We start from the raw sequence: 72,089 nt of genomic DNA, 5'->3' as shown, positions 1-72,089 counted from the left end.
ACTGGAAGGCCTGGGCCGCGTTCTTAAGGCCGAACGGCATTCGGAGGAACTCGAAGAGGCCAAAGGGTGTAATTACAGCCGTCTTCGGAACGTCGGCCGGCCGGACAGGTACCTGGTGGTAGCCCCGAATAAGGTCGACCTTGGAGAAGATCACACGCCCCGCCAAACGGGCGGAGAAGTCCTGGATATGCGGTATCGGGTACCGGTCGGGGGTGGTGGCGTCGTTCAGGCGGCAATAATCGCCGCACGGTCGCCATCCGCCACCCGGTTTGGGTACGATGTGCAGGGGCGAGGCCCACGCGCTGTTCGAGCGCCGCACAATGCCCAACCGCTCCAGCGCATCAAATTCCGCCTTTGCCACGGCGAGTTTGGCAGGGTCGAGGTGACGAGCCCTGGCGTAGACCGGTGGACCAGTGGTTGGGATGTGGTGTTCGACGCCATGTTTGATGGCGACGGCCGAAAACGTCGGCAGCGTGAGGGCGGGGACTCAGCGAGGAGGCGGGTGAAGTCGTCCGCGCCCGGGAGCGCGCAGGCTAGCTTGGTGCGGAGCTGCTCAACGAACAAGCGAGAGAGCTGAAGGTCTCTGCGTTGACGAGCCGACGACGTTTTATGTCAACCAAAAGTCCATGGGCGCAAAGAAAATCCGCACCCAACAAAGCCTTGGGCACGTTTGCCGTGACGAAATCCCACTCGAAACGCTGGCCCCCAAAGCAGAGTGCAACGCTGCGTGAACCGAAGGTGCAGATAGAGGAGCCATTTGCGGCGACCAAGGCGGGGCCGCAAAGCGCGGCCTGCTTGTTCTGCCCTGAGGTGGGTATAACGCTCACCTGAGCTCCCGTATCACACAGGAAACGTCGCCCGGACGCGGTGTCCGTAATGAACAAAAGGTTGCCGGAATGGCCAACGCTCATGGCAGGAAGCGAGCGCCGGCCTGGTCGTTTCCCGACCCGCCGAAAGTGCACGGTGGGCGACACGTTCTGGCCTTCTGCCTGAACCTGGCATGGTAGTAGCACATGGTCCGCCCCAGTGGTGGCAGCGCCGGTCGTGGCGGGGGCGTTGCCTCGGCCGGACCAGGGTTCCAGGCGGCTGCTCCGAAGTGCCACCCGGCTGAGAAAAATTTGTCGGCTTCCTTAGGCAGGGTGCGAGGGTCCTTGATTGTCGAGTTAGCCAAAGCTAAGCGTACCTGCTCGGGTAGCTGTCGGAGAAACAGCTCGCGAAAGAGGAAATCTGGGTGGTGTTCGCCGAGCAGGGAGAGCATGTGGTCCATGCGCTCGGATGGTCGAGCCTCCCCGAGCTCAGGCAGATCGAGCAGCTGTCGCGCGCGTTCGGCCTCAGTGAGGTCAAACGTACCGAGGAGTAGTTGTTTGAGTGTGCCATACTTGTCGGCTGTCGGCGGGCTCCGTAGAAGGCTCAAGACCCGAGAGGCGGTGGCGGCGTTTAGCGCGGAGACCACATGGTGGAAGCGAGTCCGCCGTGATGTGCCGCAGAGCGAACTGGGACTCCGCTTGGGCAAACCAGACGGCCGCGTGCGATTCCCAGAAGCCAGGGAGTTTCAAAGCAACGGTCGACTCCATTGCCGTGTTCATAAAAGAGGTCACCAATGTGGAGCTGTGCTCTCACGTCAAACTCCAACAATATGGACGCGACAACGAGCTGATTTTCACAGAGCTGTTTATTCCGAGCTCGGCACGAATGCACTGAAAATGGCTACGCCGAGCGGCAATATATCTTTCAAATTCAAACAGTAAGCCACGCCTCTCAACGGGGCGTGGTATGCAATCCGAGTGACCGCCCGCTGATTACGTCACCGGCCGGTACAAGAGAATTGTGTCCGGTAACCGCTACATTATATGTTTTTGTTTCGCACCAACGCAAAAAATTGCCTTCATCAATGGATTCTGCCATTTTACAAATTCAGTGCATTGTGGGATATCTTATGCAACATTGAATGGATATTTTTTTTTTTGTTCTGAAAAATAATTATTTCAACATAAGAATTAAAATTGTTTGGTTATAACGAACAAAAAGTTAATTCTAAACATAACATGTAGATACGTAACAGAAATAACGAAAAGGAAGAATAAACTATACCTATCGAGTTTGGCAATCGTATCGAAACGTCATCAGTGACGCCACACATGCCGCCATTTTTGCCTGGAAACAAATTGCATTGTGTGTCTATTCTGCAAAAAATAAACGGAAAAGAAATTTTCATTTACTATACTTTTAAAGACTAGACACCAGTTAGGTTCACTATATCAATAAATTATATTTCGTTCAAAATCATGGTAGATTAGCAAACCTATACATTTTTGGAAAGGTTATAGCATAAGGAAACTAAAAATCAATGTTTACATTTGGAGAGATACCTGTATGGCGGCCATTTTGGATTTTCAAAATGGCCACTGTAAAATACATATTTTGTTCTATTTCTGCCTCTAATTACCCTAAAAACTTTTAAAAATATACTAAACCTATATTTTCAGGGACAAGTAATCCAATGAAAGTATCAAATTAGTGCTATGGGGAATGGTAAGACACGAATCAAAGGTTTTGAATTGCAAAATACTGTCTTTATATTCGCGATAAGTTGCATAATCAAATACATGTTATCATTTTGTACAGGCAGTTAATAACATCAAAATGTGTCACAATAATTCATATCACTAAACATACACAGGCAGTCAGCAAAATCATATATACACATGCAGTCGGTATAACTTCACATCTACACAGGCAGTCAATGACAAAATATACACAGGCAGTCAATGGCATCAAACATACACGATTACAGAATATGCCATTTAGAGTTCGTCATCACTGTCCTGTGTGTCGTATCCGACAATATAGTCCGCATCGTTTTCACAGTCCGTTCCACACAAGCAAAGGTCGGTCAAATTGATTGGCAAATCGAATTGGTCGAATGGTCGATCGAATCGAATTCGATGAATCGAATCGAATCGATCGAATTGGTCAAATGGTCGATCGAAGCGATTGGTCGAATGGTCGAATGGAATTGGTCGATTGGTCGAATTGGTCGAATTGGTCGGAATTGGCAAATGTAAACATTGATTTTCAGATTTTCCATGTAATAACGTTTCCAAAAATGTATAGGTTTGCTAATCTACCATGATTTTGAACGAAAAAACATAGTGAACCTGACTACCAATAAAGACAGCTCAGATAACAAACTGGAGAAAAATAATTTGTGTTTAACGCACACTCGAGCTGATACTTGAACCAAAATGAAGAAGAAGAACTGCCAAACCACCGTGTTCGAGTCTATTCGGCAAAATAAAAGAAAAACAATTTTCATTTTGTAATGTCTGTTATGAAGATGCAGACATGCAGATAGGATCAGGCACCATCTTTATTCCAGGCAACGGCAACACAGGCCTCACTCTGCCCTGCCCACAGCGGCCTCGCTTGGCCGCCCACAGCGTTCTCACTCGGCTGCACACGGCACTACACTCCTACCCCCTTAATTCACATGGTCTTTCAAATACTGTATGCTGGTCTCACAATGCGTCTCAGAAGAAACACGCGGGCTTTGAGCTGTGGACACGACCGGCGACGGTGAGGCATTGGACACAGATGACGGCTCCTCACCAGACACCAAACTAGGCTTAACCGAAACCTGAGGAACATCCATACTACTATCACTGTATTGAAGCTTAAATCTCTACTTTATTAAGATGACTGAGAGACAGAGAATATCACTTTGTTGTGAACGATTTAATCAACACTTGCTAGAACAAACTCACTTAGAGTTTACACAGATACATTTCATTACATAGCACACAAGATGTCCAGCAAGGTTCCCTCCCCTTCCAGGGTACAGCTCGCTTTTTATACTTTGTGCCGCTCCCTGAAATCCATGCGAGGGCATACAGCAATAGAAAAGGTCATTGTATTCGCAGACAAGCTGACGCCAATGTCCAGATGTTCCCCATTGTTGACAGGGTGTAGCTTGAAGAATATGCAAGTTTGCAGGTCTCAGCGAGGAGGAGAGGTGGGGGCACAGCACATATTTTTATAATTAAAATGCAGTTTTATTGGCAGTTTCATATTTTCTTAAACTTATAGCATTTTAATTATACAGACAGCGCCCATGTCTCAAGCTTCCAATTACAATTTTAGCTGCGAATGAAAACTCTCACAAGGACATTATCAATCCTTTCCATTATAAAGAATTCCAGGAAAAAGGACTTCTACAACTGCCATAAACATCTGGCTCGACAGATGGATGGGCACCTTGCCAAAACGTGGTCATGGGCAGCTAAATGGATGAGGACATCGCACAGCGGAACGGAATTGGATGTGTGTGAATGACCGACCCGCGAGACAACTGATTCACATGATGTTTCCAGATAAGCCCGGCTGAAGTACGAACAAGGTAGTTAGTCGGACCGAAAACTCGGACCACAACAGCCGGCACCTTTTTCTGTCGGTGTACATATTCCCATGCCAAAACTGGCTGGTCCACCCTGAATGAACGAATATTGGTCACCGTCATAACTTCAGGTCGAAGCAAATCCAGGTCGAAGCAAATCCAGGCGCGACCGCAACTGTCGGCCATACATGTGGAATGCAGGTGTTTCCTGCGTAGTAGAATGCACTGAATTACGATAGGCATGCAAAAATACATCAACCCTATTCTACACAGATCGAAACGCTCGGTCTCTACACAAGGCATGTTTCAACGTTTTGACAAATGACTCAGCTTGACATTTGTAGCTGGGTGGTGAGGCGCCGACCCCAGGTGTTTGATACTGTTACGTGTATGGGGGTAGGCAATGAAATATCTTAGTCCAGATAGGATTGTATAGATTAGCATGTGCCATATGCCATGTAACCACCTTCATCTATCTAAGTCAAGGCCGGATGTCCGGGTAAGCGTTATGTGTCTCCATGAGGGGGGTGGAGTTACGCTAATTAGTTAGGGCATATAGATAAAATTCCCAGTGTAAAATGCCCTTGTGATTTTTCCCTTCATTCTTATAAAGCATACTCGGCCAGGTATGCGATCGGCACGTAATTGCAAATAACATCATCGCTAACGATACACAGACGCGACTACACCACCTAGCGGAATCATCTCGATGGGTGCAAAGAGTGGCCGCGAGGCCATGCCCCAAAGACCGATTGGTTAAGGATCGATGGAGTGAGCGGGTGGTGCTCGGTAATTGGAGCGAGAGTGACGTCAGAGAGAACGTCCGAGACCGAGGAGTAAACAGGAAAAGTCCCGCCATTCTCTCTCTCTCTCTCTGGGTAAAAGCAGTCACATTATCTCTCTCTCTGTCCCTCGCATGAAGGATGCATTTGCATTCTCTCGCTGTGCTGGGTTTCATCGCGAGCAGTTGCATTCACTTTCTCACTCTGTCTTGCGGCATCAGTAGAAGCGGCCACATATTTTCCCTCTTTGGTGCTGGCTTTGTGACGGCTGCGCTTTGTGCTGTGTGCGCCTGAGAGAAACATTGGAGCTTTGGGAGTGTGGGACAATCGGAGGAGGAGGGAATTTGGCCATCGCTCCGTGGGTCGGTGGCTGCTCTGGGCACGACTGCGCACCATCTTGTGGAGTTCCTGCGCGGCGGTTCCAAGTCCGGTCAAGGGCGCCAGGCACAGTATCAGCCAACGCACCACACTACACATTTATTTTTGCTTTTATCATCCCCTTGTGTTGTATATAAGTCTGTGGGGAGGGTCCCTCAATATAGTAATTAGTTTACCATACATTCACTTCTTTGTTAGCCTGGCATTATTTTCATTAAATTCATTATTTATTGCATTTCTTTATCATGCGTTTATTTGTTTGTGGGTTTGGATAAACCCCCGTCGCGTCCGTTCATGCAGGTAAGCCCTCGCTACCCTCCACTCCCCCCACAGGTGCAAAAGGTACCACCAACAATTCGGCTCATACGCCTTGGAGTTAAAGCTCGTTTTGGTTATCTGTCACCCTGAGGTCTTCACTACAGGGTCGACACAACAATACATTTAGCACGCATGAACACAGCAAACACCTCAGACACAAATTGTGAAGCATTATCCAAAACTAAAATCTCCAGAACCCCCTTGTTCGCAAAAATACACCACAGATGTTCCACCGTGTTCTCTGCCGAAGTGGACTGCATTATGGCTACTTCTGGCCACTTTGAGTAAGCATCGATCACCACCAGAAACACACGGTCCATGAATGGCCCTGCAAAATCGACGAACGTGCTTCCACATTCTATCAAACATTTACTATATATTTTGAAGACTGGAAACCAATAAAGACAGCTCGGATAAAAAACCAGAGATAAAAAATGTGTTTGTATTTAACGCATGCTCGAGCTGATACCGGTAACTATTTGCGTATGGCCTCCATGTCATGTATATTTTTCAGTTATTTAGCTTTCCCGGGTCTTCCTTCATTTCTACTAACCTTGCAATAGTTTTTTTATTATTATATAAATGCATGTACAGACTTGGCATTTAATATGGAATTTTTTTTTTTTCTTGACTTGGGTTTACTTTCTGAACTCAGTATATCAATCTGGTGAGTTTCTTTTACACTTTGGTGATTTATTTGTTAAAAGAACCATGTCACTGATTGTCTGTCGCAGCAAGAAGTCAATAACAGGATTATATCACAGGTGGCGTGACAAAATGTAAGGACAGGTACACATTTGACGATTGGCTTCGGAATCGGGTATATAAGGGTTGTTGCATTCTGTATTATTGGAAACAACTGCTGCACATCTACAAAATATATTTCCGCTTCCTCTGGAGATGGTCCGTCACCTTGACAATGCTGTTTGTCATGGAGTGGTGGCTTTACGAAATTCTGGCATGAAACAGCGTGCTATTGCTCGGCAGTATGGCATCACTCAAGGTCAGGTGTCAAAGATCCTGAAACGAAATGCTCAGAGGGGTGTCCCTACTCCAATACCGAGGCCAGGACGTCCACACAGAACCACAAGGAGAGATGATCGCCAGCTGCACCAGTTAGTCTACAATGGCCGTACCAAGTCAGCTAATCGGCTTAGGGCTGAGTGGCAGCAACTGACAAATGTGCCTGTATCCAGAAGGCTAGTCAACCAACGACTGGTTCAAGCAGGCTATTGTGCCAGGCGTCCCCTGAGAAAGCCACGCCTGACCAGACAACACAGCCAGCGCCGATTGCAGTGGGCCAGAGAGCACCGTCAATGGCAGCCAGGACACTGGAATCACGTGACCTTCAGTGACGAGTCTAGATTTCTGGTCTATCGTCAAGATGGCCACGTCCGAGTGCGCAGACAAGTGCATGAAGCCCACAACGAAGATTGTATCGTGCCAAGAGTCCAAGCTGGAGGTGGTGGGGTGACCGTTTGGGCTGCTTTTCATGCAGGGGGCAAAACTGACCTGGTTGTTCTGAATGGAAACCTGAACCAGTTCAAGTACAGGGTCATTCTGGAAGAAACATTGCTTCCATTTGCTCGTGCAGCCTTTCGAGGAAACTTTGTCTTCCAAGATGACAATGCACGGCCTCATCGTGCTCGCGTGATCCAACACTTTCTTGCTGACCATGGTGTAGAGCATATGGAGTGGCCTGCCATGTCTGCGGATATGAATCCGATAGAGAACTTGTGGGCAGAATTAACACGTCAAATCGACAACTTGGACCAGCAGCCTACCTCTGTGCGTGAATTGCAGCAGACTATTGTCACTGCATGGCAATCGATTCCTGTCCAAACCTTGGCAAATCTCGTGAACAGCATGCCTCGACGTGTACGTGCTCTCCTGAATGCTCGTGGGGGTTACACGAAGTACTGAACTGTAATTTTACTGTCCGTAATCCCAGTCATAATTTAGCTTTTGTTTTTGTTGAAATTTTTTTTGGCTAATGTGCAAAATAGAGATACTTCTGGAAAACGTACAGAAGTTTAACACAGTACTGTCCGTGAATTGAGTTCGATATCAGTTTACATCACTTTCAAGGATCAATTTATTTGCTTCGAAATGTCAAATGTGGTTTTTGTTTCTTTTAAAGGTCACATTAACAAAATCTAGAATAATTTCAACATAATTCCAATGAACTTTTGGTTCCAAGTCATCTTGAAAAGTAAGTTCACCCCCACAAAAAAAATATTCCATATTAAATGCCAAGTCTGTATATATACATACAATACATCCTTTTCTATTTTTAAAAGCGAATGCTGACACGCATGATATAAAATGCTGCACTACTCCCCAAACAAAACAATGACAGTTTTTTTAACTGTTTGTGGAGCTATGCTTCGTCTCCGATAGAATGATGTGAGGGAGCTCCGGTCCGGTGTGCTCTGGCTGCAGCACACCCCTGATTATGTGGTCTCACTAATGGTGGAGGTACAAAAGCAGCAAGTTATTGGGAGCTGAAACCGAAGTCATTTCTATAGAAAAGAGAAAGAGCCAACTTTGCGGCATAATTTGAGCGGGTCGAGTTTGAGGTCAGCTTGGGAGAGTTGATAAATCGGATTACTTTGGATTCAATTCTGTCCAGTAATTATGTGTAGCTGTCCAGTAAGTAAGGATAAATTTGATGTTTGGGTAATACCTAGTAGGTTTATTGAATCGCATGATGTAATTGTGGAGCTTTCAAAGGATATGGAGAGTTGAGAGGTGTTTTAGAGAGAGATGGGAAGAAATTGAGTTTTTTGAAGCATTAAACTTAAACTGATTACATAGTGGGGAAATGTTGTCCATGTCCAAATTTAAAGAGTTGGCTGATGAAACGAGAGGTAGATCGAGTGAGGAAAGATGGGGCAGATGGGAAAAACATGGAGGAATGTAATGTCGAGTCATCAGCACATGAGTGCATTTGTTTATTTGTAGAAGAAAGAAGGTCATTGATAAAAAGAAGGAAGAGTGTTGGAGACAGCACAGAACCATGTGGAACACCGCTGTTGTTAGGGAAGGAGGGAGATGTTGAACCATCAACAATTATGATTGATCAGGTTTGTATTATGATTGGTGTAAATCATGACAACACAGCAACTCGTGTTCAATCAGGTCATTATCCTCACATAAAACACGCCCGTGCCACTGCAGCGACGTGTGGTGAAGAGAGCATAGCGAGGCAATCCAAGCTAGTATGAGAAAGAAATTTTGGTGGTTAAATGCAGGGAGAGGGAGAGGGAGAGGGAGAGGGAGAGGGAGAGAGAGAGAGAGAGAGAGAGAGAGATGTAAATGGATTCATCACTATTCAGAGGACGGTACAGCACACAGACAAACAAGAAGAGCGAGTGGATGGAAAGCTGCAGTCAAAGGCACACCTGGGTGTTTGGAGGGATAAGTGCAGCAAATGGATAGTGAGAAAAATCGCTTTTAATGTAAACTGCATCTGTGCCACTCTGGCAAAACCTGGTGAAGCATGTCAAACTGGTGGAGACAAGAGCCAGAGACATAAAAAGGAATCAGCAGCATCTGATGTGAGGAAGGATTCTGGTAAGCAGATAATATCCATTTTATCAAGCGTGGCCGGTATTGAGAGATCTGTCAGTTTGGAAAGGAGGTCTCCGAAGTTGGAGGTCCATACAGTTAGGGACAGGGAAGGAGGTGCTGCTGGCAGGGTGCATGAAAGTGGAAAGACGGTGGGCGAACATGGAGAGGTGGTCAGGGATTAAGGGGCCTAGGAGATGTGGCAAGAGGGAAGCTGAGAGGGGCACATCAAGAGGGAAAATTAGATGAGGCTCTGTGAGAGGGATGCTGAGAGGTAGTAGGGTGAGGGAAAAGTTGAGATGGGGCTGGGTGAGGTGGAAGCTTGCAGGAATGAGACGATGAGGAAGTTGGGAGGAGAACTGGGTGAGGGGGAAGATGGGAGGTGCAGGGTGAGGAGCTAGCTTGGAGTGTTTGTGAGGAGGGGGAGATGGCAGGGTATGGGGGAAGGCAGTGGCTTGAGAAGGGGTCTAAGATTAGCCAGTGTAAGGGGGAATTTGAGAGTTGGTGGGTTGAGTGGTAAGTTGACAGGGAGAGGAGCAAGGTGGAAGCTTGGAGGGGGCAGGTTGAGGGAAAAGATGTGAGTGATGGAGTGAGGTAGAACCTGGAAGTGGATGGAGTGTGGAGGAAGCTGGGAGATTTTGGGGTAAGGCAGATGATGGGATGGGGTGGCATGAGGGAGAAAATATGAGAGGGACATGGGGTGGAGTGTTGCTGAGTTGGGGGTGTGGGGCCCAAAGACAGGATGGGGATGGTGGGACACTGGCATAAAGGCGATGATATGGGGGAAGGTACTAAATAAATGAATGGGTTTAGTACTGTACTCCTACACATAAAAAAACTAATTTAGTTTGAGAATTTGAAGGGCAGAAAGACAAAGCCAAATTGTATGATTGGGGTGATGGGAAAGATGATTTATGGCATGAAGAAAGAGCATTGTAGGAGAGTGATGGCATGTATGATTGGATGAATAGGGCATGTTTTTTTTAGCGCTCCAGTAGTGAAACAGAGAGGAGGAGGAAGCAGTATGGGAGAAGGACATTTGGAAGTGAAAGTGTGGGAAGAACACATTTTTATAAAACTTGTCATTTCAAGGATTTGTATGGACTGAAAGAAAAGAGTAGTAGAAAGAAACGGAGAGATGAGGAAGTAAATAGTTTGTGACTGAATGATGCAAGGAATGAGATCAGATAGAGTTCAAAAAATACAACTTTAATGAAAACAGGATGAGGAAATAATAAATTTCACTTGGAGTGAATGAATGAGAAAGGAGGACTCTTGAACACATGGAAGGTCTGAGCAGCAGAGGCAGATTCACAAGATCAAGCAGCCAAACAAGCACCTGAAGACATGGTGATGACACACGACAAATAAGAAACCAAACAAATGGAGAGTGGAAAACAATGGAAGGCAACAAAGATAAATCCGGGAAAGCTTACTCAACTCTGGAAGTAGGTCACTTGGAGACATCAGATAAACCTGTAAACGCAATACTAGACAGTATTTGGCAAAGACAATGAAACCGTCATATTTTCATTGAGCTGGCAAAGGCATATGATGAAGTACTGTTACGTGGTCCTCCCAGTAACTACCTGGTCTTGGTGACCCCCGGACCGTGGGAGGACCCCGCCAGAAAGATATCTGCTTTATACGCTTTCGTAGCGCAATCAATATGAAAGACACAATAATTCAAGTCAATAAGAAACCCCACACCAAGGATCCAGATTACTTAATAATCTATTCTCCATCCATCATCAGCAATCAACAATCCATCAACAATCTTACTAAGATGGCCATCTCATAAATTTCTCCCCTTTCCCCACTCACGACCCCTCAATGATCACTGTCCCTCACAATGTCTCTGGGCCCCTCCAGACCAAGGTGAAGGTCGACTTCTCCGCACACGGGCGGTTGAACGAACCCCTGGCTGACGTTTTCGAAACGTGCACGTCGCGTACCGGGAACAGCTGCTGCAGAGCACACCTCCTTGCAAAGCAAAGCGGGCAAAGCAAAGCGCGGCTTGCAAAGCGCGCGAGGCCCAAGGTGCGACCCGTACGCATCCTTGTAGACGTTGAGGCGAACTGTGCCGGACGCTTGGTTCCGTGCACAAACCCACGGCAACTTGACTTGTAATCGGTAATTACCCCGCGCAGGTAACTCCTTTCGCCAGACGGGCTTTCAAACGCAGCGTCCCCCACGCTGCTCAATATCGACACCGCTCGCGTCGGAGCTGGGCGAAGAAGAGGAAGATCGCCGCTTCTCCCGGACCTCGTGTCTTTTTTCTTCTTCCGGTTCACTATCCCGTTTCCGGTCTCCTGTTATCCGGAGCCTCTCTAACCCTTTAACCACAACAACCTTTAATAGAATAAACATTAATAAGCAATGACATGAATAGTAACTCCTCTAAATCCGGGATCCGAAACAAGTACCAAGAGCAGTTTTTGAATGGCTTCTCAAATGGCAACCCTTGCCTGAACAAATGATAATAGTAGACAGGATAATCATGGGAATGTATAAAAACAAAAATCAAGAACGATGTTAAAAAACAATTTAGGATGCACTGAAATGTTTGAAGTCAAGGTAGAATTACACCAGAGATTACAAGATTGCAATACCCATGTGAGTTATTATATGCTGATCACTTGATATTGAAGGGTGAAAGTATAATAGTAGCAAAAGATGTTTAAAAAATGGATTATAGAGAAGTCAATGGTGCGCCTTCGCAAATCCCCACGCTTCCCATCTAAAGCAAAGTTGAAAGATGGTGAAAGATTCCACCAGAATGGCCCAATATCAAATATCAAGGTAAAAACATTTTTTCCCGTTTTGACCGCTGTGACACGAAGGCATAAACCGGGGGTCAAATCCAAAAAATCGTTACACATTTCATGCGTCCCCCAATGTTGATTGCATACACAAAATTTCATTTAAAATATTTGACAATGTGCCCATAATTACATTTTTGGTATTGGGGGGGACAAGGTTTTTGGGGTTTGGGTTAGGGACAGGGGCACAATGTAACGACCATAACAACCAAATTTTAATGAATTTCTGCCCAACCGTTTAGGAGGAGATACTGTGTCAGACGGACAAACAGACAAATCGAGCCGATTACAATATTCCTACGTATTTTCAAAAATAATGGGGATAAAGAGTGCAATAGATCTCGCGAGATCTTGGAGACGGCGGCAGGGATTTTCGAAGCTCCACACGGTCTCCACGTTTTTCGAAGTTAAGTCTGTTCACAATTGTATTTTGTCGAATTTTGTCGAAACTGTATTTATCTTTCGGTGTGTGAAGTTATTGTGTGCAACTTTGGTTGTTTCTCGGTGTTTATCTTTCATAAATTGATCGTCTGTTTGCCGTGTCGTGTCTTGAGGCCTTGTACAGTGTGCACTGTACAACCTTGAGGCTTTGTTTTTCTCTCAGCGGTCCGTCTTTTGTGATCCAATAACTTTCGTTCTCTGTATTCCCAGTCTTTTCACCCATAGCCTACTTCCTTGTGTAAATCTCAACTCAAAAAAAAAGAAAAAAAAAAAAAAAAAAACATTTCAATTCATCCCAAAAAAAATATCCATCTCCTATAGTGCCTTTTTTCTACATTCCCTAAACTCTCCTGCACTCCATCCTCCATCCAGCGTCCTTAAACGTATTTTTAACTCGAAGGTCACAAGCAACTCATTTTGCAATAAATGTTTGTTTCCCATAAATCGTACACTTTCAAAAATCCAATCTCACCCCTCCCCTCCAAATCTTCCCCATAACCCCTCCCCTCCAAATCTTCCCCATCACCCCTCCCCTCCAAATCTTCCCCATCACCCATCCCTTTCAAATCTCCCCCCTAGCCCCCTCCCTCCTAAACGACCCCCTCACCCCTCCCCGCCAAGACGCCCCCTCGCCCCTCCCCTCCTAGACTCCTGCCTCACCCCTCCCCTCCAAATCTCCCCCATATCCCATCCCTTTCAAATCCCTCCCCTTGCCCCTTCCCTCCCAAACTTCCCCCTCACCCCTCCCCTTCAAATCTCCCCACCCTCATTGCTTCTCAATTTCCCCCCTCTCACTCCCCCTCCTCAAAGCGTCCTCCCCGCTTCTTCCCCCTTCAAACTCTCACCTCCATCTCCCCCAACCTTCTGCCTCGCTCTTCCCCCTCCTCAAATAACACCTCATTGTGGCTCACCCAATCACCATCAAACCTTTTGTCCGCCCCATCCTTCCCTTTCTCCGAGCTATTCTGAAATCTCTGACACATCTTCAACAGCTCTCCCTACCTCTTCCACCTCTTCCACATCTTACCCTACCCCTCCTCCCCCCTGTTCTGTATCTGATGCTCCCCCTTCCTCTTCATTAACGGTATGGACCTCAAACATCCGGGGCCTTCGTTCAAACTTAACTGATCTCTCCATACAGGTTGCTTCTGTCAAACCAGACGTGATCTGCTTAACAGAAACTTTCCTCCTTTATGATGTCTCTGATTCCATAGTATCTCTCCCGGGCTACTCGCTCCTCCGGTATGATAGACCTGAGCCTCGTCCTGGAGGCGGGGTTGCTATCTTTATCAAAAACTCTCTTCCTCACTCGCCCTGCACTGCACTCTCTCCACCTCACCCCCAGGAATACCTCTGGCTACGGCTTCCCCTTCGCTCCCACCTCTTGTTCATATGTGTGTTGTACCGTCCACCAAACAGTGATGACTCCATCTACATCTCGCTGTCTGATGATATGGACCAACTTCTATCTACTCATCCCAACTCTCTCTTCCTCATATGTGGTGATTTCAACTGTCATCATGCCAGTTGGCTGGGTGTGGGTACCTCTCTCACCAGCCATGGCTCCTCAGCAAAGGACTTCTGCGACTCACTGGGACTGACACAATCTGTCAATTTCCCGACCCGGATCTCAGTCAACGGAACATCTTCTCTTCTGGACTTGGTTATGACTAACTTCCCTGAAAATGTCTGCTGCTCTTCTTCTGCTCCGATCGGATCATCTGATCATGTCCTTGTTAAAGTGGACATCTCTCTGACCATCCTCAGGGAGCCTGCTCAGCGTCGACGAGTCTGGCATTTCACTCAGGCCAACTGGCACGGTCTTCAAGCAGCCATCAATCATCTGGACTGGTCTCCCATTTCTACCACCTCTGACATCAACTCATCCTGGGAATTCTTCCAAAGTAAATAGCTCTCTCTCATGCACAGATTTATCCCATCTCGTCTTCAGTTGTCTTGCCCTTCCTCCCGTCCATGGTATACGGAATCTTGTGGTGAGGCTGTTGCCCAGAAACAACTTGCCTTCGTCTCCTGGAAAGCAAATCCAACGGAAGGAAATCTCATTTCCTTTCACAAAGCCCGAAACAAGTGTGTGTCCACCCTCAGGAGAGCCAGGAAACAATATCTCTCCGTTCTCAAGACCGAACTCTCTTATCTGTCTCCCTCTTCCAAATCCTGGTGGCGTCTGGTCAAATCCGTTTCTGGTGTTTGTTCCCCCTCCATCCCCTCCCTTACCTCAAACGGCTACACAGCTGACTCCGCACGTGAAAAAGCTGAATGCCTCAACTCTGTGTTTGCCTCTAAATCTTGTGTCCCAAACCCATCCCTCTCTGTACCCACCATACCCAGTCGTACCCTGCTGCTCCTGGACTCCGTGTCCTTTCCTCCTGACAAGGTGGAAAAGTTTCTGTCAACCCTCGACTCTGATTCTGCAACTGGACCCGACGGCATCAGCCCACGGGTCCTAAAATCCTGCTCTGCTGCTCTATCTCACCCTCTCTCTGTTCTCTTCACCCTCTCTTTTGCTCAAGGTCAACTGCCATCTGCTTGGAAATCAGCCAACATCACCGCTTTGCACAAAAAAGGTGCAAAAACAGATCCTAGCAACTACAGACCAATCAGCCTTCTCCCAATTATCAGCAAAGTCATGGAATCCATCATTGCTTCGGATATGAAATCTTTCCTCTTCTCCAATGGCTTGATCTCTGATCATCAATTTGGTTTCAGACCAGGTCACTCTACTCTGGACATGCTGCTTCTGCTGTCTCAACAATGGATGGAGGTCCTCAATGCCAAACAGGAAATTAGAGCTGTCTCCCTCGACATATCACGTGCCTTCGACACGGTCTGGCACCCCGCTCTGCTCACCAAACTCTCCTCCTTTGGTATCCATGGAAATCTCCACGCATGGCTGGCGGACTTCCTCTCTAGTCGTCGTCAACGTGTGGCCCTGAATGGGTTTCTCTCATCTCCTCTTCCTGTTCAGGCTGGAGTTCCCCAAGGCAGTGTTCTGGGCCCCGTGCTTTTTCTGGTCTTCATCAATGATCTCTCTGACTCTCTCGAAAATCCTCTCTATCTCTTTGCTGATGACTCCACTCTCTGCCGCTCCATTCCTCTTCCCTCAGATCGGCAGTCTGCTGCCTCCTCACTCTCTGAAGACCTGGACAAAATCACAGACTGGTCAAACAAGTGGAACATGTCTTTCAATCCTGACAAATCTCACACTCTTACTATGTCTCTCCGAAAAGATCGACTGGACAACCCTCCCATCTACTTTCTCAACAATCCTCTCCAAGAAGTTCTGTCGCTCAAGATTTTGGGTCTCACTATCTGCCATGATCTTTCTTGGGAAAACCACATTTCCAAGCTGGCCTCCAAAGCCAGTCGCCGACTGGGCATCCTCCGTCGTGCGAAGTCCTTCCTCGGCACACCTGAGCTCCTCACCACATACAAGGCTTTCATCCGCAGCTCAATGGAATACTGTTCTCCCCTATGGGCCGGTGCTCCTGCCTCACACCTAGCTCGGCTTCACGCTGTTGAAACCAAAGCTTTCAGAATTATTGGAATCTCCCGCGATGAAGCTATCTCTGAGGGCCTTTCACTCACTCACCGCAGGCAGGTAGGTGGTCTTTCTGTCTTCTACCGACTCCTCTCCGGCCTTGCACCCCCAGCTCTCTCTGTGCTCTGTCCCCCAAATATTCCTACAGGTCGCACAAGATCTGCCAGCAACCCTCTGATGGTTAAACTGCCGAAATCTCGGCTCTCTGCTCACCTTCACTCTTTCATTCCTCTTTTCTCCCGCCTCTGGAACAAACTCCCTCACTCCCTTCAATCCCACTCCTCCCTCCAGGTCTTTAAAACAGCTGTTCACCACCATCTCTTATCTTCCCCCATCCAAAACCTTGATCTTTTCTACCCCCGCTAATTCACCCCAGATCCACCTTGTTTGAAATTCCAACTTCTTTCCTGGAAGTCCTGGCAGTGTCCATATGTTTTATACCTCTCCCACCACCACCTTCCCACGCCCCCCCCCCCCCCCCCCAAAGCCCTCGCCCTCTCTCAGATCTCTCGATGTCTCCATGTCTCTCGGTCCCTGCTCTCAAATGTTGTGTTTGTGTCCTTCCCCCTCTCTCCCCATCTTGTCTACCGCTCCCTATGTTATATGTTTTATGTGTCGGTTTGTCTTTCTGTGTGATTAATGTTCGCTCTTTCACGAGCCTCGACCTTGTATACAAAAAAAAAAAAAAAAAAAAATAGAGAAGAAAGGTTAACACACATACAAAAATAAAACAGATTATTGGGAGTGATAAAGAAGGAAAAAGAAAATAATGTGGAACAATGGCCTTGTTTCGTGTGAGGAAAAGGAGATGAATGTAGTTCAGCTCAATGTCGGCAGTGTTTTAGATGGCGTCACAAGAGGTGCAGTGCCAGTGCAGGAAATTTAGTAACAAAAGTTGGGATTTTCATCTGAAAAATATGAGCATCAATCATTTCAAGAGAATGAAAAAGAACAAAGATAAATAGTCTTGAGCTGATTAAGAAAAGTTCATATGTTTGTTTACTTGAGGAAATGATAGAGGCTTCAGGAGGAGCAGAATTAGCCGCTAGATGAAGAATGGGGTCAGCCTGGAATAAATGGAGTCAACTCGGTGGTGTCATGAAGCACAGAAACATTCCATTATCTATAAAAAAATTAGGAGTTTATAAACTTGTATCAGACTGTTAATAATGTATGGAGCAAAAAAAAAATGCAAATCAAAGTTGTAAAAAGAATGGAAAGAACAGAGATGAGAATGACACGTGGATGAATATATTATTTATTAACGAAAGATTTCCAAACTTCGATATGAGGAAGTGACAACCAACACCAATGAAGAATAACTTAGGATGAGAAAACTTGGTAGGTATGTTAATGGGCAACAAATGGAGGAATTTGAAGCTGTAAATAAACTAATAAAGATCATTCTAAAAGGAATAAAGCGGAGAGGACGCCCAAAAAGACAAAAGTCTTGTGCGTTGGAAAGATATGTAAGGAGGAATGCCATCAATCATTAAATCCCCTGATAAAAGAGGGAAATCGTTACAAAACACTTGAATATATGTCATGATATAAAATGTTTTTAAAAAGAAGTTGATGAAGACTTGGTGGATTGATTTGGTAAAAAGTTACTCCACCTCAGTGCCTAAATGTTCTGCAATGTTTTTACCCAATTCTTATACTGTGAAAATGTTTTGATTTCCTCTCATCAAGTAGGTTTTGTGGGTTAAACAGGTTGATGACAGAACAAATATATTTAATATTGTAGAAAGAAAAATTACAAAATATAGATCAAAAAGCTTTGCTGAATTACAAAATCTGTTGTGTGAATTCATATCTTACTGTTACAAATGAAAGTTTTCTGTACAAATTGTAACTCTATCCATATTATTCCCTCGGGAGAGGAGAACACAAGCCCGAGAGGAGAGAGAACAGGTCTGATCTTGTTGGAAGCACCACAGGCAAATCATTAAAGCCAACTTTGCCTCAATTAAGCAAAAGTTATTTTCACTGATGAGGAAATGGACTTGCTGGGCATGGATTGTGAACCCCCAGAGAAATGATGGAATATTACACGAACTGCAAAGGCTTATTCAACATGCAAGAGCATCTCAACATTTACAAACTGACGTATTGTTTCGGAAAACTTTCTTTGGAAACACTTTGTATTAAGTTTTGCAATGAAATCAACTTGAAATAATTATTTACCCAATAAATAAGTATTGAAAATGTTTTCATGGAAGAGAACATGGTTTTCAAGAGACGGAGTATTATATTTATTATATTTGGTCGTGATCACTCGGAGTATTATATTTGGCAGTGATCACTCGAAGTATATATTTGGCAGTGATCACTCGGAGTATTATATTTGGTAGTGATCACTCAGAGTATGATATTTGGTAGTGATCACTCGGAGTATTATATTTGGTAGTGATCACTCGGAGTATTATATTTGGTAGTGATCACTCGGAGTATTATATTTGGTAGTGATCACTCGGAGTATTATATTTGGTAGTGATCACTCGGAGTATTATATTTGGTAGTGATCACTCGGAGTATTATATTTGGTAATGATCACTCGGAGTATTATATTTGGTAATGATCACTCGGAGTATTATATTTGGTAGTGATCACTCGGAGTATTATATTTGGTAGTGATCACTCGGAGTATTATATTTGGTAGTGATCACTCGGAGTATTATATTTGGTAGTGATCACTCGGAGTATTATATTTGGTAGTGATCACTCGGAGTATTATATTTGGTAGTGATCACTCGGAGTATTATATTTGGTAGTGATCACTCGGAGTATTATATTTGGTAGTGATCACTCGGAGTATTATATTTGGTAGTGATCACTCGGAGTATTATATTTGGTAGTGATCACTCGGAGTATTATATTTGGTAGTGATCACTCGGAGTATTATATTTGGTAGTGATCACTCGGAGTATTATATTTGGTAATGATCACTCGGAGTATTATATTTGGTAATGATCACTCGGAGTATTATATTTGGTCGTGATCACTCGGAGTATTATATTTGGTAGTGATCACTCGGAGTATTATATTTGGTAGTGATCACTCGGAGTATTATATTTGGTAGTGATCACTCGGAGTATTATATTTGGTAGTGATCACTCGGAGTATTATATTTGGTAGTGATCACTCGGAGTATTATATTTGGTAGTGATCACTCGGAGTATTATATTTGGTAATGATCACTCGGAGTATTATATTTGGTAGTGATCACTCGGAGTATTATATTTGGTAGTGATCACTCAGAGTATTATATTTGGTAGTGATCACTCGGAGTATTATATTTGGTAGTGATCACTCGGAGTATTATATTTGGTAGTGATCACTCGGAGTATTATATTTGGTAGTGATCACTCGGAGTATTATATTTGGTAGTGATCACTCGGAGTATTATATTTGGTAGTGATCACTCGGAGTATTATATTTGGTAGTGATCACTCGGAGTATTATATTTGGTAGTGATCACTCGGAGTATTATATTTGGTAGTGATCACTCGGAGTATTATATTTGGTAGTGATCACTCGGAGTATTATATTTGGTAATGATCACTCGGAGTATTATATTTGGTAATGATCACTCGGAGTATTATATTTGGTCGTGATCACTCGGAGTATTATATTTGGTAATGATCACTCAGAGTATTATATTTGGTCGTGATCACTCGGAGTATATATTTGGCAGTGATCACTCGGAGTATATATTTGGCAGTGATCACTCGGAGTATTATATTTGGCAGTGATCACTCGGAGTATATATTTGGCAGTGATCACTCGGAGTATTATATTTGGTAGTGATTACTCGGAGTATTATATTTGGTAGTGATCACTCGGAGTATTATATTTGGTAGTGATCACTCGGAGTATTATATTTGGTAATGATCACTCGGAGTATTATATTTGGTAATGATCACTCGGAGTATATATTTGGCAGTGATCACTCGGAGTATTATATTTGGTAGTGATTACTCGGAGTATTATACTTGGTAGTGATCACTCGGAGTATTATATTTGGTAATGATCACTCGGGGTATTATATTTGGCAGTGATCACTCGGGGTATTATATTTGGCAGTAATCTCTTGGAATATTATATTTGGCAGTGATCACTCAGAGTATTATATTTGGCATTGATCACTCGGAGTATTATATTTGGCATTGATCACTCGGAGTATTATATTTGGCATTGATCACTCGGAGTATTATATTTGGTGGTGATCACTCGGAGTATTATATTTGGTAGTAATCACTCGGAGTATTATATTTGGTAGTGATAACTCGGAGTATTATATTTGGTGGTGATCAATCGGAGTATTATATTTGGTGGTGATTACTCTGAGTATTATATTTGGAAGTAATCACTCGTGTCTGTGTCTTTTGTAAAATATTGTCTGAGAGGGCTGAAACAATGCTTCGATCCAAATGCTGCTGCATGAAGCAATGTTTTTAACAGATTATGAATAAAATCACAATCGAGTTTATTAATCCAAGTCTTGAAACTAACTTCCAATACAATCATTTTATGTGCTTCGTATCGCAGATTAAGAGCAAGTTTTGGGTTGAGGCGTAATCATTTACTTCTCCGAATAATCTCCGAATATTTTTTTAATAGAAAGTAATTACATGTAGGCCTACGTATATCTTTTTAACAACATATTGCTGATTTTGATTATGATTACAATTGATATTTGATTACAATGGAGCTTCTGTCCTCTTTTTATGTTAATTTTGCACTCACTTGTGCCTGCATTTTGGTCTCAAGTCGCTCACACTTTTTAGCTCTGTATTTATTTGAACCTTACTCAGCGAAGCTCCGAGGCTGAGTTTTCCTTCTTCCCCTCTTTAATCCCATTCACTCTGTTTTCCCCCTTTTTCGTGTTTACCTCATCTCTATTTCTACCTGGTGATGTGCTATTGCACATATACTCCAATCCTTCTCTGGCTTTCTGATGTATTGAACCTCCTTCAGTGTCTGTCCTGCCACATGGTCAATGGTCATGTTACTTTGCAATGCAAATTGTTTGCATTCCTTGTCACATTCCTTTCTCAGGATGTGCAGGTGACAGGTGGTTATAGTGCACATTCTCCTTTCATTGTTTATATCTCACACGTATGATGGATGGTTTGGCCTTTTTGGCTTGCAGTGATCATGCATGTTTCTGAATTTGTCTGTCCCTTGTTATAATCCCCTTTGTTTTCTTCATGCTAATTAGTACGTGATTTAATTATACTACAATGTACTACATTGCAGTCATTTCTGTTTTCCCTATGTTTGAATCTTTTTGTTTAGTTGAACAAAACAATGACTACTTCTACGACTGCAACTACCACTGCTGCTCCTACTGTATATGAGTGTGGATCATCGGTGGTACTCAGCTAATTGTTTTCATTATTGTAAAGAACTGCATCACCTACAGTGCATTCAGAAAGTATTCAGACCCCTTCACATTTTTCACATTTTGTTATGTTGCAGCCTTTTGCTTAAATCGTTTAAATTCATTTTTTCCCTCATCAATCTGCACTCAATACCACATAATGACAAAGGGAAAACAGGATTTTAGAATGTTTTGCAAATTTATTAAAAAGAAAAAACTGAAATATCACATTGACATAAGTATTCAGACCCTCAACTCAGTACTTAGTTGAAGCACCTTTGGCAGCGATTACAGCCTCCAGTCTGCTTGGGTATGACATGACAAGCTTTGCACACCTGGATTTGGGGATTTTCTGCTTTTCTTCTCTGCAGATCCTCTCAAGCTCTGTCAGGTTGGATGGGGACTGTCGGTGGACAGCCATTTTCAGGTCTCTCCAGAGATGTTCGATTGGGTTCAAGTCCGGGCTCTGGCTGGGCCACTCAAGGACCTTCACAGAGTTGTCCTTAAGCCACTCCTGCGTTGTCTTGGCTGTGTGCTTCGGGTCATTGTCCTGTTGGAAGGTGAACCTTCGGCCCAGTCTGAGGTCCTGAGCGCTCTGTTTCAGGTTTTCATTAAGGATATCTCTGTACTTTGCTCTGTTCGTTGTTCCCTCAACCCTGACCAGTCCCCCAGTCCCTGCTGCTGAAAATCACCCCCACAGCATGATGCTGCCACCACCATGCTTCACCATTGGGATGGTATTGGGCAGGTGATGAGCGGTGCCTGGTTTCCTCCAGACATGACGCTTAGAATTGAGGCCAAACAGTTCAATCTTGGTTCCATCAGACCACAAAATCTTGTTTCTCCTAGTCAGAGTCCTTTTGGGTGCTTTTTTGCAAATTCCAAGTGGGCTTTCATGTGTCTTTCACTGAGGAGAGGCTTCCGTATGGCCACTCTGCCATAAAGCCCAGATCGTTGGAGTGTTGCAGTGATGGTTGTCCTTCTGGAAGTTTCTCCCATCTCCACACAGGATGTCTGGAGCTCAGCCAGTGACCATCGGGTTCTTGGTCTCCTCTCTTACCAAGGCCCTTCTCCCACGATTGCTCAGTTTGGCCGGACGGCCAGCTCTCGGAAGAGTCTTGGTTGTTCCAAACTTCTTCCATTTAAGAATTATGGAGGCCACTGTGCTCTTGGGAACCTTCAATGCAGCAGAAATTTTTTTTGTTGGCTTCCCCAGATCTGTGCCTCGATACAATGCTTCTCTGAGCTCTGCAGGCAGTTCTTTCGACCTCATGGCTTGGTTTTTGCTCTGATATGCATTGTCAGCTGTGAGACCTTATATAGACAGGTGTGTGCCTTTCCAAATCATGTCCAATCAATTGAATTTACCACAGGTGGACTACAATCAAGGTGTAGAAACATCTCAGATGATCAAGAGAAATGGGAGGCACCTGAGCTAAATTTCAAGTGTCATAGCAAAGGGTTTGAATACTTATGTCAATGTGATACTGTATTACAGTTTTTTATTAGTCCCATACCGGTGTACACCGAAGGGGACTATAGGTTTGCACGCCATCCGTCAGTCCGTCAGTCCGTCAGTCCGTCAGTCCGTCAGCCCGTCAGCCCGTCAGTCCGTCAGCCCGTCAGCCCGTCAGTCCGTCAGTCCGTCAGTCCGTCAGTCCGTCAGTCTGTCAGTCTGTCACGCAAAGAACAGTTTTCCAGACTTTTTTTCTAAACCCTTAATGCCAATGATTTCAAACTTGGCAAATGGTATCCTCATGATAAGTTACAGATCAAGTTCGAACTTCATGACGTTTAGGTCATTTTTGACAAAGTTATGGCACTTTGAACTTTGGGAATTCTGATAATTCTGATGATCCTTAACTCAGCCATTTTCAGTTTTCATTTCCTTTAAAAACCAATTTCTCTGCAATAATAGAACCGATTGAGATCAAATTTTCACCATAGGAGGAATTCGGTCTGTAGAATATTTTAATGGTAATTATGATGTCACAGGTCACGTGGTTCGGCCGCCATATTGTTTTTCGTGAACACACAAAAACCCCTTTTTCTCTGCAACTGCTGAACAGATCGAGGCCAAACTTGAGGCAGAATCGCATACCCATGACGAACAATAAAGTCAGCGAGCATGACGTCATGCGTCACATGGTTTCAGAGTTGTGACGTTTTTAAGCATGTACCTTTAAAACTGAGCTCCTCCCTCATTTTTGATCAAATCGAGGGGAAACTTCACAGATCTGTTCAGCATGTCAGTCTACTAAAATGTCCTTTTGGAATTTGCGATAGGGCACGTGGTTTGGCAGATATCGTTAATTAAACGAAAATTCTTTTTTTTTTTTAATGGATATCTCTTGTTTATTCCAGAGTTCTCCTCAAGCTGCACCGTGCGCCCTCAGCCTCGTCTGCGAACGTCAACAGCGCGACACAGCGCGTGCTTTCCGGAGGGGCGGAGCCAAGCCGAGCAACATATATATATACACATCGATCATTGATCGTGAACCAGAAAATATAATAAATTACTGATATTTAGCGACTCGAAAGGTTCTTTATCAACAACTTATTTTCTCGTGCTTCTGCTGACCTGTCTGCAAGGTGTATAAATCGAAGTCCCGAGTGCGAATCACAGGTGAGCCCGTCCTGAGGTAATTAGCGATTGGGAACGATTCAGAATCTGTGGGTGAATAACCCTTGGTAATTTCCCCAACAGTTTTCCGGCCGACAGAATGCTGGTAGGGGACATGTATTGCAGCGCAATACTCATAATGCTTGTTTTAATTAAATTTGCAAAACTTTCTAAAATCAAGTTTTCTCTTTGTCATTATGGGGTATTGAGTGTAGATTGATGAGGGAAAAAATAAATTTAAATGATTTCAGTGTAAGGATGCAACATAACATCATGTTGAAAAAGTGAAGGGGTCTGAATACTTTCTGAATGCACTCTACATACAGCACATCCTTTTCTTTTTTTTAAGGTGAACGCTGACATGCATGATATAAAATGCTACGATACTCCCCTAACAAGATACTAACAGTTTTTTTTTTAAACTGTTTGCGGAGCTCTGCTTCGTCTCCGATAGATTGACATGCGGGAGCTTTTGTCCAATGTGCTCTGGCTGCACTACACCCCTGATTCTGTGGTCTCGCTCATGGCGGAGGTACACAAGCAGCAAGTTATTGGGAGCAGAAACCGAAGTAATATCTGCAGTAAAGGGAAAGAAAGCCAACTTTGCGGCATAATTCGAGTGGGTCGAGTTTCGGGTCAGATTGGGAGAGTTGATAAATCGGATTACTTTGGATTCAATTCTGTCCATTAAGAATGTGAAGATGTCAGAGATGCAGTTGTCAGAGCTTCCCCGGAGTTGTGAGAGCTGGGGAAGAGAACTTCCCCAGATGTCAGCGCAGTACTCTGCACAAGGACAAATCAATCATTTATACAGTTGAAGCAACTGTTCAGAGAAGAAGAATCTTCGACATCTGAACAGGACTCCGAGTTTCTTTGAGGCAGACTTAGCTATTTGTGTAATGTGTGGATTACAGGATAAATTTGACGTTAGGGTAATACGAAGTAGGTTTATTGAATCGCATGATGTAATTGTGGAGCTTTCAAAGGAGATTGGAGAGTTGAGAGGAGTTTTAGAGAGAGAGATGGGAATTTTTTGTTTTGTTTTTTGAAGCATTAAACTTAACCTGATTACATTTGCCCCACTGGGAAATCTTGTGCAAATCCAAATTTATAGAGTTGGCTGTGATGAAACCAGGTGTAGATTGAGTGAGGGAAGATGGAGCAGATGGGAAAAACATGGAGGAACGTATTGTCGAGTCATCAGAATATGAGTGCATTTATTTATTTGTAGAAGAAAGAAGGTCATTGATAAAAAGAAGGAAGAGTGTTGGAGACAGCACAGAACCCTGAGGAACACCACTGTTGATAGGGAAGGAGGGAGATGTTGAACGATCAACAATTACGGAGATATAGTTTGTATTATGATTGGTGTAAATCATAACACAGCAACTCGAGTTCAGTCAGGTCATTATCCTCAGTTAATACAAGCCCATGGCACTGTAGCGACATGGTGAGGAGAGCATAGCGTGGCAATCCAAGCTGGTGTGAGAAAGATCTTTTGGTGGATAAATGGAGGCCCAGGTAGGAAGAGAGAGATGTAAATAGAGACATCACGACTCAGAGGGATTGTATGGACCAAAAGAAAGAGTAGCAGGAAGAAATGGGGAGATGAGGAAGTAAATATCTTGTGACTCAATGATGCAAGGAATGAGATCAGATTGGGTGAAAAAAAATACAACTTTAATTTTAACAGGATGGGGAAAAATAAATTTCACTTGGAGTGAATGAATGACAAAGGACTCTTGAACGCATGGAAGGTCTGAGCAGCAGAGGCAGATTCACAAGATCAAGCAGCCAAACAAGCACCTAAAGACATGGTGATGAGGACACACGACAAATAAGAAACCAAACAAATGGAGAGTGGAAAACAATGGAAGGCAACAAAGATAAATCTGGAAAAGCTTACTCAACTCTGGAAGTAGGTCACTTGGAGACATCAGATAAACCTGTAAACGCAATACTAGACAGTATTTGGCAAAGACAATGAAACAGTCATATTTTCATTGAGCTGGTAAATGCATATGATGAAGTACCAAGAGCACATTTTCAATGGCTTCTCACATGGCAACTCTTGCCTGAACAAATGATAATAGTAGACAGTATAATCATGGGATTGTGTAAAAACAAAAATCAAGATCGATGTTAAAAAAACAATTCAGGATGCAATGAAATGTTTGATGTCAAGGTAGAATTACACCAGAGATTACAAGATTGCAATACCCATGTGAATAATTATATGCTGATCACTTGATATTGAAGGGTGAAAGTAAAATAGTAGCAAAAGAGAAGTTTTAAAAATGGATTATAGAGAAGTCAATGGTGCACCTTCGCAAATCCCCACGCTTCCCATCTAAAGCAAAGTTGAAAGATGGTGAAAGATTCCACCAGAATGGCCCAATATCAAATATCGAGGTAAAAACATTTTTCCCCGTTTTGACCGCTGTGACACGAAGGCATAAACCGGGGGTCAAATCCAAAAAATCGTTACACATTTCATGCGTCCCCCAAAGTTGATTGCATACACAAAATTTCATGAAAAATGTTTGACAATGTGCCCATAATTACATTTTTGGTATTTGGGGGCAAGGTTTTTGGGGTTCGGATTAGGGACAGGGGCATAGGCGTAGTTTGACTTCTCCATTGGGGGGGGGGGGGGCAGGGGCAAGTGGTTAATATTAATAATGGGTAGCGGGTAGCGAAGGTAGCGAGGTAGTGGTCTGACGGGTAGCGAATAATGGGTAGCGAGGTCTGACGTCCAAAATTACTGTTCGTTTGTGTAGTTGCACCTTCGTACAATGTAACGACCATAACGACCAAGTTTTAATGAATTTCTGCCCAACCGTTTAGGAGATACTGTGTCAGACGGACAAACAGACAAATGGAGCCGATTACAATATTCCTACGTATTTTCAAAAATAATGGGGATAAAAAGTGCAATAGAGAAGAAAGGTTAACACACATACAAAAATAAAACAAAGATTATTGGGAGTGATAAAGAAGGAAAAAGAAAATAATGTGGAACAATGGCCTTGTTTCATGTGAGGAAAAGGAGATGAATGTAGTTTAGCTCAATGTCGGCAGTGTTTTAGATGGCGTCACAAGAGGTGCAGTGCTATTACAGGAAATTTAGTAACAAAAGTTGGGATTTTCATGTGAAAAATATGAGCATCAATCATTTCAAGCAAATGAAAAAGAACAAAAATAAATGGTCTTGAGCTGATTAAGAAAAGTTCATATGTTTGTTAACTTGAGGACATGATAGAGGCTTAAGGAGGAGCAGAATTAGGCGATAGATGAAGAATGGGTCAGCCTGGAATAAATGGAGTCAATTAGGTGGTGTCATGAAGCACAGAAACATTCCATCATCTGTAAAAAAAATTAGGAGTTTATAAACCTGTATCAGACTCTTAATAATGTATGGAGCAAAAAAAAAAGCAAATCAAAGTTATAAAAAGAATGGAAAGAACAGAGATGAGAATGACACGTGGATGAATATATTATTTATTAACGAAAGATTTCCAAACTTAGATATGAGGAAGTGACAACCAACACCAATGAAGAACAACTTAGGATGAGAAAACTTGGTAGGTATGTTAATGAGCAACAAATGGTGGAATTTGAAGCTGTAAAGAAACTAATAAAGATCATTCCAAATGGAATAAAGCGGAGAGGATGTCCAAAAAGACAAAAGACTTGTGCTTTGGAAAGATATGTAAGGAGGAATGCAATCAATCATTACATCCCCTGATAAAAGAGGGAAATCGTTACAAAACACTTGAATATATGTCATGATATAAAATGTTTTAAAAAGGAAGTTCATGAAGACTTAATGGATTGATTTGGTAAAAAGTTACTCCACCTCAGGGCTGAAATTTTTTTACCCAATTTTTATACTGTGAAAATGTTTTGATTTCATCTCATCAAATAGGTTTTGTGGGTTAAACAGGTTGATGACAGAACAAATATATTTAGTATTGTAGAAAAAAAGATTACAAAATATAGATCAAAAGCTTTGCTGAATTACAAAATCTGTTGTGTGAATTCATATCCTACTGTTACAAATGAAAGTTTTCTGTACATATTGTAACTCTATCCATATTATTCCCTCGGAAGAGGAGAACACAAGCCCAGGAGGAGAAGAACAGGTCTGATCTTGTTGGAAGCACCAGAGGCAAATCATTAAAGCCAACTTTGCCTCAATTAAGCAAAAGTTATTTTCACTAATGAGGAAATGGACTTTCTGGGCATGGATTGTGAACCCCCAGAGAAATGATGGAATATTACACGAACTGCAAAGGCTTATTCAACATGCAAGAGCATCTCAACATATACAAACTGATATATTGTTTTGGAAAATTTTCTTTGGAAACACTTTGTATGAAGTTTTGCAATGAAATCAAATTGAAAGAATTATTTGCCCAATAAATAAGTATTGAAAATGTTTTTATGGAAGAGAACATGGTTTTCAAGAGAGACGGAGTATTATATTTGGTGCTGATCAATCAGAGTGTTATATTTGGCAGTTATCACTGGGAGTATTATATTTGGCATTGATCACTCGGAGTATTATATTTGGCAGTGATCACTCGGAGTATTATATTTGGCAGTGACCACTCGGAGTATTATATTTGGCAGTGACCACTCGGAGTATTATATTTGGCAGTGATCACTTGGAGTATTATATTTGGCAGTGATCACTCGGAGTATAATATTTGGCATTGATCACTCGGAGTATCATATTTGGCAGTGATCACTCGGTGTATTACATTTGGCAGTGATCACTCGGAGTATTATATTTGGCAGTGATCACTCGGAGTATTATATTTGGCAGTGATCACTCGGAGTATTATATTTGGCAGTGATCACTCGGAGTATTATATTTGGCAGTGATCTCCCGGAGTATTATATTTGGCATTGATCACTCGCAGTATCATATTTGGCAGTGATTACTCAGAATATTATAGTTGGTAGTGATCACTCAGAGTATTATATTTGGCAGTGATTGATCAAATATATATCACTATACATAAATATATATCACACACATATGAATATATGTCATGATAGAAAATGTTTTTAAAACGAAGTTCATGAAGACTTAGTGGATCGATTTGGTAAAAAGTTACTCCTGCTCAGTGCTTAAATGTTCTGCAATTTTTTTCCCCCAATTCTTACACTGTGAAAATGTTTTGATATCCTCTCATCAAGTTGGTTTTATGGGTTAAACAGTTTGATGACAGAACAAATATATTTAATATTGAAGAAAAAAGATTACAAAATATAGATCAAAAGCTTTGCTGAATTACAAAATCTGTTGTGTGAATTCACATCTTACTGTTACAAATGAAAGTTTTCGGTACAAATTGTAACTATCCATATTATTCCTTCGGGAGAGGAGAACACAATTCCGAGAGAAGAACAGGTCTGATCTTGTTGGAAGCACCAGAGGCAAATCATTAAAGCCAACTTTGCCTCAATTAAGCAAAAGTTATTTTCACTAATGAGGAAATGGACTTTCTGGGCATGGATTGTGAACCCCCAGAGAAATGATCGAATATTACACGAACTGCAAAGGCTTATTCAACATGCAAGAGCATCTCAACATTTACAAACTGATATATTGCTTTGGAAAATTTTCTTTGGAAACACTTTGAAGTTTTGCAATGAAATCAACTTGAAAGAATTATTTACCCAATAAATAAGTATTGAAAATGTTTTTATGGAAGAGAACTTGGTTTTCAAGAGAGACGGAGTATTATATTTGGTGGTGATCACTCGAAGTATTATATTTGGTGGTGATCACTCGGAGTATTATATTTGGTGGTGATCACTCGGAGTATTATATTTGGTGGTGATCACTCGGAGTATATATTTGGTAGTGATCACTCGGGTTATTAACTTTGGTAGTGATCACTCGGAGTATTATATTTGGTAGTGATCACTCGGAGTAATATATTTGGTAGTGATCACTCGGAGTATTATATTTGGTTGTGATCACTCGGAGTGTTATATTTGGTGGTGATCACTCGCAGTATTATATTTGGCATTGATCAATCGGAGTATTATATTTGGTGGTGATCACTCGGAGTATATATTTGGTAGTGATCACTCGGATTATTATCTTTGGTAGTGATCACTCGGAGTATTATATTTGGTAGTGATCACTCGGAGTAATATATTTGGTAGTGATCACTCGGAGTATTATATTTGGTTGTGATCACTCGGAGTGTTATATTTGGTGGTGATCACTCGCAGTATTATATTTGGCATTGATCAATCGGAGTATTATATTTGGTGGTGATCACTCGGAGTATTATATTTGGTAGTGATCACTCGGAGTATTATATTTGGTGGTGATCACTCGGAGTATTATATTTGGTGGTGATCACTCGGAGTATTATATTTGGTGGTGATCAGTCGGAGTATTATATTTGGTGGTGATCACTCGGAGTATTATATTTGGTGGTGATCACTCGGAGTATATATTTGGTAGTGATCACTCGGATTATTAGCTTTGGTAGTGATCACTCGGAGTATTATATTTGGTGGTGATCACTCGGAGTATTATATTTGGTGGTGATCACTCGGAGTATTATATTTGGTGGTGATCACTAGGAGTATTATATTTGGTAGTGATCACTCGGAGTATTATATTTGGTGGTGATCACTCGGAGTATTATATTTGGTGGTGATCACTCGGAGTATTATATTTGGTGGTGATCACTAGGAGTATTATATTTGGTGGTGATCACTCGGAGTAATATATTTGGTAGTGATCAATCGGAGTATTATATTTGGTGGTGATCACTCGGAGTATATATTTGGTAGTGATCACTCGGAGTAATATATTTGGTAGTGATCACTCGGAGTATTATATTTGGTAGTGATCACTCGGAGTGTTATATTTGGTGGTGATCACTCGCAGTATTATATTTGGCATTGATCAATCGGAGTATTATATTTGATGGTGATCACTCGGAGTATTATATTTGGTAGTGATCACTCGGAGTATTATATTTGGTGGTGATCACTCGGAGTATTATATTTGGTGGTGATCACTCGGAGTATTATATTTGGTGGTGATCACTCGGAGTATTATATTTGGTGGTGATCACTCGGAGTATTATATTTGGTGGTGATCACTCGGAGTATATATTTGGTAGTGATCACTCGGATTATTAGCTTTGGTAGTGATCACTCGGAGTATTATATTTGGTGGTGATCACTCGGAGTATTATATTTGGTGGTGATCACTCGGAGTATTATATTTGGTGGTGATCACTCGGAGTATTATATTTGGTAGTGATCACTCGGAGTATTATATTTGGTGGTGATCACTCGGAGTATTATATTTGGTGGTGATCACTCGGAGTATTATATTTGGTGGTGATCACTCGGAGTATTATATTTGGTGGTGATCACTCGGAGTAATATATTTGGTAGTGATCAATCGGAGTATTATATTTGGTAGTGATCACTCGGAGTATATATTTGGTAGTGATCACTCGGATTATTAGCTTTGGTAGTGATCACTCGGAGTATTATATTTGGTGGTGATCACTCGGAGTATTATATTTGGTGATGATCACTCGGAGTATTATATTTGGTGGTGATCACTCGGAGTATTATATTTGGTGGTGATCACTCGGAGTATTATATTTGGTGGTGATCACTCGGAGTATTATATTTGGTGGTGATCACTCGGAGTAATATATTTGGTAGTGATCAATCGGAGTATTATATTTGGTGGTGATCACTCGGAGTATTATATTTGGTGGTGATCACTCGGAGTATTATATTTGGTAGTGATCACTCGGAGTAATATATTTGGTAGTGATCACTCGGAGTATTATATTTGGTTGTGATCACTCGGAGTGTTATATTTGGTGGTGATCACTCGCAGTATTATATTTGGCATTGATCAATCGGAGTATTATATTTGGTGGTGATCACTCGGAGTATATATTTGGTAGTGATCACTCGGATTATTATCTTTGGTAGTGATCACTCGGAGTATTATATTTGGTAGTGATCACTCGGAGTAATATATTTGGTAGTGATCACTCGGAGTATTATATTTGGTTGTGATCACTCGGAGTGTTATATTTGGTGGTGATCACTCGCAGTATTATATTTGGCATTGATCAATCGGAGTATTATATTTGGTGGTGATCACTCGGAGTATTATATTTGGTAGTGATCACTCGGAGTATTATATTTGGTGGTGATCACTCGGAGTATTATATTTGGTGGTGATCACTCGGAGTATTATATTTGGTGGTGATCAGTCGGAGTATTATATTTGGTGGTGATCACTCGGAGTATTATATTTGGTGGTGATCACTCGGAGTATATATTTGGTAGTGATCACTCGGATTATTAGCTTTGGTAGTGATCACTCGGAGTATTATATTTGGTGGTGATCACTCGGAGTATTATATTTGGTGGTGATCACTCGGAGTATTATATTTGGTGGTGATCACTAGGAGTATTATATTTGGTAGTGATCACTCAGAGTATTATATTTGGTGGTGATCACTCGGAGTATTATATTTGGTGGTGATCACTCGGAGTATTATATTTGGTGGTGATCACTAGGAGTATTATATTTGGTGGTGATCACTCGGAGTAATATATTTGGTAGTGATCAATCGGAGTATTATATTTGGTGGTGATCACTCGGAGTATATATTTGGTAGTGATCACTCGGAGTAATATATTTGGTAGTGATCACTCGGAGTATTATATTTGGTAGTGATCACTCGGAGTGTTATATTTGGTGGTGATCACTCGCAGTATTATATTTGGCATTGATCAATCGGAGTATTATATTTGGTGGTGATCACTCGGAGTATTATATTTGGTAGTGATCACTCGGAGTATTATATTTGGTGGTGATCACTCGGAGTATTATATTTGGTGGTGATCACTCGGAGTATTATATTTGGTGGTGATCACTCGGAGTATTATATTTGGTGGTGATCACTCGGAGTATTATATTTGGTGGTGATCACTCGGAGTATATATTTGGTAGTGATCACTCGGATTATTAGCTTTGGTAGTGATCACTCGGAGTATTATATTTGGTGGTGATCACTCGGAGTATTATATTTGGTGGTGATCACTCGGAGTATTATATTTGGTGGTGATCACTCGGAGTATTATATTTGGTAGTGATCACTCGGAGTATTATATTTGGTGGTGATCACTCGGAGTATTATATTTGGTGGTGATCACTCGGAGTATTATATTTGGTGGTGATCACTCGGAGTATTATATTTGGTGGTGATCACTCGGAGTAATATATTTGGTAGTGATCAATCGGAGTATTATATTTGGTAGTGATCACTCGGAGTATATATTTGGTAGTGATCACTCGGATTATTAGCTTTGGTAGTGATCACTCGGAGTATTATATTTGGTGGTGATCACTCGGAGTATTATATTTGGTGATGATCACTCGGAGTATTATATTTGGTGGTGATCACTCGGAGTATTATATTTGGTGGTGATCACTCGGAGTATTATATTTGGTGGTGATCACTCGGAGTATTATATTTGGTGGTGATCACTCGGAGTATTATATTTGGTGGTGATCACTCGGAGTAATATATTTGGTAGTGATCAATCGGAGTATTATATTTGGTGGTGATCACTCGGAGTATATATTTGGTAGTGATCACTCGGAGTAATATATTTGGTAGTGATCACTCGGAGTATTATATTTGGTTGTGATCACTCGGAGTGTTATATTTGGTGGTGATCACTCGCAGTATTATATTTGGCATTGATCAATCGGAGTATTATATTTGGTGGTGATCACTCGGAGTATATATTTGGTAGTGATCACTCGGATTAATAGCTTTGGTAGTGATCACTCGGAGTATTATATTTGGTGGTGATCACTCGGAGTATTATATTTGGTGGTGATCACTCGGAGTATTATATTTGGTGGTGATCACTCGGAGTATTATATTTGGTGGTGATCACTCGGAGTATTATATTTGGTGGTGATCACTCGGAGTATTATATTTGGTGGTGATCACTCGGAGTATTATATTTGGTGGTGATCACTCGGAGTATTATATTTGGTGGTGATCACTCGGAGTATTATATTTGGTAGTGATCAATCGGAGTATTATATTTGGTGGTGATCACTCGGAGTATTATATTTGGTGGTGATCACTCGGAGTATTATATTTGGTGGTGATCACTCGGAGTATTATATTTGGTAGTGATCACTCGGATTATTAGCTTTGGTAGTGATCACTCGGAGTATTATATTTGGTTGTGATCACTCGGGGTATTATATTTGGTGGTGATCACTCGGAGTATTATATTTGGTGGTGATCACTCGGAGTATTATATTTGGTGGTGATCACTCGGAGTATTATATTTGGTGGTGATCACTCGGAGTATTATATTTGGTAGTGATCAATCGGAGTATTATATTTGGTGGTGATCACTCGGAGTATATATTTGGTAGTGATCACTCGGAGTAATATATTTGGTAGTGATCACTCGGAGTATTATATTTGGTTGTGATCACTCGGAGTGTTATATTTGGTGGTGATCACTCGCAGTATTATATTTGGCATTGATCAATCGGAGTATTATATTTGGTGGTGATCACTCGGAGTATATATTTGGTCGTGATCACTCGGATTATTAGCTTTGGTAGTGATCACTCGGAGTATTATATTTGGTGGTGATCACTCGGAGTAATATATTTGGTAGTGATCAATCGGAGTATTATATTTGGTGGTGATCACTCGGAGTATTATATTTGGTGGTGATCACTCGGAGTAATATATTTGGTAGTGATCACTCGGAGTATTATATTTGGTTGTGATCACTCGGAGTGTTATATTTGGTGGTGATCACTCGCAGTATTATATTTGGCATTGATCAATCGGAGTATTATATTTGGTGGTGATCACTCGGAGTATTATATTTGGTAGTGATCACTCGGAGTATTATATTTGGTGGTGATCACTCGGAGTATTATATTTGGTGGTGATCACTCGGAGTATTATATTTGGTGGTGATCAGTCGGAGTATTATATTTGGTGGTGATCACTCGGAGTATTATATTTGGTGGTGATCACTCGGAGTATATATTTGGTAGTGATCACTCGGATTATTAGCTTTGGTAGTGATCACTCGGAGTATTATATTTGGTGGTGATCACTCAGAGTATTATATTTGGTGGTGATCACTCGGAGTATTATATTTGGTGGTGATCACTCGGAGTATTATATTTGGTGGTGATCACTCGGAGTATTATATTTGGTGGTGATCACTCGGAGTATTATATTTGGTGGTGATCACTCGGAGTAATATATTTGGTAGTGATCAATCGGAGTATTATATTTGGTGGTGATCACTCGGAGTATATATTTGGTAGTGATCACTCGGAGTAATATATTTGGTAGTGATCACTCGGAGTATATATTTGGTAGTGATCACTCGGATTATTAGCTTTGGTAGTGATCACTCGGAGTATTATATTTGGTGGTGATCACTCGGAGTATTATATTTGGTGATGATCACTCGGAGTATTATATTTGGTGGTGATCACTCGGAGTGTTATATTTGGTGGTGATCACTCGCAGTATTATATTTGGCATTGATCAATCGGAGTATTATATTTGGTGGTGATCACTCGGAGTATATTGTTACAGACGCGGTTGTGGTTGTTGGTTTACCGAGCGGTTTGGTATGACCGCGTCTGCACAGTTTACCCGATTATACTCGAACCTTGGCCGAGTCGCGCTACGCTAAATCAATTGAGGAAAGGACACAGCGGCTGGGTTAAAATGACACGACACCAGGGGTACAGTTCTCAAGACCTCCGGAGGAGGTTATAATATTGCGGAATGTTAGATTACAAGGACAAGAGAGACAGCATAGTAAGGTAGGCACTTAATCACGGTCTTATAGTAACCCCGACAGACGACAGATAAACGGGACAAGACTGACTCACACGGGGATTGATGGCAAGGAAAGGCAGGTAGTCGATGGCTCAAGGTGCACTCTTGGCTCAGGGACAGGATACAGTACGGTCCAGTAGATGCATGGAGGTGTCACAGCGCTCGGAGGTGGCGTCTGGTTCTCCTTCGTGGCTGAGGCGCATCTGACGTCACGTCCGGTCAGTCGCTGCGTATATCCGGCGGGGAGTGACACGCCCTCGGCTCGTTAGCTCCGCCCCAGATGGAATCGGCCCGTTGCTTCTTATTGGGTGCGGGGGTTACCGGGCTCCGCCCTTGACGAGGAGCTGACAGCCAGCCCCTTCGTGGTAACCCCGTGGGCGCACATGGCAATGGCGGCTAACCAAGCCGGTGTGAGGACGCACACTCCCCGCACCGCGGCCGCGCCGCCCCCGCTGTGGTTGTAGTTGTTGTTGTTGTTATTGTTTCATGAGGAAGATGGGAGGAGGTATGGGGAGGTCCTAAACTCACTACTGGTGCCATACAATCACATTCTGGTGCAACGAAGAGTCAGAATTAATGGAAACGAGTCCTTAACTGACATAGACTAAGAATAACTAGCAAGATGTCCGAAAGTTGTCTACGTGAGATGCGGTGGACCTGGGCACGACATTTAATGGGGGAAAAAGGGGAAGGTCGGTTCTACAGAGTGTTATTTACAGGCAATGGGACTAGGGAATGGGGGATTGGGGATAGTTGGGGGGTATTGGGGAAATAGGGGAATATTTACAAGCGGATATGGAGGCCAAATCCCATATCCGCAACATTGCACCCTTCTCTACCCTCGGGGCGTCCCGACCCGATAAATTTTTACCTACTTTAGTGTGGCACTCAGATGTAGTTCCCTCTACTATTAACTCTACCCTGAGTGCGACAGTTTTACAGATGTTCACAAATGAGTAAATATGTCCCCCTGCGACGTTGCACCCTTCTCCTCACAGAAACACACCCACAGGATAACCGAATCGCGGAAAGAATTCGCAAACTAAACATACAGCTGGTAGGGAGCATTATTTACACAAGACTACGCTGATATTTACACTACGATCCAGGACCTGTTTTTGGAGGAACACATGCAGATGTTATGCATAGAGAGAGCACGCATGCCAGCATCGATACACCAACCCACGAGTGCTCTGTGGCCTTACGGCCTTTAATAATGTGCAGAGCACCCCTTCCCAGCACCAAAAGCACCACCCCATCACACAGTCAGCACCATCCGGTGCACCAATAAAATGTTTAGTAATCATGGTGTGGTGTCGCAGCCGGCCGATGTTCTGCCGCTGGTCTTGCCTTCGTGTGGTGCACTTGGCCTTCTGGCTTCTTTAAAAATAAAGAAAGGCGCCAACCGCGTCCATTTCTTTATTGTGGCCGTCAGGGGGCCAACTATAAGTGGTTCACCTGTATGGCATAGGTGCCACGTTGACCCATAGGTCCATCCACGGGTGGTGCTTGGCCGCAAAAGAACTGCGGTCCATTGTGGGTGGCCACCAAAATTGCGGTCCATATGGTGTATCGATCCAGGCAGCAAGCAGCGAAAGTGCAGGCCCACAACTGCGGAGCCAGCACCTCTCTCTCCTCTCTCTCTGCCCCAAAGCCAGATCCTCGGAGGTGGGAGACAAAAGAAGCAGACAAGTGAGTAAGGTGGTAAGGGCGCAAAAGTGCACGCAATATAAGATGATGCACACTGGGGGCACATGGGAACCAGGTGAGACAGGTACGTTCCTACCGTACGCCCCCCCCCCCCCCCACCAGGTAACCTACATGGCCCCTCCCTTACCCCTTACTGTATCCACAAAACACAACACTAACCATAAACATCTACTTTACAAATCAACAAACGTCCCTACTGTCTTCCCCGTTCCTCCCATAAACCAAATTCGTCTTCTCTCCCTCTAGTCCTTGAGCCAGACCAAAAGTAATGCTCCGGCGGGGGGAGTAATTCTCATTATGATTTTCCATTAGACCAATGTCTCAAGTGTCAGAAAAGGTGTGATGGACATCTGAGAACGGTAGCTTAGTGCCCGGATGGACGCCATCTTTGAAACCACCCAGCTCGAAAATGCCCATTTGGTGGGGTACATTGTTGCACGTGTATCTGGACTTCTATACTAGCTATCGATGTGCGGTTGACGACTAAATATACGTCCGATGTGTACCGTCTAAATAAAAAATAATATGAAGCATTTTGTTTTAGATTAATTATTATAAAAATCAATTATCGAAAAAAAATCATATATTTTTCAATATTTTATTATTAGACTTGTACTTTTTTTAGTGAAACAACACTGGTATGATTTTCCAAATTATGCATTGTGCTACACCGTTTATCTGTCTATAAAAATAACTCAAAAACTAAAACATATCATCCACCACGAGTTTACAACAAATAAATGTAAAGAGGCATTAAATGACTTTGGCCGCCGCTGGCATTATCTATTCTGACGATAACGCAAGTTAGGAATGTCGTACGGAGAGGATTTTAACACCATACGATATCTAATAAGCAGGCGGAAATTGTTACATAGGAAATCTGCACTTTGGTGGCCATCTTGGATTTCAAAATGGCCGCCAATTATATTAATTATTCATTACTAGAGTTTGGAAAGACGTATGGAGCTGATTTTAACACCATACGATGTATATTCCTAATAAGCAAGCGGAGGTATCATTGAACATGTCATGTTTTAGTCAAATAACACCGGTATGATCTTCCAAATTATACATTTTGCTAAACCGTTTATCTGTCTATAAAGATTTTCAGGCAATTTGGCCTGCATTATAATAGAGAACAACATATGCTATACAATATACAGTGCACACAAAGTTAATCATCAGAGTCGCCATCAGAGTCATTGGCATCCTGAGCCACGATAGCATCATCCTGCACCATGTTGGAGCATCCCTGCAGCTTACACACAACAGTGCACTTCAACCCATTCAGTATGCAGGAGCAATCTGACGGTCGACACGTCCTTCTGCATGTGCATGAGATGAGAATCAAGACGACATCTGGAGCTGGTAGACCCGCCATCCATCGGATTGTGAGCGAACCGCCATCATCGAGTTCCCAACCATGTCCTGCTGATGGTGTTGGGACGTCTGGTAGGTTTTCAAGGCTGCGTCGCCAGATATCCGCCTGATAGTTGGCCCTAAGCGTATGCTGCATCAAGGAGTCTTCACAAGGCGGCAATTGTCCAGATTCGATCTGGCCCTTCTTTGCACAGAACATGTGATAACGGAGCGAATTAACACCGACGATCTTCGTGTTCTTGGCGTACAGCTGACACGTGAAGGCCTGAATGCTATTGAAGACGTCTGTTGGTACATTCCACGAAGATCCCAGATCTGTGAATGCTTGAAGATACAGCTCATTCGCTTGCACAAGCTTCAAAGCCTTTATCTTTCCTTGGCTAGCCAGAGCACTCACAGTGTCACACCCGCTCCATGCATGAAGCCCTGGCAATGCACTGCAAACTCCAGACCCCAATACCGCAGCCAACTTTCCAACGTCGATCATTCTGACTCGAACCTTTGTTCCTCGTCTGATGAAGAGCTGACTATCGATGGTTCTGCTGAGATGAAGACTGATGATCAGAACGTCGGTGTCATCTGCCACTAAGATGATCGTCTTGTAGTGGGTAGCGGCGTGCTTTGCGTGGAGAAACATACGCGTGTCTGCTTCCTCGTGGCTACATTCGAGTGCTTGCACCAACTTCCACCTATCGCGGGTCAGTACCAGACATTTTTCACCACAGGTGACATACAGTGTTCTGTTGCCTAGCTTTTCGCGATTTGTTTCATGTTTCCACGACTCCGCCAGAAACACAACCAGTTTCTCCTTTGTCTGGCTGCAAGCAAGGAGACGCCGCCAGTTCATGATTTTGTGTGCGGGTCTGATCTCGCTGAAACTGATGCCTTCACTTGAACCGCGGTTCACACGCTCAGCTGCTTTGATGGATTCTTCTGTGTATGTGTCAAAGACAACATCGATGCGCTCACTGCCTTGACCAGCGTGAAGCGCTGCAGCAAGGATGCGGTCAGATAGTTCTTCGAACGTGTCGTTCTCGCCAGGCATCTTTTGTATGAGAGCCATCGCATCAATTATTGTTGCACTTTGCTTGTCAACGTTCTCGGCTGGTTCCACAAGACCTTCCATGTGTTTCGCAAGTGCAGCTTTGTTCGTTTTTTTCATTGACCCATCAACGTTTGCCAAAGACCATGGTAACGGCCCTAGTGGGTGACAAAGGACAAGTTGCATGTCGAGGTTCCTTGTCTTGGCGATGAGTATCATGGTGGCAAACAGTTGTCTGTCAGCTCTCAGGACGATCTCCTTGTTTGTGCCCTTCACAACTTTCTGCTTGATCTTACCAAAGGTCTTCAAGTTTAGCTTGTTCAATGTGTCATGAAAGCCTGTTCCCTCTTCAAGACGTTTCTGGAAGCTTTGATACGCCGCTTCCCCCTTTTGCAGGGTGTTGAGTAGGTCATTAGAAACGTCCTCCCTCGCAGCCGCTCCGGTAGATATACTGAGAAGACATGACGGATCATCGGCGAATGGATTGGTCCAGTCATTTTCCAGTAGATCACAGATAGCTGTGACGCCAGACTCATCACGTTTGATGCGAGAAGTAGACAAGTCAGGGTGCTTGGCGTGAGATGTGTCGCTGCCATTCACAAGGATAGTTTCTCGTAGTTGCCTCAGTGCAGTAGCCCGATTTTCTGCAGTTAGATAGTATCGTGACACAGCCCCTTGTCGAAGACTAAAACCTTGTGTTCCTCCAGCTGTTTGCGTATCTTTGTTTACTGTTTCTTCTGTTGTCTGATCAACAGCGATTCTGGCAAATGGATTCCCTGGTCTAAGCTGTATGGAGAAGTAGCCTTGATTGAAATGCCTGTACAACTCGGGGCATGTTTCGTGGAGTTGCGTCATCTGTGCATAGTACACTGGTAGATATCTAGCATAGTTCACCTTGTTCATTGCGAAACACCAAGGGATCACTCTTCTGACACAAGCCAAGTGAAGCATCCAGTCGCCTTCTCTATCCGCACGAATCAACCCCAGCAGGGTCTCTACCATATCAATATACATCATCCAGAAGCGAGCCAGGTCTCCATGTTTGGTTCGCAGAAAATGTAGGTATTTCGCGAACATGTCAAAGCTCTGTACACATGAATCATCATCGAGAGCAGCAGCGAGAGTCTCGTGGCAAACAACCTCCTTGATGCTGTGAATTTTGAGGTCAGTGCTTCGAATCTGGGGTTCCTTGTCAGGATGATTGCTTTCTATCCACACCTGGAAGCCCTTCCAAATGATGCGCATTAGTGCCTCGTACATCAACTTGTGGAGTCGCACAGCACGGTTGTATTGCTTGCCTTCCAGAACCCTGTTGATGGAACCTTCAGCGATTACTCCTGACTCAACAGCTACATCCCGAAGGCCTGCATCTCCAAACATTTTCCCAATGCTCGACATGAAGTTACAGATGGTATGGAAGTTCCCCATCATGAGCACGATTCTTCCATATCGATCGACATCTTTCCATGCTATTTCGGTCGCCTTAGCAAATAGTGCCTGGTCTAGCACCACCGGTATACGCTCAAGCTGAAGTGATGACATGATGTTCAGAGCTTCTCTGAGGATTTCTTGCACTGTTGCCATATCTGTGGCAGGCGCGTTTATAGTCGGCAGGTAGCCAACTACATCTTCCGTCACCTGAACACGATCTCTAGTCATGATGTTGAAACCAGTCCACGAACTGATTGTCTGGTCGCATGGTTCCAGCATGCGAGTCATAATCCATACGTGATTTCGGCACTGCGCAAGGGATGTTGCGCCTGCAAGAGTGTCAGAAAGATCTGCAGGCTTGATTGCAGGTGGGCCCTCTCGTTTCCCACCGCTGTATATTGGAACTAAATCGCTGGATGACAGGATAGATCGCTTCTTATCTGCTTTGGATACTGCCGATGGAGGTTGGGGCGGCAAACACGACTGCGACTTCGGTTGGACGATGATACCGTTGACGCGATGCGATGATCCACCACCACTCAGCGATTCCTCTAGCCTGTCGATGTTATCGAATGCTAATACAGTCGGGACCGAAGGGTGCACATGTGACGGAAGTGGTACTGTATCTTTCTCCACACTTGCTAATTTGTCTATGCATAGCGCTGTCTCGATTTCTTCCAGAACTGTGTACGAACATCCGTGCCCGAGTCGATTCAATATTCTGATGACCTCTGTATTACCGGTGAGCGTTTTCATGACCCACGGAAGTAGGACATGCTTCGATGTTCTGATGGTACCCCGGTGTACAGCATTGATGATATCTTGAGCCATCGACCATACCAGTGTGTCGGCACGCGCAGAGCTACCCCCACTCCCGCAAATCAAAGTATGCAGAAATACACGAAGAGAATCTGGTATCTTCACGTAATCTGAAGTGAGTTCTGCTGGCTGAGGCGGCCAACGTTCATTGTAATGAGCATCTTTGATCTGGTGTCGCAGTGAAGTAGCTGCACGCACAATGTTACTTTCACCGTCCGTTCGTTCAAATGCTTTCACTTCTGCTTTCAGGTTTACGCACTCTGCAGCAATCTCTCGCTTTGTCAGATTATCGGGCATCAAGTATACACGGTGTTTCACATTGAAGAAGATGAGCGATTCTCCAAACTCTCTTTGTAATGTGCGCTGCAGATTCTTCTTGATGGAGTCACGAACATCAACTGAAAATGTATCTGAAGACAGGATATCTGTTGCAACATCAACTATTGGAACAATCCTCGGGTTCAAGAACAAGTCAGTGCGAATGAAATTGAATATACATCGTATCATTTCTTTTTTCTCGATATTATCTTCAATGTCAGTTTCTACTTGAGGTTTTTGGGGCCGTGTGTAGTTTCTATAGCAGGAGAAGTGGTAGTGAGCCTCAGCTGCAACCATATCTCGTGTAGTCAATGCCAAAACTCTCTCATCATTGCGAGCTGTCGCAGCATCTCTTATTGTCTTATCTGCTCGAAGTTCAACAGCCAAGACAACTGTTTCACGGGTACGACTGCCTTTTATGAATTTTGAAGCACGCTGGCAAAAAATGCATTTATCATCGTAGACCGTTGAAGTTGATCCTGTCTCTTCCCGTGATGATCGCCGTCGCACCGCATCGCCAGTATCAACTGAAGAACTTCTAGCTGCATTGGTCAAAGTAGCTAGGTGGTTTTTGTGAGTGAAGTCTGATCTACAAGCCCTATGGTATAATATTGGAATATTAGGAAGTTCAACTGCGCCTTCTTGGACTAGCTTTAGAATTGGATAAAAGTTTCTAACTGCGGCTGCGTCACACAATGTCTTCCAAGAACTGTTGCCCGCTGCCTTGCTTAGTTCAGAGAGTGGCGACTTCTTGCTGCACAGGATGCACGTTCCGGACTCAGGTTCAATCTTCGCCCGTTTCGCCTCGACACCGGCCATCTCAGCTGAAAGAACAAAAAGACTGACGTTAGATTACTCCGATATCCGAAAAGCTCGCCAGCTTACATAGACATACTCATCCAAGTCAGTGAACATGTTAGATGGCGCCACAATACAACTCTATAATAGAGTTGTATGTGGCGCCATCTAACATGTTCACTTTTAGTTCTTAAGCCACCCACCCCCCCCCCCCCCCCCCTCAGAAATTAATCAGGTCACCGCAACAAATCTCAGACTGAGATATAGAATATAGAATATAGATATGGAATAGACTGACGTCACTTTCGGCACTGGGTTCTGTGGGTTGATTATCGGCGGGAAATTCCAACTGACATAGTTTCGGTTTGTGGAAAGTGCATGCCTTTTCATATATTTTTTGTGTACACTCGTGGTGGATGATATGTTTTAGTTTTTGAGTTATTTTTATAGACAGATAAACGGTGTAGCACAATGCATAATTTGGAAAATCATACCAGTGTTGTTTCACTAAAAAAAGTACAAGTCTAATAATAAAATATTGAAAAATATATGATTTTTTTTCGATAATTGATTTTTATAATAATTAATCTAAAACAAAATGCTTCATATTATTTTTTATTTAGACGGTACACATCGGACGTATATTTAGTCGTCAACCGCACATCGATAGCTAGTATAGAAGTCCAGATACACGTGCAACAATGTACCCCACCAAATGGGCATTTTCGAGCTGGGTGGTTTCAAAGATGGCGTCCATCCGGGCACTAAGCTACCGTTCTCAGATGTCCATCACACCTTTTCTGACACTTGAGACATTGGTCTAATGGAAAATCATAATGAGAATTACTCCCCCCCCCCCCCCCCCCCCCGGAGCATTCACTTCAAAAAATGGCCAGTTGGCTCAAGGACTACTCCTAACCAATCAAATTTGCCATTTTCAACTTTCATCAAAATTTGCCATCTCCAACTCAACATCATAATTTGTCATCACCAATTCATCATCAGTCCCTCCTAAGGAGGGAGAGATGGAATCACCCCAATGTCTCATCCACGTCGTGATGCGTCTCACAAATCCTCACAGCAATTCTCATTTCCTGCACACAGAACAAAGAAAACACAGGTGTGGAGTCATCATCATCACCTCAGGTAAGTGGCTGCGTATGGTGCGACAGGTTCATCAATCCTAACTATTTCCTAAATGACTTTAACAACTTTACATTACCCGGGGTCTTTCTGCTGCCAATCCATTGGCCAACTTACACTATGGGTTCTAAAAACCAATTCCCATTGACCAAACTGTGGTGCTTTTCAATTTGGGGTCTCACTCCCCCGATTCATCTCCCGGTGCCCTCGCACAATTTCTGGGCCGCGACGTGTACCTCTCCCAGCGGGTCTACCCACCTGCACACCCCCACCACTGCAGTTGCCTCCGAGCTTACCTGCTCCTTACCCTAACCTAACTACCTGGGGAAGGCCCTCTGGCGCTCTCCCCACTCGGTGCCCTCTCTGGCACTGGGCTGCCCGATCCACACCCGGGATCCTCAGGCACCCACTCACAACTACCGGCTCCCAGAGCCCACCTGCGGCCTCACCTGGCCGACATCCTCACAGTGGTGGAGTGCCCAACCAACTACACACACTAACAGGCTACACGCCCAGCCATTTCCACAACACTAATGCACCCATCCACAATACCATTCTGCAACCGCACCACAAATGCCAATATCCAACCACAATTTACCTATACCCTCTACCTAACACTTACACTACCCGCCCCGGGTACTCGTGAAAGGGGTCCACTCTTCCCCCATCCACACCTTCGCACCATGCACACCACTCCGTACCACTTACTCCAACTCTCTCCACCCACCTGTACCTGCACACCTGTGCTCTCACACCTGGTGCCACCTGCACCCTTCTCTCCCCAAGCGCATTTGCGCTGATCCACAACACTCACTACTCACACACTGCTCCACACACCTGTCCAGTTGCACACCTGTGCAATCACACCTGTTCACTTCTCAACCACACGGCATCATCTCATCTAACTACTCCCCTCTAAAACTTGCGCTTCCCAGTCGTCCCTTTAAACTATTGCGCTCCCTCGTCATTATCATCCATACTAATCTACCTGCGTCCCCACTACAGGTATCAGTCACTAACTAAACTTAACGTCACCTAATGTCATCTTCGCTAGATCCCTATCAATATCCTAACCCACCCGGGCTAGTTTTCACTGCCATCAACCCCATAAGCTATTGCTCCTTTGCCCCACATGGGAAGGGTGGCAGGGATGCCACCCTTACCCACTGGGCCCATCGCTCACTACCAATTTTGCACATCAAATTTCAACAAATCAAAAATTTGGCCAATCACTGCCCATCATTACTGCCAATCCTTTGCCAATCATCAAATTTTGTTTTTCTCTAATTTTGGGTCCAAAACACTAACCTCATCACCCAGTCTACTCACTAATGCCTCTCGGTGCGCCAATTCCTGTCCAAAGCCCAGCTTCGTAAAGCCAAGCCATGAATGCGGGTTGTTCTGTGCCAGCGGCTGGATACGTCCGGCACTCGGTGCAGGGACGGGGGCTTACCCGGGCCGAGATCCCACGCACCATCTCGGCGTGGAGCCATCCAATGTCCCGATCTCGACCTGCCGGACTGCCTCAACAAAAAGTGGTCGCCATGACGACCCTTTCTATCGGGCTGCCCGCTCCGCCTAGTGGAGCACGGACGCGGCCGTTCAAAGCGAGGCCCAGCACGCACCGAGGGCCCGATTCGGCTAAAAGTCGCTCTAACCTCTAAACCGGTTACCGTCGATGCTTCACCTGGACGCTTACACCCCGCAGCCCGTACCTTGCTCACACATCCAGCCGTTTCCATGCTCCTCGTACCTTTCTTTACACACCCAGGTACACCCATTCCACTCACAGCCTTGGTCACACACCTGACCACCGAACACTTTGGCACACATTCGTTGGTCGCACACCTCACCAACACACCTCTTCGCGCCCCCTCCTCTGTCACCTCCTCTGTGACAATCACAGGTGTGCTCTCATTCGCACACCCAACCACGTGCCTCACTACCAATTCCAGCGTGCATTCCCACTCACGCTCTACCATTCCAGGTGTGCATCCTTTCTCACCTGTCACAACCAACTCACGCTCCTTGTCACTCTCACTACTCTCACCTCCATTCTTGACAGCGCACTCACCCTTACTCTTGACAGCGCACTCCTTCCTCATGCACCCGTCCGTTACACTCCTCTCTCGCGCACACTCTTGCGCACACTCTCCCGTCACACCCTCTGTAACACTTACCACACCACGCTTCCATGTGCTCCCTCGCACACGCGCTACGACCGACTCACTCGCGCCAGCACCCTCACTCCTTGGCACGCACTTTTTCCTCACACACCCCAGAGTCGGACTTTCTTGCACACCTCCTTTTTCGCACACCAGACCTGTCGCACACTTCACCAACGGCCTCTCACGAACACCCGGGTCCATCTCGACCCCCAAGCTTCTTAAATCCCCTGGCGCATCATACGCACGACCATATTGGTCACCACTTACACCGGGTCCTCTTCCTCTTCGCTTCTCCTCCATCACCTGCGAATCCCTCATCCGGTTAATGAGCACATCATCACGATCCAAACACAGACTTTGGACCAATTCTTTTATCTCCTCTTTTATCTCTTTCTTATCCTCTCTCCATCGCTTCTTAATTTCGCTCACCCCTTCTTCCACTTCTTCTAATTTCTGCTTCACCTCTTTTATTCCCCGGTACGTCTCCTCAAGCTCGTCCTCCAAGGCTACCTTGACCGTTTCCATGTGCGTCCTCACCTGCCAGTCCTTCGTCTCCATTACCTCTATCACCTCGTCCAACCTCGTTGTCAGTCCCTCACGTACCATCTGACATTCCCTCTTCGTCGCTACCAAGTCGTCTTTTAGTTCTTTCTGTGTCGCTTTTAACCCTCCTAATACCGCAGTGTTCCTTTGAACCTTCTCCGTTAGTCCTTTTTGTCCCTCCGTCAGCTGTTCCACCTCCTGCGTCAGGTCCTCTAGGCCCCCTTGCAATTTTATAGTCCCCTTTCTCACCTCCTTCTCCATGTGCTCCTTACAGTGCCTCACCTCCTCGCGCACTCCTCCGACCTCCTCACTCACTCCTCTTCTGATCTCCTCTCCCATCACTTGCATCTCCTGCCCAGATGCCACCCTCATCTGCTCCATTTCCTCCCTGTGAGCATCCAGTTTGGTTTCTACCCCCATTCTGACCCCCTCTATCTGCTGCCCCATTTGTTTAACTTCCCTTTCCGCTTGGTCCCTCATGTCCCTCAATTTGCCTTCCATACTATTTTCTAACCCCTCTAACCCCTTTTGCATCCCTTCCATTTGATTCTCCTGAACGGCCATTCTGTTTTCTACCCCCATTAACCCCTCCTGTATTTCCCCTAATCTATTGTCTAATCCCTCTATTCTACTCCCTAACCCTCCGATCTGCGCCCCCATGTCCTCCCTCAATTTCTCGCTATTGGACCCCATCCTTTGTTCTAACCGTTGGCTATTGGCCCCCATTTGGTTTCCCATTACCCCCAATTGCTCACTCTGCAGTTTGAGGGACGCCTGCATTTGCGCCATAAATTGCTCCATGAGGGCCTGCATTTGGGCCATCCCTCCCACTTGTGCAGCGGGTGCGGCCGCCGTAGCTATGTGCGAGGCGCCATTTTGCGAACCTGCCGCCCTCACTGCTTCGCTCTCCTCCTGTCCCTCATGTCCCTCAATTGGGTCCTGGATCGACCCTGCCTCACTCTCCTCTACCGGAACCCAGCTGTCTTGATCCGCCATAGCGCGACTTTCAAAATTCGGGTTTTTTTTTTTTTCGTAAAACAAAATCAAATTTCGCCGTTATAATTTCGAGCGCGTGAAACGCGCTCCGGATCGAATTCTACTTCCCAACACCAATTGTTACCCTAATGGTACAATTGGTGTTCCAAAATTTGGGCCTAACAAATTTAGTCCCAGGTCCGAATTCCACTCCTCGACACCAAATGTTACAGACGCGGTTGTGGATGTTGGTTTACCGAGCGGTTTGGTATGACCGCGTCTGCACAGTTTACCCGATTATACTCGAACCTTGGCCGAGTCGCGCTACGCTAAATCAATTGAGGAAAGGACACAGCGGCTGGGTTAAAATGACACGACACCAGGGGTACAGTTCTCAAGACCTCCGGAGGAGGTTATAATATTGCGGAATGTTAGATTACAAGGACAAGAGAAACAGCATAGTAAGGTAGGCACTTAATCACGGTCTTATAGTAACCCCGACAGACGACAGATAAACGGGACAAGACTGACTCACACGGGGATTGATGGCAAGGAAAGGCAGGTAGTCGATGGCTCAAGGTGCACTCTTGGCTCAGGGACAGGATACAGTACGGTCCAGTAGATGCAGGGAGGTGTCACAGCGCTCGGAGGTGGCGTCTGGTTCTCCTTCGTGGCTGAGGCGCATCTGACGTCACGTCCGGTCAGTCGCTGCGTATATCCGGCGGGGAGTGACACGCCCTCGGCTCGTTAGCTCCGCCCCAGATGGAATCGGCCCGTTGCTTCTTATTGGGTGCGGGGGTTACCGGGCTCCGCCCTTGACGAGGAGCTGACAGCCAGCCCCTTCGTGGTAACCCCGTGGGCGCACATGGCAATGGCGGCTAACCAAGCCGGTGTGAGGACGCACACTCCCCGCACCGCGGCCGCGCCGCCCCCGCTGTGGTTGTAGTTGTTGTTGTTGTTATTGTTTCATGAGGAAGATGGGAGGAGGTATGGGGAGGTCCTAAACTCACTACTGGTGCCATACAATCACATTCTGGTGCAACGAAGAGTCAGAATTAATGGAAACGAGTCCTTAACTGACATAGACTAAGAATAACTAGCAAGATGTCCGAAAGTTGTCTACGTGAGATGCGGTGGACCTGGGCACGACATTTAATGGGGGAAAAAGGGGAAGGTCGGTTCTACAGAGTGTTATTTACAGGCAATGGGACTAGGGAATGGGGGATTGGGGATAGTTGGGGGGTATTGGGGAAATAGGGGAATATTTACAAGCGGATATGGAGGCCAAATCCCATATCCGCAACAATATATTTGGTAGTGATCACTCGGATTATTATCTTTGGTAGTGATCACTCGGAGTATTATATTTGGTAGTGATCACTCGGAGTGTTATATTTGGTGGTGATCACTCGCAGTATTATATTTGGCATTGATCAATCGGAGTATTATATTTGGTGGTGATCACTCGGAGTATTATATTTGGTAGTGATCACTCGGAGTATAATATTTGGTGGTGATCACTCGGAGTATTATATTTGGTGGTGATCACTCGGAGTATTATATTTGGTGGTGATCACTCGGAGTATTATATTTGGTGGTGATCACTCGGAGTATTATATTTGGTGGTGATCACTCGGAGTATATATTTGGTAGTGATCACTCGGATTATTAGCTTTGGTAGTGATCACTCGGAGTATTATATTTGGTGGTGATCACTCGGAGTATTATATTTGGTGGTGATCACTCGGAGTATTATATTTGGTGGTGATCACTCGGAGTATTATATTTGGTGGTGATCACTCGGAGTATTATATTTGGTGGTGATCACTCGGAGTATTATATTTGGTGGTGATCACTCGGAGTATTATATTTGGTGGTGATCACTCGGAGTATTATATTTGGTGGTGATCACTCGGAGTAATATATTTGGTAGTGATCAATCGGAGTATTATATTTGGTGGTGATCACTCGGAGTATATATTTGATAGTGATCACTCGGAGTAATATATTTGGTAGTGATCACTCGGAGTATATATTTGGTAGTGATCACATGGATTATTAGCTTTGGTAGTGATCACTCGGAGTATGATATTTGGTGGTGATCACTCGGAGTATTATATTTGGTGATGATCACTCGGAGTATTATATTTGGTGGTGATCACTCGGAGTATTATATTTGGTGGTGATCACTCGGAGTATTATATTTGGTGGTGATCACTCGGAGTATTATATTTGGTGTGATCACTCGGAGAATTATATTTGGTGGTGATCACTCGGAGTAATATATTTGGTAGTGATCAATCGGAGTATTATATTTGGTGGTGATCACTCGGAGTATATATTTGGTAGTGATCACTCGGAGTAATATATTTGGTAGTGATCACTCGGAGTATTATATTTGGTTGTGATCACTCGGAGTGTTATATTTGGTGGTGATCACTCGCAGTATTATATTTGGCATTGATCAATCGGAGTATTATATTTGGTGGTGATCACTCGGAGTATATATTTGGTAGTGATCATTCGGATTATTAGCTTTGGTAGTGATCACTCGGAGTATTATATTTGGTGGTGATCACTCGGAGTATTATATTTGGTGGTGATCACTCGGAGTATTATATTTGGTGGTGATCACTCGGAGTATTATATTTGGTGGTGATCACTCGGAGTATTATATTTGGTGGTGATCACTCGGAGTATTATATTTGGTGGTGATCACTCGGAGTATTATATTTGGTGGTGATCACTCGGAGTATTATATTTGGTGGTGATCACTCGGAGTATTATATTTGGTGGTGATCACTCGGAGTATTATATTTGGTAGTGATCACTCGGATTATTAGCTTTGGTAGTGATCACTCGGAGTATTATATTTGGTGGTGATCACTCGGAGTATTATATTTGGTGGTGATCACTCGGAGTATTATATTTGGTGGTGATCACTCGGAGTATTATATTTGGTGGTGATCACTCGGAGTATTATATTTGGTGGTGATCACTCGGAGTATTATATTTGGTAATGATCAATCGGAGTATTATATTTGGTGGTGATCACTCGGAGTATATATTTGGTAGTGATCACTCGGAGTAATATATTTGGTAGTGATCACTCGGAGTATTATATTTGGTTGTGATCACTCGGAGTGTTATATTTGGTGGTGATCACTCGCAGTATTATATTTGGCATTGATCAATCGGAGTATTATATTTGGTGGTGATCACTCGGAGTATATATTTGGTAGTGATCACTCGGATTATTATCTTTGGTAGTGATCACTCGGAGTATTATATTTGGTAGTGATCACTCGGAGTGTTATATTTGGTGGTGATCACTCGCAGTATTATATTTGGCATTGATCAATCGGAGTATTATATTTGGTGGTGATCACTCGGAGTATATATTTGGTAGTGATCACTCGGATTATTAGCTTTGGTAGTGATCACTCAGAGTATTATATTTGGTGGTGATCACTCGGAGTATTATATTTGGTGGTGATCACTCGGAGTATTATATTTGGTGGTGATCACTCGGAGTATTATATTTGGTGGTGATCACTCGGAGTATTATATTTGGTGGTGATCACTCGGAGTATTATATTTGGTGGTGATCACTCGGAGTATTATATTTGGTAGTGATCAATCGGAGTATTATATTTGGTGGTGATCACTCGGAGTATTATATTTGGTGGTGATCACTCGGAGTATTATATTTGGTGGTGATCACTCGGAGTATTATATTTGGTGGTGATCACTCGGAGTATTATATTTGGTGGTGATCACTCGGAGTATTATATTTGGTGGTGATCACTCGGAGTATTATATTTGGTGGTGATCACTCGGAGTATTATATTTGGTGGTGATCACTCGGAGTATTATATTTGGTGGTGATCACTCGGAGTATTATATTTGGTGGTGATCACTCGGAGTAATATATTTGGTAGTGATCAATCGGAGTATTATATTTGGTGGTGATCACTCGGAGTATATATTTGGTAGTGATCACTCGGAGTAATATATTTGGTAGTGATCACTCGGAGTATTATATTTGGCTGTGATCATGCGGAGTGTTATATTTGGTGGTGATCACTCGCAGTATTATATTTGGTGGTGATCACTCGGAGTATTATATTTGGTGGTGATCACTCGGAGTATTATATTTGGTGGTGATCACTCGGAGTAATATATTTGGTAGTGATCACTCGGAGTATATATTTGGTAGTGATCACACGGATTATTAGCTTTGGTAGTGATCACTCGGAGTATGATATTTGGTGGTGATCACTCGGAGTATTATATTTGGTGATGATCACTCGGAGTATTATATTTGGTGGTGATCACTCGGAGTATTATATTTGGTGGTGATCACTCGGAGTATTATATTTGGTGGTGATCACTCGGAGTATTATATTTGGTGTGATCACTCGGAGAATTATATTTGGTGGTGATCACTCGGAGTAATATATTTGGTAGTGATCAATCGGAGTATTATATTTGGTGGTGATCACTCGGAGTATATATTTGGTAGTGATCACTCGGAGTAATATATTTGGTAGTGATCACTCGGAGTATATATTTGGTAGTGATCACTCGGAGTAATATATTTGGTAGTGATCACTCGGAGTAATATATTTGGTAGTGATCACTCGCAGTATTATATTTGGTAGTGATCACTCGGAGTATTATATTTGGTTGTGATCACTCGGAGTGTTATATTTGGTGGTGATCACTCGCAGTATTATATTTGGCATTGATCAATCGGAGTATTATATTTGGTGGTGATCACTCGGAGTATATATTTGGTAGTGATCACTCGGAGTATTATATTTGGTTGTGATCACTCGGAGTGTTAAATTTGGTGGTGATCACTCGCAGTATTATATTTGGCATTGATCAATCGGAGTATTATATTTGGTGGTGATCACTCGGAGTATTATATTTGGTGGTGATCACTCGGAGTATTATATTTGGTGGTGATCAGTCGGAGTATTATATTTGGTGGTGATCACTCGGAGTATTATATTTGGTGGTGATCACTCGGAGTATATATTTGGTAGTGATCACTCGGATTATTAGCTTTGGTAGTGATCACTCGGAGTATTATATTTGGTGGTGATCACTCGGAGTATTATATTTGGTGGTGATCACTCGGAGTATTATATTTGGTGGTGATCACTCGGAGTATTATATTTGGTGGTGATCACTCGGAGTATTATATTTGGTGGTGATCACTCGGAGTATTATATTTGGTAATGATCAATCGGAGTATTATATTTGGTGGTGATCACTCGGAGTATATATTTGGTAGTGATCACTCGGAGTAATATATTTGGTAGTGATCACTCGGAGTATTATATTTGGTTGTGATCACTCGGAGTGTTATATTTGGTGGTGATCACTCGCAGTATTATATTTGGCATTGATCAATCGGAGTATTATATTTGGTGGTGATCACTCGGAGTATATATTTGGTAGTGATCACTCGGATTATTATCTTTGGTAGTGATCACTCGGAGTATTATATTTGGTAGTGATCACTCGGAGTGTTATATTTGGTGGTGATCACTCGCAGTATTATATTTGGCATTGATCAATCGGAGTATTATATTTGGTGGTGATCACTCGGAGTATATATTTGGTAGTGATCACTCGGATTATTAGCTTTGGTAGTGATCACTCAGAGTATTATATTTGGTGGTGATCACTCGGAGTATTATATTTGGTGGTGATCACTCGGAGTATTATATTTGGTGGTGATCACTCGGAGTATTATATTTGGTGGTGATCACTCGGAGTATTATATTTGGTGGTGATCACTCGGAGTATTATATTTGGTGGTGATCACTCGGAGTATTATATTTGGTAGTGATCAATCGGAGTATTATATTTGGTGGTGATCACTCGGAGTATTATATTTGGTGGTGATCACTCGGAGTATTATATTTGGTGGTGATCACTCGGAGTATTATATTTGGTGGTGATCACTCGGAGTATTATATTTGGTGGTGATCACTCGGAGTATTATATTTGGTGGTGATCACTCGGAGTATTATATTTGGTGGTGATCACTCGGAGTATTATATTTGGTGGTGATCACTCGGAGTATTATATTTGGTGGTGATCACTCGGAGTATTATATTTGGTGGTGATCACTCGGAGTAATATATTTGGTAGTGATCAATCGGAGTATTATATTTGGTGGTGATCACTCGGAGTATATATTTGGTAGTGATCACTCGGAGTAATATATTTGGTAGTGATCACTCGGAGTATTATATTTGGTTGTGATCACGCGGAGTGTTATATTTGGTGGTGATCACTCGCAGTATTATATTTGGCATTGATCAATCGGAGTATTATATTTGGTGGTGATCACTCGGAGTATATATTTGGTCGTGATCACTCGGATTATTAGCTTTGGTAGTGATCACTCGGAGTATTATATTTGGTGGTGATCACTCGGAGTATTATATTTGGTGGTGATCACTCGGAGTATTATATTTGGTGGTGATCACTCGGAGTATTATATTTGGTGGTGATCACTCGGAGTATTATATTTGGTGGTGATCACTCGGAGTATTATATTTGGTGGTGATCACTCGGAGTTTTATATTTGGTGGTGATCACTCGGAGTAATATATTTGGTAGTGATCAATCGGAGTATTATATTTGGTGGTGATCACTCGGAGTATATATTTGATAGTGATCACTCGGAGTAATATATTTGGTAGTGATCACTCGCAGTATTATATTTGGTAGTGATCACTCGGAGTATTATATTTGGTTGTGATCACTCGGAGTGTTATATTTGGTGGTGATCACTCGCAGTATTATATTTGGCATTGATCAATCGGAGTATTATATTTGGTGGTGATCACTCGGAGTATATATTTGGTAGTGATCACTCGGAGTATTATATTTGGTTGTGATCACTCGGAGTGTTATATTTGGTGGTGATCACTCGCAGTATTATATTTGGCATTGATCAATCGGAGTATTATATTTGGTGGTGATCACTCGGAGTATTATATTTGGTGGTGATCACTCGGAGTATTATATTTGGTGGTGATCAGTCGGAGTATTATATTTGGTGGTGATCACTCGGAGTATTATATTTGGTGGTGATCACTCGGAGTATATATTTGGTAGTGATCACTCGGATTATTAGCTTTGGTAGTGATCACTCGGAGTATTATATTTGGTGGTGATCACTCAGAGTATTATATTTGGTGGTGATCACTCGGAGTATTATATTTGGTGGTGATCACTCGGAGTATTATATTTGGTGGTGATCACTCGGAGTATTATATTTGGTGGTGATCACTCTGAGTATTATATTTGGTGGTGATCACTCGGAGTAATATATTTGGTAGTGATCAATCGGAGTATTATATTTGGTGGTGATCACTCGGAGTATATATTTGGTAGTGATCACTCGGAGTAATATATTTGGTAGTGATCACTCGGAGTATATATTTGGTAGTGATCACTCGGATTATTAGCTTTGGTAGTGATCACTCGGAGTATTATATTTGGTGGTGATCACTCGGAGTATTATATTTGGTGATGATCACTCGGAGTATTATATTTGGTGGTGATCACTCAGAGTGTTATATTTGGTGGTGATCACTCGCAGTATTATATTTGGCATTGATCAATCGGAGTATTATATTTGGTGGTGATCACTCGGAGTATATATTTGGTAGTGATCACTCGGATTATTATCTTTGGTAGTGATCACTCGGAGTATTATATTTGGTAGTGATCACTCGGAGTGTTATATTTGGTGGTGATCACTCGCAGTATTATATTTGGCATTGATCAATCGGAGTATTATATTTGGTGGTGATCACTCGGAGTATTATATTTGGTAGTGATCACTCGGAGTATTATATTTGGTGGTGATCACTCGGAGTATTATATTTGGTGGTGATCACTCGGAGTATTATATTTGGTGGTGATCAGTCGGAGTATTATATTTGGTGGTGATCACTCGGAGTATATATTTGGTAGTGATCACTCGGATTATTAGCTTTGGTAGTGATCACTCGGAGTATTATATTTGGTGGTGATCACTCAGAGTATTATATTTGGTGGTGATCACTCGGAGTATTATATTTGGTGGTGATCACTCGGAGTATTATATTTGGTGGTGATCACTCGGAGTATTATATTTGGTGGTGATCACTCGGAGTATTATATTTGGTGGTGATCACTCGGAGTAATATATTTGGTAGTGATCAATCGGAGTATTATATTTGGTAGTGATCACTCGGAGTAATATATTTGGTAGTGATCACTCGGAGTATATATTTGGTAGTGATCACTCGGATTATTAGCTTTGGTAGTGATCACTCGGAGTATTATATTTGGTGGTGATCACTCGGAGTATTATATTTGGTGATGATCACTCGGAGTATTATATTTGGTGGTGATCACTCAGAGTGTTATATTTGGTGGTGATCACTCGCAGTATTATATTTGGCATTGATCAATCGGAGTATTATATTTGGTGGTGATCACTCGGAGTATATATTTGGTAGTGATCACTCGGATTATTATCTTTGGTAGTGATCACTCGGAGTATTATATTTGGTAGTGATCACTCGGAGTGTTATATTTGGTGGTGATCACTCGCAGTATTATATTTGGCATTGATCAATCGGAGTATTATATTTGGTGGTGATCACTCGGAGTATTATATTTGGTAGTGATCACTCGGAGTATTATATTTGGTGGTGATCACTCGGAGTATTATATTTGGTGGTGATCACTCGGAGTATTATATTTGGTGGTGATCACTCGGAGTATTATATTTGGTGGTGATCACTCGGAGTATTATATTTGGTGGTGATCACTCGGAGTATTATATTTGGTGGTGATCACTCGGAGTAATATATTTGGTAGTGATCAATCGGAGTATTATATTTGGTGGTGATCACTCGGAGTATATATTTGGTAGTGATCACTCGGAGTAATATATTTGGTAGTGATCACTCGGAGTATTATATTTGGTTGTGATCATGTGGAGTGTTATATTTGGAGGTGATCACTCGCAGTATTATATTTGGTGGTGATCACTCGGAGTATTATATTTGGTGGTGATCACTCGGAGTATTATATTTGGTGGTGATCACTCGGAGTAATATATTTGGTAGTGATCACTCGGAGTATATATTTGGTAGTGATCACACGGATTATTAGCTTTGGTAGTGATCACTCGGAGTATGATATTTGGTGGTGATCACTCGGAGTATTATATTTGGTGATGATCACTCGGAGTATTATATTTGGTGGTGATCACTCGGAGTATTATATTTGGTGGTGATCACTCGGAGTATTATATTTGGTGGTGATCACTCGGAGTATTATATTTGGTGTGATCACTCGGAGAATTATATTTGGTGGTGATCACTCGGAGTAATATATTTGGTAGTGATCAATCGGAGTATTATATTTGGTGGTGATCACTCGGAGTATATATTTGGTAGTGATCACTCGGAGTAATATATTTGGTAGTGATCACTCGGAGTATATATTTGGTAGTGATCACTCGGAGTAATATATTTGGTAGTGATCACTCGGAGTAATATATTTGGTAGTGATCACTCGCAGTATTATATTTGGTAGTGATCACTCGGAGTATTATATTTGGTTGTGATCACTCGGAGTGTTATATTTGGTGGTGATCACTCGCAGTATTATATTTGGCATTGATCAATCGGAGTATTATATTTGGTGGTGATCACTCGGAGTATATATTTGGTAGTGATCACTCGGAGTATTATATTTGGTTGTGATCACTCGGAGTGTTAAATTTGGTGGTGATCACTCGCAGTATTATATTTGGCATTGATCAATCGGAGTATTATATTTGGTGGTGATCACTCGGAGTATTATATTTGGTGGTGATCACTCGGAGTATTATATTTGGTGGTGATCAGTCGGAGTATTATATTTGGTGGTGATCACTCGGAGTATTATATTTGGTGGTGATCACTCGGAGTATATATTTGGTAGTGATCACTCGGATTATTAGCTTTGGTAGTGATCACTCGGAGTATTATATTTGGTGGTGATCACTCGGAGTATTATATTTGGTGGTGATCACTCGGAGTATTATATTTGGTGGTGATCACTCGGAGTATTATATTTGGTGGTGATCACTCGGAGTATTATATTTGGTGGTGATCACTCGGAGTATTATATTTGGTAATGATCAATCGGAGTATTATATTTGGTGGTGATCACTCGGAGTATATATTTGGTAGTGATCACTCGGAGTAATATATTTGGTAGTGATCACTCGGAGTATTATATTTGGTTGTGATCACTCGGAGTGTTATATTTGGTGGTGATCACTCGCAGTATTATATTTGGCATTGATCAATCGGAGTATTATATTTGGTGGTGATCACTCGGAGTATATATTTGGTAGTGATCACTCGGATTATTATCTTTGGTAGTGATCACTCGGAGTATTATATTTGGTAGTGATCACTCGGAGTGTTATATTTGGTGGTGATCACTCGCAGTATTATATTTGGCATTGAACAATCGGAGTATTATATTTGGTGGTGATCACTCGGAGTATATATTTGGTAGTGATCACTCGGATTATTAGCTTTAGTAGTGATCACTCAGAGTATTATATTTGGTGGTGATCACTCGGAGTATTATATTTGGTGGTGATCACTCGGAGTATTATATTTGGTGGTGATCACTCGGAGTATTATATTTGGTGGTGATCACTCGGAGTATTATATTTGGTGGTGATCACTCGGAGTATTATATTTGGTGGTGATCACTCGGAGTATTATATTTGGTAGTGATCAATCGGAGTATTATATTTGGTGGTGATCACTCGGAGTATTATATTTGGTGGTGATCACTCGGAGTATTATATTTGGTGGTGATCACTCGGAGTATTATATTTGGTGGTGATCACTCGGAGTATTATATTTGGTGGTGATCACTCGGAGTATTATATTTGGTGGTGATCACTCGGAGTATTATATTTGGTGGTGATCACTCGGAGTATTATATTTGGTGGTGATCACTCGGAGTATTATATTTGGTGGTGATCACTCGGAGTATTATATTTGGTGGTGATCACTCGGAGTAATATATTTGGTAGTGATCAATCGGAGTATTATATTTGGTTGTGATCACTCGGAGTGTTATATTTGGTGGTGATCACTCGCAGTATTATATTTGGCATTGATCAATCGGAGTATTATATTTGGTGGTGATCACTCGGAGTATATATTTGGTAGTGATCACTCGGATTATTATCTTTGGTAGTGATCACTCGGAGTATTATATTTGGTAGTGATCACTCGGAGTGTTATATTTGGTGGTGATCACTCGCAGTATTATATTTGGCATTGATCAATCGGAGTATTATATTTGGTGGTGATCACTCGGAGTATATATTTGGTAGTGATCACTCGGATTATTAGCTTTAGTAGTGATCACTCAGAGTATTATATTTGGTGGTGATCACTCGGAGTATTATATTTGGTGGTGATCACTCGGAGTATTATATTTGGTGGTGATCACTCGGAGTATTATATTTGGTGGTGATCACTCGGAGTATTATATTTGGTGGTGATCACTCGGAGTATTATATTTGGTGGTGATCACTCGGAGTATTATATTTGGTAGTGATCAATCGGAGTATTATATTTGGTGGTGATCACTCGGAGTATTATATTTGGTGGTGATCACTCGGAGTATTATATTTGGTGGTGATCACTCGGAGTATTATATTTGGTGGTGATCACTCGGAGTATTATATTTGGTGGTGATCACTCGGAGTATTATATTTGGTGGTGATCACTCGGAGTATTATATTTGGTGGTGATCACTCGGAGTATTATATTTGGTGGTGATCACTCGGAGTATTATATTTGGTGGTGATCACTCGGAGTATTATATTTGGTGGTGATCACTCGGAGTAATATATTTGGTAGTGATCAATCGGAGTATTATATTTGGTGGTGATCACTCGGAGTATATATTTGGTAGTGATCACTCGGAGTAATATATTTGGTAGTGATCACTCGGAGTATTATATTTGGTTGTGATCACGCGGAGTGTTATATTTGGTGGTGATCACTCGCAGTATTATATTTGGCATTGATCAATCGGAGTATTATATTTGGTGGTGATCACTCGGAGTATATATTTGGTCGTGATCACTCGGATTATTAGCTTTGGTAGTGATCACTCGGAGTATTATATTTGGTGGTGATCACTCGGAGTATTATATTTGGTGGTGATCACTCGGAGTATTATATTTGGTGGTGATCACTCGGAGTATTATATTTGGTGGTGATCACTCGGAGTATTATATTTGGTGGTGATCACTCGGAGTATTATATTTGGTGGTGATCACTCGGAGTTTTATATTTGGTGGTGATCACTCGGAGTAATATATTTGGTAGTGATCAATCGGAGTATTATATTTGGTGGTGATCACTCGGAGTATATATTTGATAGTGATCACTCGGAGTAATATATTTGGTAGTGATCACTCGCAGTATTATATTTGGTAGTGATCACTCGGAGTATTATATTTGGTTGTGATCACTCGGAGTGTTATATTTGGTGGTGATCACTCGCAGTATTATATTTGGCATTGATCAATCGGAGTATTATATTTGGTGGTGATCACTCGGAGTATATATTTGGTAGTGATCACTCGGAGTATTATATTTGGTTGTGATCACTCGGAGTGTTATATTTGGTGGTGATCACTCGCAGTATTATATTTGGCATTGATCAATCGGAGTATTATATTTGGTGGTGATCACTCGGAGTATTATATTTGGTGGTGATCACTCGGAGTATTATATTTGGTGGTGATCAGTCGGAGTATTATATTTGGTGGTGATCACTCGGAGTATTATATTTGGTGGTGATCACTCGGAGTATATATTTGGTAGTGATCACTCGGATTATTAGCTTTGGTAGTGATCACTCGGAGTATTATATTTGGTGGTGATCACTCAGAGTATTATATTTGGTGGTGATCACTCGGAGTATTATATTTGGTGGTGATCACTCGGAGTATTATATTTGGTGGTGATCACTCGGAGTATTATATTTGGTGGTGATCACTCGGAGTATTATATTTGGTGGTGATCACTCGGAGTAATATATTTGGTAGTGATCAATCGGAGTATTATATTTGGTGGTGATCACTCGGAGTATATATTTGGTAGTGATCACTCGGAGTAATATATTTGGTAGTGATCACTCGGAGTATATATTTGGTAGTGATCACTCGGATTATTAGCTTTGGTAGTGATCACTCGGAGTATTATATTTGGTGGTGATCACTCGGAGTATTATATTTGGTGATGATCACTCGGAGTATTATATTTGGTGGTGATCACTCAGAGTGTTATATTTGGTGGTGATCACTCGCAGTATTATATTTGGCATTGATCAATCGGAGTATTATATTTGGTGGTGATCACTCGGAGTATATATTTGGTAGTGATCACTCGGATTATTATCTTTGGTAGTGATCACTCGGAGTATTATATTTGGTAGTGATCACTCGGAGTGTTATATTTGGTGGTGATCACTCGCAGTATTATATTTGGCATTGATCAATCGGAGTATTATATTTGGTGGTGATCACTCGGAGTATTATATTTGGTAGTGATCACTCGGAGTATTATATTTGGTGGTGATCACTCGGAGTATTATATTTGGTGGTGATCACTCGGAGTATTATATTTGGTGGTGATCACTCGGAGTATTATATTTGGTGGTGATCACTCGGAGTATTATATTTGGTGGTGATCACTCGGAGTATATATTTGGTAGTGATCACTCGGATTATTAGCTTTGGTAGTGATCACTCGGAGTATTATATTTGGTGGTGATCACTCGGAGTATTATATTTGGTGGTGATCACTCGGAGTATTATATTTGGTGGTGATCACTCGGAGTATTATATTTGGTGGTGATCAGTCGGAGTATTATATTTGGTGGTGATCACTCGGAGTATTATATTTGGTGGTGATCACTCGGAGTATATATTTGGTAGTGATCACTCGGATTATTAGCTTTGGTAGTGATCACTCGGAGTATTATATTTGGTGGTGATCACTCAGAGTATTATATTTGGTGGTGATCACTCGGAGTATTATATTTGGTGGTGATCACTCGGAGTATTATATTTGGTGGTGATCACTCGGAGTATTATATTTGGTGGTGATCACTCGGAGTATTATATTTGGTGGTGATCACTCGGAGTAATATATTTGGTAGTGATCAATCGGAGTATTATATTTGGTAGTGATCACTCGGAGTAATATATTTGGTAGTGATCACTCGGAGTATATATTTGGTAGTGATCACTCGGATTATTAGCTTTGGTAGTGATCACTCGGAGTATTATATTTGGTGATGATCACTCGGAGTATTATATTTGGTGGTGATCACTCAGAGTGTTATATTTGGTGGTGATCACTCGCAGTATTATATTTGGCATTGATCAATCGGAGTATTATATTTGGTGGTGATCACTCGGAGTATATATTTGGTAGTGATCACTCGGATTATTATCTTTGGTAGTGATCACTCGGAGTATTATATTTGGTAGTGATCACTCGGAGTGTTATATTTGGTGGTGATCACTCGCAGTATTATATTTGGCATTGATCAATCGGAGTATTATATTTGGTGGTGATCACTCGGAGTATTATATTTGGTAGTGATCACTCGGAGTATTATATTTGGTGGTGATCACTCGGAGTATTATATTTGGTGGTGATCACTCGGAGTATTATATTTGGTGGTGATCACTCGGAGTATTATATTTGGTGGTGATCACTCGGAGTATTATATTTGGTGGTGATCACTCGGAGTATTATATTTGGTGGTGATCACTCGGAGTAATATATTTGGTAGTGATCAATCGGAGTATTATATTTGGTGGTGATCACTCGGAGTATATATTTGGTAGTGATCACTCGGAGTAATATATTTGGTAGTGATCACTCGGAGTATTATATTTGGTTGTGATCATGTGGAGTGTTATATTTGGAGGTGATCACTCGCAGTATTATATTTGGTGGTGATCACTCGGAGTATTATATTTGGTGGTGATCACTCGGAGTATTATATTTGGTGGTGATCACTCGGAGTAATATATTTGGTAGTGATCACTCGGAGTATATATTTGGTAGTGATCACACGGATTATTAGCTTTGGTAGTGATCACTCGGAGTATGATATTTGGTGGTGATCACTCGGAGTATTATATTTGGTGATGATCACTCGGATTTTATATTTGGTGGTGATCACTCGGAGTATTATATTTGGTGGTGATCACTCGGAGTATTATATTTGGTGGTGATCACTCGGAGTATTATATTTGGTGTGATCACTCGGAGAATTATATTTGGTGGTGATCACTCGGAGTAATATATTTGGTAGTGATCAATCGGAGTATTATATTTGGTGGTGATCACTCGGAGTATATATTTGGTAGTGATCACTCGGAGTAATATATTTGGTAGTGATCACTCGGAGTATATATTTGGTAGTGATCACTCGGAGTAATATATTTGGTAGTGATCACTCGGAGTAATATATTTGGTAGTGATCACTCGCAGTATTATATTTGGTAGTGATCACTCGGAGTATTATATTTGGTTGTGATCACTCGGAGTGTTATATTTGGTGGTGATCACTCGCAGTATTATATTTGGCATTGATCAATCGGAGTATTATATTTGGTGGTGATCACTCGGAGTATATATTTGGTAGTGATCACTCGGAGTATTATATTTGGTTGTGATCACTCGGAGTGTTAAATTTGGTGGTGATCACTCGCAGTATTATATTTGGCATTGATCAATCGGAGTATTATATTTGGTGGTGATCACTCGGAGTATTATATTTGGTGGTGATCACTCGGAGTATTATATTTGGTGGTGATCAGTCGGAGTATTATATTTGGTGGTGATCACTCGGAGTATTATATTTGGTGGTGATCACTCGGAGTATATATTTGGTAGTGATCACTCGGATTATTAGCTTTGGTAGTGATCACTCGGAGTATTATATTTGGTGGTGATCACTCGGAGTATTATATTTGGTGGTGATCACTCGGAGTATTATATTTGGTGGTGATCACTCGGAGTATTATATTTGGTGGTGATCACTCGGAGTATTATATTTGGTGGTGATCACTCGGAGTATTATATTTGGTAATGATCAATCGGAGTATTATATTTGGTGGTGATCACTCGGAGTATATATTTGGTAGTGATCACTCGGAGTAATATATTTGGTAGTGATCACTCGGAGTATTATATTTGGTTGTGATCACTCGGAGTGTTATATTTGGTGGTGATCACTCGCAGTATTATATTTGGCATTGATCAATCGGAGTATTATATTTGGTGGTGATCACTCGGAGTATATATTTGGTAGTGATCACTCGGATTATTATCTTTGGTAGTGATCACTCGGAGTATTATATTTGGTAGTGATCACTCGGAGTGTTATATTTGGTGGTGATCACTCGCAGTATTATATTTGGCATTGATCAATCGGAGTATTATATTTGGTGGTGATCACTCGGAGTATATATTTGGTAGTGATCACTCGGATTATTAGCTTTAGTAGTGATCACTCAGAGTATTATATTTGGTGGTGATCACTCGGAGTATTATATTTGGTGGTGATCACTCGGAGTATTATATTTGGTGGTGATCACTCGGAGTATTATATTTGGTGGTGATCACTCGGAGTATTATATTTGGTGGTGATCACTCGGAGTATTATATTTGGTGGTGATCACTCGGAGTATTATATTTGGTAGTGATCAATCGGAGTATTATATTTGGTGGTGATCACTCGGAGTATTATATTTGGTGGTGATCACTCGGAGTATTATATTTGGTGGTGATCACTCGGAGTATTATATTTGGTGGTGATCACTCGGAGTATTATATTTGGTGGTGATCACTCGGAGTATTATATTTGGTGGTGATCACTCGGAGTATTATATTTGGTGGTGATCACTCGGAGTATTATATTTGGTGGTGATCACTCGGAGTATTATATTTGGTGGTGATCACTCGGAGTATTATTTTTGGTGGTGATCACTCGGAGTAATATATTTGGTAGTGATCAATCGGAGTATTATATTTGGTGGTGATCACTCGGAGTATATATTTGGTAGTGATCACTCGGAGTAATATATTTGGTAGTGATCACTCGGAGTATTATATTTGGTTGTGATCACGCGGAGTGTTATATTTGGTGGTGATCACTCGCAGTATTATATTTGGCATTGATCAATCGGAGTATTATATTTGGTGGTGATCACTCGGAGTATATATTTGGTCGTGATCACTCGGATTATTAGCTTTGGTAGTGATCACTCGGAGTATTATATTTGGTGGTGATCACTCGGAGTATTATATTTGGTGGTGATCACTCGGAGTATTATATTTGGTGGTGATCACTCGGAGTATTATATTTGGTGGTGATCACTCGGAGTATTATATTTGGTGGTGATCACTCGGAGTATTATATTTGGTGGTGATCACTCGGAGTTTTATATTTGGTGGTGATCACTCGGAGTAATATATTTGGTAGTGATCAATCGGAGTATTATATTTGGTGGTGATCACTCGGAGTATATATTTGATAGTGATCACTCGGAGTAATATATTTGGTAGTGATCACTCGCAGTATTATATTTGGTAGTGATCACTCGGAGTATTATATTTGGTTGTGATCACTCGGAGTGTTATATTTGGTGGTGATCACTCGCAGTATTATATTTGGCATTGATCAATCGGAGTATTATATTTGGTGGTGATCACTCGGAGTATATATTTGGTAGTGATCACTCGGAGTATTATATTTGGTTGTGATCACTCGGAGTGTTATATTTGGTGGTGATCACTCGCAGTATTATATTTGGCATTGATCAATCGGAGTATTATATTTGGTGGTGATCACTCGGAGTATTATATTTGGTGGTGATCACTCGGAGTATTATATTTGGTGGTGATCAGTCGGAGTATTATATTTGGTGGTGATCACTCGGAGTATTATATTTGGTGGTGATCACTCGGAGTATATATTTGGTAGTGATCACTCGGATTATTAGCTTTGGTAGTGATCACTCGGAGTATTATATTTGGTGGTGATCACTCAGAGTATTATATTTGGTGGTGATCACTCGGAGTATTATATTTGGTGGTGATCACTCGGAGTATTATATTTGGTGGTGATCACTCGGAGTATTATATTTGGTGGTGATCACTCGGAGTATTATATTTGGTGGTGATCACTCGGAGTAATATATTTGGTAGTGATCAATCGGAGTATTATATTTGGTGGTGATCACTCGGAGTATATATTTGGTAGTGATCACTCGGAGTAATATATTTGGTAGTGATCACTCGGAGTATATATTTGGTAGTGATCACTCGGATTATTAGCTTTGGTAGTGATCACTCGGAGTATTATATTTGGTGGTGATCACTCGGAGTATTATATTTGGTGATGATCACTCGGAGTATTATATTTGGTGGTGATCACTCAGAGTGTTATATTTGGTGGTGATCACTCGCAGTATTATATTTGGCATTGATCAATCGGAGTATTATATTTGGTGGTGATCACTCGGAGTATATATTTGGTAGTGATCACTCGGATTATTATCTTTGGTAGTGATCACTCGGAGTATTATATTTGGTAGTGATCACTCGGAGTGTTATATTTGGTGGTGATCACTCGCAGTATTATATTTGGCATTGATCAATCGGAGTATTATATTTGGTGGTGATCACTCGGAGTATTATATTTGGTAGTGATCACTCGGAGTATTATATTTGGTGGTGATCACTCGGAGTATTATATTTGGTGGTGATCACTCGGAGTATTATATTTGGTGGTGATCACTCGGAGTATTATATTTGGTGGTGATCACTCGGAGTATTATATTTGGTGGTGATCACTCGGAGTATATATTTGGTAGTGATCACTCGGATTATTAGCTTTGGTAGTGATCACTCGGAGTATTATATTTGGTGGTGATCACTCGGAGTATTATATTTGGTGGTGATCACTCGGAGTATTATATTTGGTGGTGATCACTCGGAGTATTATATTTGGTGGTGATCACTCGGAGTATTATATTTGGTGGTGATCACTCGGAGTAATATATTTGGTAGTGATCAATCGGAGTATTATATTTGGTGGTGATCACTCGGAGTATATATTTGGTAGTGATCACTCGGAGTAATATATTTGGTAGTGATCACTCGGAGTATATATTTGGTAGTGATCACTCGGATTATTAGCTTTGGTAGTGATCACTCGGAGTATTATATTTGGTGGTGATCACTCGGAGTATTATATTTGGTGGTGATCACTCGGAGTATTATATTTGGTGGTGATCACTCGGAGTAATATATTTGGTAGTGATCACTCGGAGTATATATTTGGTAGTGATCACACGGATTATTAGCTTTGGTAGTGATCACTCGGAGTATGATATTTGGTGGTGATCACTCGGAGTATTATATTTGGTGATGATCACTCGGAGTATTATATTTGGTGGTGATCACTCGGAGTATTATATTTGGTGGTGATCACTCGGAGTATTATATTTGGTGGTGATCACTCGGAGTATTATATTTGGTGTGATCACTCGGAGAATTATATTTGGTGGTGATCACTCGGAGTAATATATTTGGTAGTGATCAATCGGAGTATTATATTTGGTGGTGATCACTCGGAGTATATATTTGGTAGTGATCACTCGGAGTAATATATTTGGTAGTGATCACTCGGAGTATATATTTGGTAGTGATCACTCGGAGTAATATATTTGGTAGTGATCACTCGGAGTAATATATTTGGTAGTGATCACTCGCAGTATTATATTTGGTAGTGATCACTCGGAGTATTATATTTGGTTGTGATCACTCGGAGTGTTATATTTGGTGGTGATCACTCGCAGTATTATATTTGGCATTGATCAATCGGAGTATTATATTTGGTGGTGATCACTCGGAGTATATATTTGGTAGTGATCACTCGGAGTATTATATTTGGTTGTGATCACTCGGAGTGTTAAATTTGGTGGTGATCACTCGCAGTATTATATTTGGCATTGATCAATCGGAGTATTATATTTGGTGGTGATCACTCGGAGTATTATATTTGGTGGTGATCACTCGGAGTATTATATTTGGTGGTGATCAGTCGGAGTATTATATTTGGTGGTGATCACTCGGAGTATTATATTTGGTGGTGATCACTCGGAGTATATATTTGGTAGTGATCACTCGGATTATTAGCTTTGGTAGTGATCACTCGGAGTATTATATTTGGTGGTGATCACTCGGAGTATTATATTTGGTGGTGATCACTCGGAGTATTATATTTGGTGGTGATCACTCGGAGTATTATATTTGGTGGTGATCACTCGGAGTATTATATTTGGTGGTGATCACTCGGAGTATTATATTTGGTAATGATCAATCGGAGTATTATATTTGGTGGTGATCACTCGGAGTATATATTTGGTAGTGATCACTCGGAGTAATATATTTGGTAGTGATCACTCGGAGTATTATATTTGGTTGTGATCACTCGGAGTGTTATATTTGGTGGTGATCACTCGCAGTATTATATTTGGCATTGATCAATCGGAGTATTATATTTGGTGGTGATCACTCGGAGTATATATTTGGTAGTGATCACTCGGATTATTATCTTTGGTAGTGATCACTCGGAGTATTATATTTGGTAGTGATCACTCGGAGTGTTATATTTGGTGGTGATCACTCGCAGTATTATATTTGGCATTGATCAATCGGAGTATTATATTTGGTGGTGATCACTCGGAGTATATATTTGGTAGTGATCACTCGGATTATTAGCTTTGGTAGTGATCACTCAGAGTATTATATTTGGTGGTGATCACTCGGAGTATTATATTTGGTGGTGATCACTCGGAGTATTATATTTGGTGGTGATCACTCGGAGTATTATATTTGGTGGTGATCACTCGGAGTATTATATTTGGTGGTGATCACTCGGAGTATTATATTTGGTGGTGATCACTCGGAGTATTATATTTGGTAGTGATCAATCGGAGTATTATATTTGGTGGTGATCACTCGGAGTATTATATTTGGTGGTGATCACTCGGAGTATTATATTTGGTGGTGATCACTCGGAGTATTATATTTGGTGGTGATCACTCGGAGTATTATATTTGGTGGTGATCACTCGGAGTATTATATTTGGTGGTGATCACTCGGAGTATTATATTTGGTGGTGATCACTCGGAGTATTATATTTGGTGGTGATCACTCGGAGTATTATATTTGGTGGTGATCACTCGGAGTATTATATTTGGTGGTGATCACTCGGAGTAATATATTTGGTAGTGATCAATCGGAGTATTATATTTGGTGGTGATCACTCGGAGTATATATTTGGTAGTGATCACTCGGAGTAATATATTTGGTAGTGATCACTCGGAGTATTATATTTGGTTGTGATCACGCGGAGTGTTATATTTGGTGGTGATCACTCGCAGTATTATATTTGGCATTGATCAATCGGAGTATTATATTTGGTGGTGATCACTCGGAGTATATATTTGGTCGTGATCACTCGGATTATTAGCTTTGGTAGTGATCACTCGGAGTATTATATTTGGTGGTGATCACTCGGAGTATTATATTTGGTGGTGATCACTCGGAGTATTATATTTGGTGGTGATCACTCGGAGTATTATATTTGGTGGTGATCACTCGGAGTATTATATTTGGTGGTGATCACTCGGAGTATTATATTTGGTGGTGATCACTCGGAGTATTATATTTGGTGGTGATCACTCGGAGTATTATATTTGGTGGTGATCACTCGGAGTATTATATTTGGTGGTGATCACTCGGAGTATTATATTTGGTGGTGATCACTCGGAGTATTATATTTGGTGGTGATCACTCGGAGTTTTATATTTGGTGGTGATCACTCGGAGTAATATATTTGGTAGTGATCAATCGGAGTATTATATTTGGTGGTGATCACTCGGAGTATATATTTGATAGTGATCACTCGGAGTAATATATTTGGTAGTGATCACTCGCAGTATTATATTTGGTAGTGATCACTCGGAGTATTATATTTGGTTGTGATCACTCGGAGTGTTATATTTGGTGGTGATCACTCGCAGTATTATATTTGGCATTGATCAATCGGAGTATTATATTTGGTGGTGATCACTCGGAGTATATATTTGGTAGTGATCACTCGGAGTATTATATTTGGTTGTGATCACTCGGAGTGTTATATTTGGTGGTGATCACTCGCAGTATTATATTTGGCATTGATCAATCGGAGTATTATATTTGGTGGTGATCACTCGGAGTATTATATTTGGTGGTGATCACTCGGAGTATTATATTTGGTGGTGATCAGTCGGAGTATTATATTTGGTGGTGATCACTCGGAGTATTATATTTGGTGGTGATCACTCGGAGTATATATTTGGTAGTGATCACTCGGATTATTAGCTTTGGTAGTGATCACTCGGAGTATTATATTTGGTGGTGATCACTCAGAGTATTATATTTGGTGGTGATCACTCGGAGTATTATATTTGGTGGTGATCACTCGGAGTATTATATTTGGTGGTGATCACTCGGAGTATTATATTTGGTGGTGATCACTCGGAGTATTATATTTGGTGGTGATCACTCGGAGTATTATATTTGGTGGTGATCACTCGGAGTATTATATTTGGTGGTGATCACTCGGAGTATTATATTTGGTGGTGATCACTCGGAGTTTTATATTTGGTGGTGATCACTCGGAGTAATATATTTGGTAGTGATCAATCGGAGTATTATATTTGGTGGTGATCACTCGGAGTATATATTTGATAGTGATCACTCGGAGTAATATATTTGGTAGTGATCACTCGCAGTATTATATTTGGTAGTGATCACTCGGAGTATTATATTTGGTTGTGATCACTCGGAGTGTTATATTTGGTGGTGATCACTCGCAGTATTATATTTGGCATTGATCAATCGGAGTATTATATTTGGTGGTGATCACTCGGAGTATATATTTGGTAGTGATCACTCGGAGTATTATATTTGGTTGTGATCACTCGGAGTGTTATATTTGGTGGTGATCACTCGCAGTATTATATTTGGCATTGATCAATCGGAGTATTATATTTGGTGGTGATCACTCGGAGTATTATATTTGGTGGTGATCACTCGGAGTATTATATTTGGTGGTGATCAGTCGGAGTATTATATTTGGTGGTGATCACTCGGAGTATTATATTTGGTGGTGATCACTCGGAGTATATATTTGGTAGTGATCACTCGGATTATTAGCTTTGGTAGTGATCACTCGGAGTATTATATTTGGTGGTGATCACTCAGAGTATTATATTTGGTGGTGATCACTCGGAGTATTATATTTGGTGGTGATCACTCGGAGTATTATATTTGGTGGTGATCACTCGGAGTAT

General features: G+C 42.2%; 1 pseudogene; it reads right to left on the bottom strand.

The window, feature by feature from the left end:
* LOC144893962 (uncharacterized) overlaps positions 1-1,267 on the bottom strand; it is a 3,894-nt pseudogene extending 2,627 nt beyond the window's left edge.
* Positions 1,268-72,089: the final 70,822 nt, after the last annotated feature.

The sequence above is a fragment of the Myxine glutinosa genome, chromosome 10 (genome assembly GCF_964187855.1).
Source record: "Myxine glutinosa chromosome 10, kmMyxGlut1.1, whole genome shotgun sequence".
NCBI lineage: Eukaryota > Metazoa > Chordata > Myxini > Myxiniformes > Myxinidae > Myxine > Myxine glutinosa.
This window is presented reverse-complemented; position numbering and strand designations above follow the sequence as displayed.